The following is a 67,407-nucleotide window of genomic DNA, read 5'->3' on the forward strand; positions in this document are numbered from 1 at the left end:
TAAGAACCATAAAATATAATAGAATAGGAACTTTTAGATTCAATTGCATGAAGAATATGACTTTTACTCGTACAACCACTAATTTTATCAATAATAATAACCAAGGCTTATTTGGAAGCTTTTTAAAAACCGTTTTTAAGAAAGGTTCTTAAAAACAATTCTCAATTTTGCCAAAACTTAAGGCCCATTTGACAGTGTTTTTTAAATTTTGTTTTTAAAAATTATTTTCAAAATAAAGAACAAAAAAACAATTTTTTTAAATATTTTAAAAACTAGAGTGTTTTGCTAGATGTTTTAAAAAATGATTTTTTTTAAAACAAAAAAGCAAGAAGTTTGTTTGGATGAAAGAATTTGTATTGTTTTTAAAAACAATGTATTACTTTTATTTTATAAAATTAATTTATAATAATATAAAATCAAATTCAAGTTAAGTCTTATTAAAAAATAAAAATTAAATCCACAATTATATATGAGTTAAAAATAAATATTTATTTTTTAATTATGAAACAATTTTTTTATTGTAGTGAAACAAAAATTTCTATAAGATAAAAACAATTATAATATTCATTATTTAATACAAGTAAATTAAGTACTTTAATTATTTTTTTATTTTTTGTTTAATCATGATTTCTTATGCTTTTTTTAGAAACTTTTTTGAAGTTAAAGAATAAAAAAAATTCTTTAATGTTTTATAAAATTAAGGATATTTGGTAAGTTATTATTATAAAGGATTTTAAAAATTAAAAAAAAAAGATATGTTCAGATAAATTATTTTAAAAAATACATATATATATTTTGATTTTGTGAAAACATTTTAAATTCAATTTATGTAATATTAATTAATTAAATTTAATTGAAGTCTTATTAAAAATGAAAATAATTTTGTAATTAAAAATATGTAGTTTTTAGTAAAACATAAATAGTAATGTTATAATAAAATCATAAATTATATTTTTAGTAGAAAATATACTATTTTATTATATGTTAGAAAAAAAATATTATATCATATTAATAGATGTATAGTATTAATGAGTTTATTTTTGAAGTTTTAAATTATTTTTAAAAATTAATAGACTTGTTAACAAATACTGGAGAGGGTGAGGCTGAAATAATCTTCATGGGCTCTACTACTTAGTGTAAATTTGTGTGAGAGTTAGCCAAATTTGGATTTTATACTTAGCTAACTCAGTTGAATCCACAATCAATATCCTTGTTCTGGAAATTTGGGCTCCTCTTCTCAATTTCTAGGCAGAACACAACAGTAATGGCTTCTGGACATGTCTGCAGATGATATTTTAGATTGAATCACTTGGCATAATGTGAAACAATTGGTTTGATGTTTTGGATTGAAATCCTTTTGGTTGAGGCTACCACTCTTGTTTCTGCAGCTACCAGCTTGAATGTTGGGGTGACATCTAGCTTTGGAGGAATCTGTCCTGAGCATGTTTGATCTTTTATGAATTGGGAAAGGATTTGAAAATTTTATTTTCGTCCATCTGTTTGATCCAGTGAGCCAAACATTATGACCTAATTTTGCTGTCTTTTTCCCCATAAAAGACTGAGGACCCAGAAGCTCAGTTTGCATATTGGCTTCAGGCAGAAACAGACAGCATTCAGATTAAGTAGGAAGGCTTTTATCATATGGGTAACCTGATACTTTTTATTGCATTAGAATGGAACTAAGAATATGTTAAGACTGTTTTTCTTTGAAGTGTTTTTAGATGTGTTTTCTAAATTTTATGAAACGCCTAATTTTTCTTCATAAGCATTGTTTAGGTCAAAAGTGCTTTTTAGAAACACTATCAAACAGTAAATTTGACAATAAAAAGTACAATTGTGATAGAGAGACAAAAGCCTGAGTCAGCAATAAACAGTAAATTTGGCAATCCAACAAAAATAGGACAAAGAGCTCTACACACAAACTACAGCAAAGGAATGACAGCAGAATTGAAATCCACACTTACGGATGGGTTCTGAACCTGCCAACCATCCGCGAAGAAGATCGCATAGGGAAGTTTTCCCAGTTAGTTAACAGGAAGCTCTCTGCGCTTGTACCTCACCATAACCTTTCCTTTTACGCCCACAACCATGGCATTCCAGTCGACCTCTGGAAATGGTGAGATCAGTTCCAACTCAAAGTTTCTAAGTAAATGGCTCCATATGGCCTTTATTTGCAGGTATGCAAAGGGTTCACCGAGACACCCATGTCGTCCGCCTCCAAAAGATATATATGAGAATGCCCCTGCAGCCTTGTCCTCTTCTCTCCCAACTGCAAATCTGTCTGGATCATATCTGTCTGGGTCCTTGTATATATGTGGGAGCCGATTAGCAAAAGCTGGCGATGTGGCAACAATGTGACCCTTGGGAATGTCATATTCTTTCCCATCTCTGGTTGTCACGCTGAAATCAGTGTGTGAGCTACGTAGCAGCATGATCAGAGGAGGGTGGAGTCTCAGAGCTTCCTTGATGCACCTATATAGAACATCCATCTCAGACAAGATATCATGATCAACCTTGCTCCCATACTTCTTCATCAGGCTCCTCTGCTCGTCCTGCACAGCAGAAAGGTACTCCTTGTGACAAAGGAGGTAAGCCCCAGTCCAGGTGGAGGTAATGGAACTAGTATGCTGTCCAGCAAAGAGTGCAGCAATGAGCAGGCCAGTGACCTCAGATTCAGTTGTTGGGCGACCATCTTTGTACTTTGAGTCAATGAAGCATTGCAACATGTCGTTTTCTGACTTACCAGTTTCTTTTCTGGAAGCAATGATATTTGCAAAAATTTCAGCAAGCTTCTTGCGAGCCTGGTCACGCCTGCGGTGGGCTGGGATGGGCAGGTATGGGAAGATAACACTGATAGGAAGCATCCCATTGTCAAGATCATGGAAGAGGGCAGAGACATCAGCAAACAACTTATTACGAATTTCTTGACCCAAAAGGCATCTACTGGCTGTCAAAATGATTAGATGCTCTAGCTCATATTTTAGGTCTACCTCTCCACAATCTCCCCACTTGGAGAAGTAATCCTGCACAGTTCCAGAGAAAGACAAAGAATCAGGACCATTGGTAGTTCCAAAACTGCATTTAAGTAATAAATAATTTAGAAATTTTGTAGTTGGTTGGGGAACTTGAATTAGATAATAAAAGCTTGCTATACTAAACAAATTTCATCCAGTGCACTATCTAAAAGCAAAGAGTTCATACCTTCTGGAAAACATAAACATATTAACATGGCAGACCATTCTAATTCAAGTTTCATATGAAAGACGTACACAACAAAAGAAAACATGAAAAATGTGAATACATAGGATCCTTTTATTTTGGTTCCTTTTTATTCCCTTTTTTTTTTCTTTTGCTTTTGTTTTTTAATAAAGCTTATTCAAATATTCTAGACAATCACCGCTCTTTCCAACATTCCATGAGCTAGTGTGTCATGATGTACAATAAATAGCCAGTCCATCAAAAAAATGCTTCTCTATTGAAGGGAGTGTTACTCGATTAACACTGCATTTCAGGCGGCTAAGAAGTTTTGGTCAATGGCATTCACAATAGGTGAATGTTGGGCAATTCTAAAAAACAAGAACCATGCTTCTCGGCTTGCGGATGAAGTTTCTAAGCAAGGAATGGAAGTAAGTGTGGAGAGAGGCTTCATAACACCTGTTCTGTTTATGAAAAGAATGTAATAGAAGAATATTTGAGGGGATTGAAATTTTGAGATGGAGGCTTAAGTAGACTGCTATGGTCTTTATATGTGTAATGGATCAGTTACTTCTTAAATTTTACAGGAAGCATGGGTGAAAACTGAGTGGTGGGGGTTGTTTGACCTTTTGATGGTTGTTTCTATTTTCTTTTGTTTTCCTTTTCACTTTTCAGATGATACTTCTAGAAAAAGGCATCTCAATTGGCTGGATGATATGATAGTAATCATCAAGAAACAGCAAACTAGTTGCCACTCTTCTTATTAAGAGAATCCAGAAATCAACACTTGAAATTGCAGAGACCGGATTAAAGATAAAGTTACAGAAGAAACTACATTTCCATGAACATTCAAATATAGGGCAAGGAAAGTCCTGATGCTGCAGGATAAAGTGTAAATCACTATTATTGTCGTATAAGTATATTATGTTCGTTGAAACTATAAACTCATGATTCTAGGGTTTCGAAGGAGGGAAAAAAGACAAAAGAGGTTTTAAGTTCTTTGTCTTGTTGACTTTCCTATGCCTTTCCACCTATTCATTGTATTGAGTCTTAAAAACAACAGATAACAATGGTACCCCTAATAAAATATGGAAATCATAAACTCTAAAATAGCAATAATAAACTCTAACACTTCCAGCTGGTCATCATAGGCTGGAGCATAAAAATTAAACATGCTCAATGAGGAACATAGGCTGTGAAGGTATTACAAGGCAATGGTTTCATAAAAATGTCGCCCAGCTGGTCATCAGGTCGAATATAAGGTGTAATGATTTACTTCCTCATATACAAATCTCAAATAAAATGACAATCAACCTACACATGCTTGGTATGTTCACGAAAGATAAGAATGTTAGCAATAGAGATGGTCGTTTAATTGCCTGCATGGGAAATCATTACCCAACCCTCGAAGAAGGGAGTAAATCATAACATTTCAGAAGCAGTATAAGCCATAGTACGGTACTCAGCCCTACCACTAGAACAGGCAGCAGCCATTTATTTATTGCTGCACCAAATAACAAGACTACCTTCAACAAAGGTACAACAGCCAAAATAGTTAGATGTGGATTGTCTATCAAAATGGATAGCACCACAATCAACATCACTAAAACCGATAACAAGTACAGAAAAAGAGGGCTTATACAACAATCCATTTTTAGGTGTGCCCTTTAAATAACATAAACTACAACCAATAACCTCAAAATGAGGTTGACAAGGTACCAACAATACTAACAACATAAGTACTATCTGGATGATTAACAGTAAGAGAAATTAGTGTCCCAACAAGATGTTAATAACATCCAACGTCACCAAATAACATCTTTTGCTTTGTATCAGGTCTAACTGTAGATCCAACAAAATATCAACTAGTTGAGAACCTAAGGGCTGTTTGGGAAATGTTTTTTAAAGTAGTTCCGAAAAACAGGTTTTGGTGTTTTCAGAAATAAAAATGCGTTTGGGAACTAAATTCTAAAAAACATTTTTTGTTCTCAAAAACAAAAAAAAACATGTTTGGTTGAGTTGATAAAAACAATTTTTTAGAATAAGTAAAACAAAAAACTTGTTTGAAAGTTGTTTTCTTTTCAATTGTATGAAAGGGGAATACTTGTAATACCATATGCCAGAAACACACCTTCCAACAAGACAACCCAAATCTTAAATGCAAGCAAGGCCATACGAAAATTCATTTGTTTGATAGTTTTAAAACATTTGTTCTTCACCATCATGAGATGATGAGGATGAGGATGATGATATGCCATCAACACCATCATGCCCATGCCCATACCCAGCCACTCAGGCTTTAGCTAGGAAACCGGCTAAAGACCTTCCCTCTCTACTTTTTCTCCCTGAACTCCACATACTCCCACAACTACAACCTCTTAAAATCTAAAGAAACAAGGAGCCAATAAAGCTTGCAAATTAGCATTCAACTGTAAAGAGAAAAACACAAAAAAAATAAAGGAATCGACAGGTTGGAGTTTCCAAAATTTCTGAATTCTCACAAAAAAAATCAGTTGTTTGATTTACCCTGTTTTTTTTCTTTTTTTTGTTATTATTCTTATATATTTTTGTTCCTGTTCTTTTTTTCAATATTTTTTTTCCTAGGTATGGTCTTGTTTGGTTGCTGAGAAAATGGAGGGAGGGAGAATTTTGAGGTTTTTGTTATCAGTTGTGTGGAACAAGAAATGATGAGGAGTTTCAGATTTTCTTGATTTGTTTTAATTCCTACATTTTCTCAGATCCTAACAAGGATAATCCTTGGTTTTCTTTGTGTGCTTTAATTCTTCCCCATTCCATTCCACAAAAAGGAAAAACAAAAAATTCCAACGGATGCAAAAATGGTGTTGGAGTGGGAGAGGAGAAAAAAGAGAGAAAAATGCAAACAAAGGGGAAAAGTTCACTCAAGCTCCAACGAATAACAATTGCCCCACACCAGAAAAATGCAACAAGGCAGCACATCAGTTTCAACTAAAGAATGAAGAATTCGTGGAGGTGAAAACCAACCATGAGAAACTGCAAAGTAAGAGAGAAGAGAACATAGAGAACATTAGGGCAAAAACACAGAGAGCATCCCATTTTTTTGTTCTCTGAATAGTGTAAAAAACAACAAAGACATCTTTAACTTGTTCTCTAAAAAAAGGACATTTGAAAACACAAAGAACACAGAACAGCTTTACTCTCCTTCGCCAAACAGGTTTTTAGTGTTTTGTGTTCTCAAGAACAAAAAAACAGTTTTTGAAAACACCAACTGAGCAGGCCATAAGCAACTGAACTCAGAAAAAAGATTTTAAGTAAATATTCCCTTGGGATTAAGGTTGCTTCTTCTTGCCAAGACGTTGAAACTATAAAATTGTGATTCTAGGTTTTGGAGAAGGGAAAAGAGAAGAAAGAAAAGATGGAGGAGGTTTTGTTTTTTTTTTGTCTTGTTGACATTTTTATACCTTTCCACCTACTTATATAATTTTGAGTCTAAAAAGGAGAAGATTAAACTAATACCCCATAATATAACATAACATTAATAAACCTCAAACATTGTAACAATAAACTCTAACAATGTTTAATAACTTTGGATGGTAGAATGTAATGAGAAACCTCATAAAATCTTTAGTTGAGGAAATCAAGCATCAAAATGCCTAAGATCAATAGACAGGAAACTTGAAAAGGTATAATAATGTCAGACTCATAAGATACAATATACCAAATAAAAAATGAAGGCATAACACAGAAGTCATAACACAAGTATACTGATATAAGTATCATTAAGCTTGCAGACATTCATCAACTGCCCAATGGTATGCTTTAAATAAGCTAGGGATAAAAAAATTTAAAAGAAAATAAACAATGAACAACCAGAAGAGGTGCATAAGGAAACTCTAAAAGCAGCAAAGGAGTAGACAATTCTCATGGTAAAAAAATGGATTTCAATGGAACAAAAATGAATTGATAGTGGATAGGTGTTTCTCAATCCAATCAAGATTATTTCACCTATAGTCTGACTAGAAACTCACTCTCACTTCTTATGGTGACGTATTTGAAGAGAAATTGTTCTTCTGCTTCAATTGGAAAATTCTACAGTCTCAAACAACTCTCTCTTCTTCTTCTTTTTTTTTTATTTTTTATTTTTATTTTTTTATGGGTTGCAGTCTCAAATAACTCTAAATCAAACTGATATTATCCTTTTATTTCAATTAAACCATAGGTTACCTAGAAAATTATTTTTTGATAGGTAACTTTTTTTTTGGGTCCCTGCTTGGACTTGAGCAAGCTCCTACATGGCCACCCCAACCCCTTGCCGGTTTAGCCCGGCCTCAAGGGCTAATAGATTAACTAGAAAAATTATATCACCTTAAAACATATGACATTCAAGAAACAAGATCATCTTTTCTTCCTTTTGGCTTTGTTTGGTTAGCATGAAAGTTATAATGCATTTCCTGCAAAAAAAATTGTAGCATGTCTTTGGGGCCTATATGGGAAAAGAGCAATGCTGTATATCACAAGTCTTTCATCTCTATCCATCTTAAATGAAGGGGCAGATCACTTTTTCTTTCATTCCAAAACAAAGTTAGAATAATCTGATCAGTTCAATGGATGGAATTGATTGTTTCCGATAAAAAATTAAGTTCAAAAGAACAATTGCTAAAAATTTGAGATGGATATTTTTGGAAGGATTTCTCATCCTTTACTTGGACTTAAAAATCCCACAAAAGAAAAGAAAAAACAAAAAATTCTAGCAGATGCAAAACGGTGTTGCAGTGGGAGAGGAGAGAAAGAGAGCAAAATGAAAAAAAATAAAAAATAAATAAAAAGAGGAAAAGTTCACTCAAGCTCCAATGGATAACAATTGCCCCACACCAGAAAAATGCAACAAGGTAGCATATCAGTTTCAACTAAAGAATGAAGAACTCGTGAAGATAAAAACCAGCCATGAGAACACTGCAAAGCAAGAGAGGAGAACATAGAGAACACTAGGGCGAAAACACAGAGAGCATCCCATTTTTTTGTTTTCTGATAAAAAACAGCAAAAACATCTTTAAGTTGTTCTCTTAAAAAGGGCATTTGAAAACATGAAGAAAACAGAAAACAATTTTACACTCCTTTGCCAAATGGGTTTTTAGTGTTTTGTGTTCTCAAGAACAGAAAACAATTTTTGAAAACACCAACCAAACAGGCCCTAAGCAACTAATCTCAGAAAAAAGATTTTAAGTAAATATTTCCTCGGGATCAAGGTTGCTTGTTCTTGTCAAGACGTTGAAACTATAAAATTGTGATTCTAGGTGGAGAAGGGAAAAGAGAAGAAAGAAATTTTGGTCTTGTTCACTTTTTATGCCTTTCCACCTACTTATATAATTTTGAGTCTAAAACGGAGAGAATTAAAATAATACTCCATAATATAACACAACATTAGTAAACTTCAAACATTGTAACAATAAAGTCTAACAATGTTTAATAACTTTGTATGATAGAATGTAACGAGAAACCTCATAAAATATTTAGTTGAGGAAATCAAGCATCATAATGCACAAGATCAATAGACAGGAAACTTGAAAAGGTATAACAATCTGAGACTCATAAGATACAATATACCAAATAAAAAATGAAGGCATAACACTGAAGCCATAACACAAGTATACTGATATAAGTATCATTAAGCTTGCAGACATTTATCAACTGCCCAATGGTATACTTTAAATACACCAGGAATACAAAAATTTAAAAGAAATTAAAAAATGAACAACCAGAAAAGTTATGTAAGGGAACTTGAAAAGCAGAAAAGGAGTAGACAATTCTTATGGTCCAAAAATGGATTTCAAAGGAACAAAAATGAATTGATAGTGGATAGGTGTTTCTCAATCAAATCAAGATTATTTCACCTATAGTCTGACTAGAAACTCACTCTCACTTCTTATGGTGACATATTTGAAGAGAAATTGTTCTTCTGCTTCAATTGGAAAACTCTACAGTCTCAAACAACTCTAAATCAAACTGAATTATCCTTTTATTTCAATTAAACCATAGGTTACCTAGAAAATTATTTTTTGATAGGTAACTGTTTTTTGGGTCCCTGCTTGGACTTGAGCAAGCTCCTACCTAGCCACATCAGCCCCTTGCCAGTTTAGCCCGGCCTCAAGGGCTAATAGATTAACTAGAAAAATTATATCACCTTAAAACATATGACATTCAAAACAAGATCATCTTTTCTTCCTTTTGGCTTTGTTTGGTTAGCATGAAAGTTATAATGCATTTCCTGCAAAAAAAATTGTAGCATGTCTTTGGTATACGGGAAAACAGCAATGCTGTATATCACCCATCTTTCATCTCTATCCATCTTGAATGAAGGGGCAGATCACTTTTTCTTTCATTCCAAAACAAAGTTAGCATAATTTTATGATCAGTTCAATAAAATGGAATTGATTGTTTCCGATCAAAAATTAAGTTCAAAAGAACCATTGCTAAAAATTTGAGATGGGAAATTTTCGAAGGATATCTTATCCTTTACTTGGACTTAAAAATCATATGTAATGAATGGTTTGTTTATGATTATAAAATAAAAATAAAATAAAATAAAATCATTTGAGATGGGACTAGAGATGATTTTGTGAAAAATGTCATTTTCCAAGGAAAAAAGAAACTAGAAAATGTCACATTGCAAAAGAAGTTACTTCTTTCACTCTTCCTAACAAAAAGGAGCCTTCAATATATAAATGAACTCCTAATGGGGCAAGCAAAAATACAGAGTGTACTCTCCGAGCAAAAGGTGATCCTAAATCAAGATATGGACATATTCAACGAAAAGACGCTTACCTCGGCCTCCATAACCATCTGATCCACATACCCTTTCAATTTAGTAACTCTCAAAGCTTCTGTAAAAAACCGGAACTGCTCTTGCCGCACAGAGTAGTCAACATCAAAAACAACACCAGGGCCAAAAATGGGCACATTGAACCGGTATACCTCTTGCTGGCTAAGATCAGACTCTGGAGCCTTGAAGAAATGTGCTGAGACGTCAGGTCCAATGAAGAAAGAAATGTTCTTGTTCAATAGCTTCAAGGTAAATACACTCCCAAGCTTTGGATACTCTTCCCTAAGCATCACAACTGGGCCTTTCAAGAACCGTATGAGCCCACCAATTAATGGAAATGCCTTTATAGTCGGAGGAAGCCGTTTTTTAGATCTAGGAATTATAAGTGCAGATATAAGCTTGGCAACCACCAAAGTTGCCACAAGGAGGAAGGCTGCATTGAAGAACTTGTTATCCACATCCATTGATAGAATGCTTTTATAGATTTAGAGCCACTAAACTGAAAAATCAAACCAAAAGAAGATAATCAGAACATTAATCATCACTACTACAAAAGAAATTGCTCCGGCACCGAACAATTGTATTCCACAACCATATTCCAGGCAATAAAACTAATCCATGAATTATCCACAATTAAAAAATAAGATTGAAATGTAATGGCTACAAGTTTATCAATCAACATCCTATCTTGGTTATTTTCATTTCTTCTTCATTTTGGTTCACTTTGTTAATACAACTCATATAAATACTTATAGACTTTCATTTTCTTATAAAAAGAATATCTTAAATAAAATAAAAGCAACTTGTAACAACCAAGAGGCCATTTACCAATCAAAATACTACAGTCATTTTCATTCATTTCTAATCCTTTTTGCATCAATACCAGATTATCAATTTTTGAAGAAATAACTCATTGATTTCATGAAATTGCAACTTTATAATTTGTTATAACATAATTTTTCTTTTAAAAATAAAAAACGTATAACCACCCTAGGATAATTCCTAGTTTCTAAGACATATCTTTATCTTGTTCTTCACTGCATCTTTAACATGTTTATATCAATTATACAAGCTGCTCATCCAATGGTGTCTCCAAACAAACAAAGGCAATGAGGACTTCTTAAGTTTTGACTTGTATTAAATTGTATGTTCAAGAGTATGACTATCTTACAAAATTTCTAGTAAAGAGGTAGAGCTACAATACGGTCAATTTCAACTCCACCAAGCCAACCTTTGGATAGGAGCATAGTTTTCCATAATTCTTGTGTTGTAGGGCATCTATCAAACATCAGTCTAGTTGGGCCTGGCAGGATGACCTATGCATCTAGAGCCCAACTGAAACTTAAATGCCATATTTGGTTTTAGGAAAGTACTAAGGAAAAAAAATTTAAAGGAAAATGATATTCTTAGGTTTGATTTTACTATGGAAAACTTGAAAGAAAATAAAATATAATCCAAATTAGTTAAAAAATTATACATTTTCAAATTATTTGATCTTTATATAGAAGAGTTAAAATAAGTTAAATGAGTTCGAAGTAACATACAAAAAAAAAAACTTTATTCACTTTAAATCTATTTTTTATTTTCCTTCACTTTTTCTTTCCTTCTACTTTTCCTCTCTATTTTCTTTCCCTTACATTTTCCCTAAAATTTTTGGGAACCAAATATAGCCCAAGCCTTTTATTAATATTGTTTTATATGATAACTTACTAACACATAGAAGTCAGGTTTGTTTACACTAATCCTATCAACAACATAAAGATGATCCCTCACATAGGGCATACCATATTCTATTTTGGGGGAGAACTTAGAGAAGAGGAAATAGGCACATTGTACAACTGATTCCCTGCCCTGCCATTGGAATTACCCTCTATTCTCTCATTAGTATGACTATACACAAAGTTGCCAAAACGAATCAGAACTCTATTCAACCCGAGCCTAACTCAAGCTTAGATATTGAGCTTGAGCTAGATACCTCAGGTTATAGGTTGAGTTGGTTCAGGCTTTAGGCCTTTTTAGAGGGTGGATAGCGCTTGGGTTGACTGTCTAGGTCTCTAACCCGAACCAATTCACCAAGAATCAGCCTTACAATTTATTAAAATCAAAGAGTATATGGAAAGCAATAAAGATGAAATCATACAATTTTTCTAACAAAGCATTATATTATAAGGCAAAAATCCATAAAATATGATCAGTACAGACAAGCATTTTTTGGTGCTAAGATCCAAAGTGAAGATTAAATAACGAATCTAAGAAAATTAAAAGAAATTTTATACATCAGTAGCCTCTTCCCAGCATGGTTGGAGAGAAAATGGACTCCAAAATAACAAAAACTTCACTGAACTGAGCCAAATACAGCCACTCGACATAGTCGAGTGAATTGTCTTTTTCACTGTTGGAATTCTCCTTTCTTTTTCCTACATTTTCTCAGCATCCAAACTAAGTGATAAACGGAGAGATATAAATCCAAACCCAGTTGGAACCACTTGAAACCCAGAAAATGTGCAGCAACTAGCAGCACAATCCAAGTCGATAATCTCTTAAACCCCACACTCTGCTTGGCTGCTGAGAAAATGAGGGAAAAAAAAAACAAAAAGAAATAAAAATACCCGACCCACTCAACTGATTTTTAAAACAACAAAACCATTCATTTGAGTCGAATTAAGTTCTCTCACGATTATCAGATACAAAGAAAAAAAAGACTAAAAGACTAAAAGCTTGTTTTATTTTCGTTTGCATTTTTCTAGGAATCCAAACAGAGTAAAAGCCATAGAAAAAGAGCAACAGTAGTGGATGCAAGGGCAGAGATCTAACCAAAAAGGCAGCAGAAGAAATGGAGAAAGAAGTGGCACAGGGCACAGGCTGGACACCATCCACAATTCCTATTCTTTTCATGGGGCGTGTTTGGCTAGCTATACTGCACAACGCTCCCTTAATTTTTCTCTTGGTGGGTTGGGCCGGGTTTACCACAACTTTCAACCAACAGAAAGCCCATTACAGAAACCTTGGGCTGCGTTTGTTTGGCTGCAGCATATAACATAACTTATGTATAGCATAAATGATAATCTTAAATATTTTATCTACTGGAAAGATATCTTAAATCTAATGGTATGTTTTATTTTTTGTTTAAATATTCGATATTTATTTAAAATAAAAATATATTACATTTTAATATTTTTAAAAATATTTGAAAATTGTTAAACAATCTGTGTTATTTCAACATACTTCATGAGAGGGAAAGAAAATAGGGAAGAAAAGTAGAAGAAAAAAAAAAGTGAAGGGAAATAAAAAAGAGAATTAAAGTTGATAAATTATTCTTATTTGCTTATTTAAACTCATTTTATTTATTTTAAGTCATTAATATAGAGATTAAATAATTTTAAAATGTATAAATTTCAAATTAATTTTAATTATATTTATTTTAAAAAAATCTATAGCACAATTGAACATGAAAAAATCATTTTTCTTAACTTTCATTTTTTTTTTTTTAGTACTTTCCAAAAACCAACATAACCAAAAGAAATTATTGTCTTAAGAAGGTTATTGATTTATCGATAAATAGATATTTATTAATTTAGAGGGATTATCATAGTTTTGTTGTATACTACTTCTACACGTATAACTTACAAATTCAAAAACAAGGGATATAATCAAAAGTTAATTTATAGAAGCCAAAGATGTTGTAAGGAAATAAATCGCGGTGATAAAAAAGTTTCGAGAATGCAATAAGTTTGAGAAATAGTTGAATTGAGAAAAATAGAAGTTGCAAAAAGTTAATATTATGAATTTTATTTACTATTTTTTATGGACTTCATCAATTATTAATTTATAGTATTGTTTGCTTGTTGTTCTTAATTTTCAATTTTTAAAAATAAAGTAAAATAGATAATATTTTTTAGAAAATAAGTGATTCACCCGTTTAAAAAAAAAAAACAAAAGGAAAAAATAAATAAATTTTAAAAACAACCATAAAAAACAAATACAATTAAATATAATATCTTTCTTCTTGTCTAAGACCTAATATTAATACTAAAAATTTTCAAATACGATCTTCCTTTGAATTAAATATGCTTCTCTAAATTTTTCATTCAGCAAATAAATTTTAAATCAAACTATATTCAGTATAAAATTTATTAATTTTTAAAAATAATTCGATACTCAAAACATGATTTAATTAGTACTAAAAGTCATGAAACTCAACAATATTAGAAATGTATAGGCCAAATTTCATTTTAGATAACTTGACTAAATTTTTAAGAATTTTTTCACCACACAAATAAACTTCTAATTAGTCAAAACTTAACATATTGACTAATTTCTTAAAAAAAATAAAATATGGTGTTTTTATAGAACATGTTTTAACTATTTTAAAATTATTTTTAATTGTTTTCTGAAAGTTATTTTAAAAAATAATTATACAAACATGAAAAATGATTAAAAATAAAATCTTCTATACAAAAATTATTTTTAAAACATACAAAACAGGTTAAAAACTATTTTTGGTTTTCAAATAAATTTTTATTCTATTATACAACGATTTTTGAAAATTATGTTTTAGAACTGTTTTCAAAAATACTTTTCAAATACGACCTTAGTTTTTCAAAGAAACGTTATTAATTTTTAAAAAGAAACATTTGATTATGAAGGACAAGATAATGCTTCACCAAATAACTTCAATATTTTCAAAATTACATATATAACCTCACTTTGACATTTTTACCCTTCAAACTTTTCATCCAAAAAGTACTTGATGGGATTAATAAATTGTTGAAGGTTATATTTGTAAGGAAAGTTATTCTTCTTTAAAAGCAGTTTTTAACCCCGGCAAAGTCACCGATCTTAATCCCCTGACAACACGAGAATAAAAGAAAGCTTAGAAACCCACTCCTCGTTCGTTCAAAGGTAAAATCTATGCTCTTCAGTAGAATATACATGCGGAGACCGGCAGACGAAGTATGAATCTGACTTGGGATGAATAGAGGGAGACGACCCAGGTGGCGCTTTTCTCTTTTGGAGATCCCTTCCTTCATCACTTGGCTACCAGTGTTTTTTTGCTTACTATACTCTAGGCCAGCCCAGAGAACCATGAGAAAGTAGAATGAGAGAAGAAGCAAAGCATATCATGCACATTCTATATATATAATTGCATGAAGTAGGAAGAAGTGGTGGGCAGAGGGCAGAAAAATGTGGAAGATGACATCAACACTACTGCCGACATTCAGAGTTACATGGCCGCTGAAAACTCCTGGGATTGAGTTGTCTCGGTTTGCTGTTGGTCTTGCTGCTGTTGGCCTCGCTGCTGTCTACTTTTTCTATGGAAGAAGGAAGCCCAAAGGTCTCTCCCTCTTTTTCCTTCTTATTGCCAAGAAATTTTTTTCATTTTCCATCATACTCGATTCCATGCATTACAACTTCTTTTCTTTTCTTGTTGGGTGTGTTTTTGTTTGTTTATGCTAGAAAAAATTGCAGCTTCCCTTTTTGTACATAAATAATCTTAATTTTCTGTATATTTCAAGGTAGATGTGATAGTATAAATGTCTGATATTTTGCAAAAAAATTAAATAACATGCCATTGGGTTCATTGGAAAAGCCATTTGATGAAGCATTTTGAATATTTTTTATCATTTTGCTTTGAGTGTAGGTTTGGTTGGATTCTAAATTGATTGTACTTTAATAGTCCTTTAGTTTTGAATTCATTTAGGCCCTTTTTGTGGGTCACAGAAAGAATGTATCAAAAGGAAAAGAAAATGTGGGAAATTGCACATACAATGATTCATTACTTGAAGTTATGATTTAACAATTTACTTTGCAAAGACTGTAAATGAGTATACCCTTTTTCTTTTTCTTTTCCTCTGATGATATTCTGAAATGAATTCAGTTGTCAATGGACTTTTTTGATAAATTTCTTGCTTCCATTAACTTGAATTTAATCAACTTCTAGTTCAAAAATCTTTCATAGGCTGGCTATTTTCCAACCTGCCAAATGCAATCAGAATTGACTTTACATGTAGATCTCTCTGTTTTTTTAGTGGGGAATTTGACTAAGTATGATAGCAAAATGTACTGTAATCTATGTTCATATAGGTCTCTGGGTTCAGTAACGGTTGCATGATTTATATTGTGTGTATGCTTTATGTGGTAAGATAAAATATTCAAGTACTGCTTTTCAAGACACTGAATTTTCGGCTTGTGTTTCTTCTTTATTTGCAATAATGGCTTCTTTGTAGATTCAATGTTTGAGAAAATTACTCATCCATTCTTCTCACAAAGAGGTGTACTGTAACAAAGAAGTAGACATTTTGGCATCCCCTTCTTTTTCCCCTTCTTGGTTTATATTTTAATGGTCTCAATACATCAAATGCATTTAATTTATAATTTATCATGGAATTAAATCAGAAGATTAAGTTTGTGTTTTTCTCTGCAATTATATGTTTTTCTAGGCTGCTTAGACCCAGAAAGATTCCAGGACTTCAAACTAGTCCGGAAAACTCGAATCAGCCACAATGTTGGGAGGTTTAGGTTCGCCCTTCCCACGCCTACCTCAGTGTTTGGTCTTCCTGTTGGACAACATATAATTTGCAGGTTCAAACGGCTGACCTTTTTTGTCTTCCATATCTGTCCCGAGTTTTATATTTTACTTCTTGATTAATTTCTGAAAATTCAAATGCTCCATTGACAAACAATTCATCGATTCTTAGACTGACCTTAGCTTATGTGACTTTAGTTACTGGGATTTATAACTATTGACCATACACTCCAATCTGTTGATCAGGGGAAAAGATGACCAAGGTGCAGAAGTTATCAGGCCATATACCCCAATTACTTTGGATTCAGATGTTGGTTTCTTTGAACTAGTTGTAAAGGTGCATCCATCTGAAATCTACCATTTATGGGATTTCATCTTGTTGCTTGGTGATGTTTATATTTAGCTTTTACCCATTTTGAACTCTGTTTTATGTTTTTTGTTTGGCTTCTGAATAGATGTATCCGAAGGGACAGATGTCCCACCATTTCAGAAAGATGCGTGAAGGTGATACCCTGGCTGTAAAGGGACCCCGGGTACATGCTATTCCTGTTGAAAAGGATAATATGTTAAACTATGGAACAATGACACTTGCACATACTATTGTCTCACAGACCAACCTTAAAACAAAATGAAATGTGATACCAGTTTTGATATCCGAAGTGGTGGCCCAAGCCAGAGCAAATTTTCAAGTTTGTCTCAGGTGCTAGGGAAGGGATCTTGAGGCAGTGAACTCCCTCTTAGATGACTGTGGCTGTGTTGAACTTCATTTTTCGTAGATCCACTGCCTGAAACTTGAAAGCTTATCCTAGCTTTTCCGGTTGCTCTTATAGGAGTAACCTGACTCACAACCATCAGCCAAGCTCACCATTATTGATTGTGGGGAGCTACTTTAAGGGTCATCCTACATTATGGTCTGCCCTGAAGTTGCACTTTGTGCATTTGGTATGTGGGAATAGGAATGAAAATAGGGAGGGAATGAAGGTGAATCATAATGCAATGTAGAAGAGAGCAATCAAAATCCTAGTAACAATGGGATTTGATTTCCATAACAATGAATTTTTTATTCTTGTTCCCAAAAAATAATCCAAACACATCAATGAATAGGAATAGAACTGATTTCTCATTCTCATTCTCTATTCTAGTATTCCAAACATGGCCTTAGAGTGCATCAGATCTATCATAAGCTCAATGCCCTTTAACTCATATGTACTATTTTAATTAAAGAAAATTTGGTCCTTCAAAGAAAATAACTCAGAAGAAGCACTTTCATTATTAGTTTAGCAATTTCTTACTTAAGCCCATTCTACATTTTAATATTCTCAAATATTTTTATTTTCAATCTTATTTTTTACTCATCGTTTAAGTATGTTGCAATGAAATGAAAATCCACATTCCTTGATCATGATGTTGTAATAAAATAATTGGACATTGTTAATGCAAGAAATGTTGTGCTACAAGTTTGGTCTCTAGATGCAATGATAGAATCATTTGAGTGTAGCTTCCTAACATCATCATTTAGCTACACAACAACATTGGCTTTTTGTTTACTTTGTTGATCTCAAAATGGATTATTTTTATTGGAGTTCATGAATATTGATTTCACATAATTGATTAATAATTGTTATGAGTGAGTTATTATTTTAGATGGAGTGATTTGTATATCATTGTTTTCATGGTTTAAGGGGCGTTTGATATATAAACCTGGCCAAGCTAAAGCATTTGGGATGCTTGCTGGAGGGACTGGCATTACCCCAATGTTCCAGGTATGGGTCTCAGCATTTGAAAATCCGAAGGTACCTTTTATTTTTTCAATTGGAAAATATTCCTCTCTCTGAATTTAAGGTTAGTGTATGACTTTTTTTCCTTGTCTTGATTCCATTGCAGCTAACAAGAGCCATATTAGAGAATCCAAAAGACAAAACTAATGTGCATCTTATATATGGCAACATCTCATATGATGACATTCTTTTGAAGGTATGTATGTTACTATATTTATCTTTCTTTTTATCATATCTTCATATCGTGCATCAATATGTGAGTACAATTCAGGAGTCCTAAATGGATAGAGGAAAATCAACCTCAGGATTAGATTGAGAACAGACTGTTTTTTGCCTAGAGTCCACTATCTCCCATTGTCCAACATACCTCTTCTAGTGTGCATCCAAAACCCAACACTCCTTGTTTCCATGGCCCCATTCACTAATATGTTCACCTAACCCTGGAATAGATATGATATTGTAAATTTGAATTCAGCAAACTGTTGGATTTAGAGTACACAAACGCAGCTGACAAATTAGTTCATGCATGCATCCTATAGATCATAGTATTTGAATGCAGAATAGAGAAGACAAATGGATGTTCTTCTTATTAAACAATTCTGAAGTTACATGGAAATTAATAGGCTAAGGTTTGAATCTTAATTGTGTAACAAAAAAACTACAAATCTAGGACATAACAACTTTAACCTTATCTGAAATTCCAAATCTAATCAGTACAATCAATTCGGATTTATTTGAAAATAAAACAGAAACTTTAACAAACAATCCTAATATTTCTTCGCTCCCCCTCAAGTTAGCGTATAGATATTAATCATGCCCAACGTGCTAACTAGAGTTTCAAGGTCTAGAAAGGCTCTTAGTTAGAACATCTGTTATTTGTTGTCCTATGGTGATGAATGGCATACACATAACACCACTTTCAAGTTTCTCTTTGATAAAATGTCTATCAATCTCGACATGCTTTGTACGGTCATGTTGAACAAGATTGTTTGCTGTGTTAATTACTGACTTGTTATCATAGAACAGTTTCATAGGAGGTTTTGAATTTTACTTAAGCTCTTCAAGAATTCTTTTCAGCCATAATATCTCACATGATCCATTTGCCATCGCCTTATACTTTGCCTCTGCACTACTTCATGCTAGCACTTTTTGCTTTTTGTTTCTCCATGTAACGAGATTGCCCCAAAGAAAGGCATAGTAACCAAAAGTTGATCTTCTATCTATGACTAAACCTGCCCAATCTGCATTTGTAAATACTTTTACACTTCTTTGATCACTTTTCTTGAACAATATACCTTTTCGAGTGTACTCTTTAAATATCTTAGGATCCTATATATTGCTTCAAGATATTCCTCATATGATGAGTGCATAAATTGGCTCACAACACTAACTGCGAATGCTATGTCATGCCTTGTGTGGAAAAGGTAAATTAACTTCCCTACAAGTCTTTGGTACCTTCCAATTTCAATTGGCACTCCCTCGATTGTTTATCCAAGCTTGAGGTTTGGATCCATTGTGGTGTCGCTTGGTTTGCAACCACTCATTTTTGTTTCCTCAACAAGTCTACAACGTACTTTCTTTATGTGACAACGATTCCCTTTTTTGATTTGGCCATTTCCATTACCAAAAAATACCATAGGGACCCCAAGTCTTTAATCTCAAATTCAACTACAAGGCATTTCTTCAATCTCACTATCTTGGCTTAATGACTCCCAATAAAGATGATGCCATCTACATATATGATCAAAATGACTATCTTACCTTCTCCAGTATGCTTTATGAATATTGTATGATCCGTTTGTCCATGACTGTAGCCTTGATTTTTGATCAACCTTATAAATCTTTTGAACCATGCTTGTGCAAAGTGCTTTAGACCATATAAAGACTTCCTCAGCTTGCATACTTTAGTTCCAAAGCTTTCCTTAAAACTTGGTGGAGCGCTCATGAAGAATTCTTCTTCTAAATCACCATTAGGAAACACATTCTTAACATCTAACTAGTGTAGGGACCATTCAAGTTTACTGCTACAGAAAGTAGTACTCGGATTGTATTCAACTTGGAAATTGGAGTGAAGACTTCCTGATAGTCTATCTTATAAGTCTTATGTAAAACCTTTAGCCGCCAACCTGGCTTTATCTCGTTCCAGAGATCCATTTAAATTAAACTTTATCATGAATACCCATTTACACCCCACTGAAGTCTTTCCTTTAGGCAAATTCACTTTTTCCCATGTGTTGTTCTTCTCTAAAGCCTTCATCTCCTCAAAGTCAACCTCCTTTCCACTTTAGAACACTTAGAGCCTCTTGTATATTCTTAGGTACATCTACACCAGGTAATTGTGAGATAAAAATAGAAAAGGAAGGTGATAGATTTTTGCAGGACATATGATTGGAGATTGGATGCTTAGTACAATTTCTAATGCCTTTCCTATGAGCAATAGGAACATCTACAGGTTTAAGACCATTAAAATTTAAAGAACATGACATTTTAGAAGGAAAACCTAGAATGGAAAAATTTGTTGCATTCTAATCTAGTCTCTGATTAAACTGTTGGCCTTGTAAGGTTGTCATGTCATTCTTACTTTGAGTCCGCTTGTTTCTTGAGTAGACAAGCCTAAATAATTTATCTTCTCTAGTTCTTGTATCATTATCTATTCCACTTTCAATTCCATAAGCAGGCATTGGTATAGGCAGTCCCACTTCTAGATTCAAAATTCTCGAATCCAACAAAGGTAGATCATCGAAATTTATTAAACTTGGTTTTTTAATGGAACTTGTGCCATTATTCTCAATTTCAAACTAGTCTTCACAAATATTCTCCCCCTAAAGAGGAGTGTTAAAAAAGCCTTAAGACTAAAAAAAAATTTACATCCATAGTCATAAAAAAAAAAAAAAAAAATTGTTTTTGGATCAAAACATTTGTACCCTTTCTGTGTTGGTGAATAGCCAAGAAAAACACATTTTAATGCTCATGGATCCAATTTGCTACAACTATGATTATGCACATGCACAAAAACAACACAACCAAAGACTTTAAGAGGTAAATCAGAGATTAATCTTGACTTTGGAAAACATTCTTTAAAGATTTTTAATAGTGTTTGAAAATTCAAAATTCTTGAAGGCATTCTATTTATTAGATAAGTGGCAGTAAAAATAGCTTTGTCCCATAAGTATTTAGGTACTTTAGTTGTAAGCATTAAAGACCTATCTACTTTAAGGAGGTGTTTATTTTTCCTTTTTGCTACTCCATTATGTTGTGGAGTGTCATTCCAAGAGCTTTGATGAATGATTCCATTTTCCAAAAAAATATGTTCTCAATATCTTATTGAAATATTTTTTTCCATTGTCACTCTTAAACACTTGGATTTTTTTTTCTTGAAACTGTGTTTCAACCTTATTATAAAAATTCTTGAAAATAGCCTCTAACTTTTCTTTAAGTAAACAAACCCAACAAATTCATGTATGGTCATCAATTAGTGTCAAAAACCATATTTTTCTAGAAATTGTATGAGTTTTATATGGGCCCTAAACATCACTATGAATAAGAGTAAAGGGTTTGGATGACTTGTAAGGTTGCATAGGAAATGATACACGATAATGTTTTTGCAATTTGACAAACATCACATTGAAAAACAAATGGATTTTTATTCTTGAACAAATTGGGAGACAAGTACTTCAAATACTGAAAATTAGGATGGCCTAACCTATAATGTCATAACATTATTTCATTATCACTAGAAACAAAGAATGATTTGAGACTAGGCATTTGAGCTCGTCCACATAGGTCACCTCCATCTTCAAAGTAATAGAGTTCATTATTTTCCTTAGCATTGCCAATCGTCCTCTTCGAGCCCACATCCTGAAATTCAGAGTGAGTTGAAAAAAATTAGCACAACACCTTTAAATCTCAAGTTAGTTTGCTAATGGATACTGAATTGCAAGAAAGATTTGGAACATGGACATTGTAAAGAACAAGGAATTTTGAAATAACTATTGAGCCTATTTCGGCAATGGTTGAAAGAGAACCATGAACTATCTTGATTTTCTAATTCCTTGCACACTAACTATAGGAAGAAAATAATTTAGAATTCCCTTTCATGTGATTCGTTTCATTGGAGTCAATGATCCATGGACACTTTGAAACCGAGGACACGTTAAATGAAATAGCTTGAAGGTAATTACCTTTTGGGGCTAAAGCATAACAGGAAGACACATTGCTTGAGAAGTTTGTGGATTTGAAAAGCTTATACAGTTGATCTAACTGTTCCTTACTAAAAAATGGTGTCTTAGTAGCTCCTCTTACATCATGATGCTCCTCAGCTTCAACTTGGAAGGCTTTTAAATTATGGTTGGGTTAGTTGGTTTGGTTGGAGAACCTAGGCTTCCATTTTTGTGGCTTCCCATGTAGATCCCAACATGTCTCTTTTGTATGCCAAGGTTTATTGCAGTAGTCACACTAGACCTTCTCATTCCTTCAATTTTGTCATGGTTGTTCAGAATGAGTAAATGAATTTGCCTTTGATATCAGAGCTAAAACCTTGGGTACGAGCTGACTACTCTCTCCCATCATAACCTTCCTTCAACCTTCTTCTCTTCTAACTTCAGTAGTTACTTCACGAAGAGATGGGAAGGGTTTCCTACCTAAAATTTTGCCTCTTCACTTTATCCAAGTTTTTATTAAGACTCTCCAAGAATACAAATACTCCATCATTCTCCACTCTCTTCATATGTCTCACACTATTAGTTGGACAATCCCATTCCTCTTCAAAACATAAATCTAATTCTTGTCACAACCCTTTCATGGCGTTATAATACTTTGTTACCTCTTGCTCGCCTTGTTTTAACCACCACAACTTTGTTTTCAATTCAAAAATTTGGGTAGAATTTTCCAAATCTAAGTAGGTTTCTCGAACTGCTTCCCACACATCTTTAGTTGTTGGTAGGAAGAGATACATCTTTCCACTTGGATCCATGGAATTGATGAGCTAAGCAGTAACTACTGAGTTTTTGGACCTCCATGTCATCATTATTGGCTAGTTTTGTTGTCTCGCCATTTAAGTGCCCAGGCTTCCCTTTGCCATTGATTGATTGTGCCCACTCTAGATAGTTTTTACCATTCAATTTTGTGAACAACTAATTGAATAGGTGGATTTTCAAATCCATTAAAACTTACAGTGGATACTAGTAGTGTGCCTCCTTCTACAACACCAGACATAAAGCTTCTATTTGCTACAATCATGGCTCTGATACCATGTACTCACAATAGAAAAGAAAAAAGGATATTATGCTTCTTAAACAATTTTGAAATTACATGGGAATAAATAAGCCAAGGTTTGAATCCTAACTATATAATAAAAAAACTACAGATCTAGGACCTAACAACTTTGACCTTATCTAAAATTCCAAATCTGAATTAATATAATTAGTTTAGATTTATTTGAAAATAAAACAGAAACTTTAACAACAATCCTAATATTTCTATAGAATTTAAAAAAAATGTCTTGATATCTAAAGGAAAATGAGTTGTTTTAGTTTGGCTCTTGAATCACCAAGGATCGTGCTTGTATGCAAGGTATGCAGGCAACCTTCTTAAGCAAAGGTCAATGAAGAGAGAAAGTGGTGGCTCTTAGGTCTTTTTTTTTTTTTTTTTTTTTTCAAGTGTGTCTTCCATAAAAGCACTCTTTGTATTGACCTTACTGGTGGAGCCAACATAGGCCCACAGGGGGCAAGTGCACCCTCCAAAAAAAAAAAATAATGCATTACTTTGACTTAGGCTTGAACTAAACTACTATATTAAAAGGCAAAAAAAGCTAAAGCACTAAACCAAATTTGCATCTTGATAAACATTGCTTCCTTCAAAATAACTTTTTTCTATTCCCCTGCTTTACATTTCTTGGCTTCGTCATTGATAGACCTTAAGGTAAGGCGTAAAGCCAAACTACCCTTAATGACCTAGCCTTAGTCATGACTCTTGTGATGTAACTACAGCTATATAGTGTATCCCAATTTCCTAAATGTTAAGTTTATCAATTGCATACCATTAAATAGTTCGAGTGAAAACTACTATGACCCATTAGATAACTTGGGCCTTATAGAATAATTTTACAAAAATGATATAATTAATCTTCACTCCGCTAAAAAAGAATAGTCACACTCTAGCATTCTATGAAAATTATAATGAAGTAATTAACTAATAAATGTTTTGCAAGACTTACCATACCATTGCATGATGTTCCCTATGAACTGATATTCATAATTCAAACTAGAATTTTTTATACACTATTTGAATTACATATTTATTCCTTGAGTTACAAATCCACTTTATTTCTATTATCAATTAATATACCATATCCATTAGGATAAATATTAAATTTCAACTTAATAAAATTACTATGACCATAGATTAGACTTAATCATTAACTTTAAGATTAAACAAGAGGATATAATTATTTTATATATTTAAATATCATGGTATCTATATTGAAGGTCCATTTTACTACTTGTTGAATTAAATAATCACTTAACTCAATAAGGATATATGTTCACTTTAGGATCTCACACATATATAAACTTAAAGCAATTATAAATTCAACATTAGCTTAATGATCTCTAAAGATTGAGAACATATGCAATATAGTAGGTTAGAGAAAATGAATGTCCAAGTGATAACATTTCTTATATGTATCTCCATAGGTCTAGTTCAATATATAACATACATATACTAATAGATCCACCTCAGAATCTAATTATAGTGGCTAAGACAAGTCATTCCACTATATAGAAGATAATGCTCTACAACCTCTACCGAGTTACCCAAATTCATGAATAGCCTTCAACTACATAGTTATTAGGATCCCATGTTTTGTGTCTTCTATATATCCTCATATGCCCAAACTATGTTCAACATACTTGATCAAACAAAATACTTACAAAAATAATGCTCAAATAAACTAAACATTCATAAAATGTGTAAAATAAATTATATTGAAATAATGAGTAACATTCATTAGTTCCAAAAAAAACTTACTTTTAAAGGCTAATTCCAACACAAACTTTAGACTATAGAGTTGTCCAATTCTCAAAAGTTGGCATGTTGTACTTATCCTAATTATTTGTAACACATGGCTAAGTTTCAATTAGTTGCTTGCTAGTTGCGAGCCAATAGTTATTCCTCTAGGCCTACATTTTTCATATAAACGCTATTCATCACATCCTCCAAGGACACTCCAAAATAAAGTAAATGAATTGACATGAGTGAGAGGATCATTGAAGCAAGACCGACTATTTTCTACTTAGTGTCATCAAATGAAAAAGGCAATGTCATGGCAATAGAACTCCTTTTAGCTTGAGGTGAAAGACAAAAAACAAGGTTGTAGCCTAACTATAGTAAGACGATAAATAGTACACATATACTTACCTATTCAATACCTAACCAATATAAACATTGTCTTTAATAATCGACATTATTAAATTTTCATCTCTCATGTTGTCTTATAAAATTAACACCCTTGACACTTGGCTTAAGTGTAAAAGGTCAAGAGGGTTTGTTGGAGGTTCCAAGTTCAAGTCCTAATGGGGACAAAAATTTACCAATAAAAAAAAGAATAATGTCTTATAAATTTAACAAAATAATAATAATTATTTGAAGTACTAAATATTACACCCCATATCATAAGAAACATTATATTGTTTAAAGAAATTCATCTTATCTATAAATGCATATTCTAATTTTCCAAACATCAAAAATCAAAATAAAAAATAACAAAATAAGAAAATAAACATCCTAAAAAGGCTTTAGGTATCATAATCATAGTCATTGTGGAAATTAAATTTTTCATCACTTTCATCAAGACTAGATTGATAGTTCTCCATCTCATTATCACTATAATTGACAATATGATATTTCATCTTATATTTTGTTTTAATCTAATCTTAGATTGAATTAAATTACTATCTAAGCATGTTTAATCTTAACCCATGGTTAAAGGCAACCGCCTCTACGCCTTAACTCAAGGGCTCTATGTCTCACCTCTTCCAAGTCACCTGACATCAATCTTCAAAAGGTTACTTTCATTTGCCTTGCCTCACCTAGGCACCTAGTGGCCTAGGTAATCTATGCATTCACCTTTGATAATGTTTTTTCTACCCATGAATAAAAAACAATTTTCTAGAAAACCAAATTTAGAAGAATCTTTATTAGACTTCTTTAAATGGACCATTTACTAGGCTTTTATCTCATGCCTAACTTACTAACACAATTTTAAGACACTGCTAATAATAGTAAGGTTTGATCTAGCACTAGGATTGTCAAAATTGTAGAATGAATCCTAAGATGCTCAAAGCTTCCATTTGTTATTAGAATATCCAATAAGATGCATCCTTGAAACCTATTTTATAGCATCAGTATCAAGGCAATAGTGACTCACTGTCATTTCTGCTATCAAATTGTTTGAAATATTCATGAAAAATCTAACTATTTCATGGAGAGAAATCACTTTTTCTATTTTAGGATCTTCCATACCTTGAATTCCACACAAGCCAAGGAATTCAAAATTAAAACAAAATCATCCAAGACTAGCATTAGGAAATAGGGATAAGATGTATAGATATTAGAGTCGTTAGGTTTAATATAGGCCAACAATGCCCTTGTTTAAAATTACAATATGGAAGAAACTAATTCATGTTTGTTCTCACTGAGGCCAACACATCCTCATTTATCATCTTTTAGCATAGTTTCCATAAATCAAAATGTTTAGGAACATCATTCTTAACAAGTCCCTGATAAGAAAAAAAAAAACAATTTTAAAAATAACTTCGGTCTTAAAGCAACTTGTTTTAAGACTTAAAGCAACAAACAAACAAACAACTTAATACTTAAATACTTAACAATAATAAGTGCTATATAGACTTAAGTTTCACATCTTCCTTATCTTGTGGGAGGTGTACGCCCTATAGAAACGGTTATTCCTTGGTCCACAGCTCCTAAAACAAGGTTAGAATTATCTCTTCTAGAGTGATATCTCACTGATGGCTCACACCCCCCAACCACCATCCCTCCCCTGGGAAGGAGGCCTTCTTCAACTTCTACCTAAGTTGTGCAGGGAAGGCCCATAGACAATTCCAGAGAAAATTGAAGCCTCGTGTGGTTTTTCTGTCCTGGCATAGCTTGAATCTTCATTGATGTGTCTATTTCACCTAGCCACTCTCCAAGGTTACAATCAGCATCTTCAGTGATGTGTTTATTTCACCTGGCTACTCATCAAGTCACCAACTTGCTTAAACTTTCCACTAGGCAGACATCAACCCTCATATATCGTATTTTGACTTTGTGGAGACCTTTGTTTTCGGTAAAAAATCAGTATGCCTAGTCACTGCAACCCCCTCCGTGAAGAGATGCCCTTTTTCCCAAGGTTACGAGTCTTTTTGGTTGCTGAAAGAGTTATAACTAAAGCACTTTGAATTAAAGGATATATGAGTTCTAATTAAGAACTAAATTAAAAGGTGAGGTGCTTTTATACATGAACCTTCTATAAGAGTTTAAAAAATTTAAACTTTTTTTTCTTAATAATAAGCAGAAATTTCTTCTTTAAATATTTAATATGATCAATAGAATGAATTCCGGCTAGATATGAGTGTATGATAGATTCCCACACTAAAGAACTTTCTCTCACCCTTTAAAGTTTCTTTATTGTTTCTTATTTCTTTCATTGTTAGAATTTGGACTTTTAAACATTTCATCATCAAAGAAACTATATGAACTCGGCTTGTGGAAATTGGAAGTTACAATGATTTACACGGAGAAAACTTGTCTTGGACTGCAGCCTTACTATGAAATAGAAAATACAAAATACAAAATAGAAGGGGAAGAAAAGAATTATGCTAGAATTTGGATGTCTCTTCGATGGGAACTGATGGAATTTACTCTTGTTATGTGCAGGATGAATTAGATGGCTTTGCTCGCAAATTCCCTAATCGTTTCAAGGTTTTTTATGTTCTTAGTCAGGTGAGCTTTCTGTCCTCATCAACATCCTTCATCCTACTTTTTGTGGCTGAATTACACCACAGTTCTTTAAGCCTTATAAGCCCTCTCTTTGTGGTTTTCCCCCAAAGGAAGCTCAAGGTAAAAGCCTCAAGCCACAACCATGAGGCTTAAATTTAAGCCTTCCTGGACTGGGAGCCATAGATGAGTAGATGGAGCAGATGGAGCACACCTTGATGCTAACCATACATTTGAGATGTGCACTCCTATAGGCTAACCAAAGATCTGCCATTTAAAAAGAATTAATTGCCTTAATCTCCCGTTCTCTCTTGAAATAGTCTACTTGAATAAATCTGCAGCCTCCTGAAGCATGGAATGGTGGCATTGGACATATATCCAAAGAAATGATTGAAAAGCACTGCCCAGCCCCAGCACCTGATATTCAGGTCCATCTCCAAACTCTTCATATCTCCCTTGAGCACAACACAACACCATACTTCTGTCTCTTCTACTTGTACTGTACTGAGTTAATAAGCGGTCTTGTTTCAGATATTGAGGTGCGGTCCACCGGGTATGAACAAGGCAATGGCTGGTCATCTTGTGGCCCTTGGATACACTCCCCAAATGCAGTTTGAGTTCTGATCAATTGTGTAATTTTTTCTCCTTCTTGTTTATGGTATAGAATACTTCATTATTTGCATAATGTCCCTGGTAGGCAGCAGTATTTGCTGGTTTGAGAAACTCTGAAAATTGGCATTGTGGGATTAACTAGTTCATTTCCCTTTTATTGCAATGATTCAAAAGCAGATGGGATTTGGGTTTGGCTTTCAACCTGTTTTGGATTTGTGTTATGATTAGTGTAAGGATGCTTGTTTAAGTTGTTTGATGATAATATTTTAAGTTATAATACCGGATCCTTCAATCCCAATGTATCCATGTTGATACGACATGACATAAATGTCACTATGAGATTCTTGTCGGATACTTCTATTTTACTTTAGGTGTGATTGTTAGCAGCGTTATAATGAAAAAATTGCCCTTATAGTTTATAAAAATAATTTTTAACTTAAAATACACATTAGACAAATTTTTAATTGAAATTTATTTTCTAAAAAAAAATTAAGTTGATATTTTAAAAATGTTTTCTCTTTTTTTTTTTATAGTGCTTTAAACAATCATTGAATATATTGAAAATATTTTAAGAATTTTTGTTAAGTCAATAAAATGTCTTCCTTGTTTGAGTTTCTAATTAGAATTATACTACTAGAATCTATCGAGAACTGTTTTTAAGAATTATTTTGAAAATTAATTTTTTTTAATTATTTAAGAAAAGTTGGCAAATATGTTCAAATTTTATATAAATGAAAACAATTCTCTTCACTATCCAAGTATTTTATAATGGCTTTACACCTAATATCCAACCAATCAATACCATCTATCAAAGCCATTTTTTTTCTCCTAATTAACTAAAATTACAACAATAATTACAATATAAAATAACTCACATAAAAGATTTTGGTCTCTTCTTCAAAAGTTCATCACTTAATGGGTCTCTGGTAAACCAATTTAATAACTTAAATTAAATTAATAACTTAACTTAAGTTATTAAGTAAATTAAGTATGTTCGATAAAATAACTTAATGATATGATTTAAAATAAAAAAACAATTTTAGGTAATAAGTAAAAACAATTAACTTATTCTTAAATCTACATCATCATTTTACATTTTTATCCTTATTTATCATAATTACTTCAACGATCTCTTTTGTTACTCTACAACTTTCATTGTTGCTCAACTTCCTTTACCCTAATTATAATTTATGAGGATAAATATGTTAATTTGATAATTTATAACAAATTTTAAGTCAATTTTGTCAAACAAATTTAATACTTAAAGTAAGAATTAAGTCAATAATTTAAGTATAATTAAATTTAAGGTCAACTTAAGTCATTAAGTAATAAGTATTAAGTTTTATCATACATCCTTTTATCCATATCATTTTTTTTACAATAATTTCTAGTTTCTAAGGAGAATTTGCAGTAAAAAAAAAAAAAATCACTAATCTTGAACTTAAGCCTCTTATTAAAACACTAAACACTATTAATTACAAAATAAACAAGACCCAAGCTTGTGAAAAAATAACTCATTCTTTACAATTTTCTTGACTTTTTTTAATATTTTTTAAATGAGGAAATAATTAATATTTGTTTGGAAACATTATTTTTTGTTTTCAAAATTAGAAAATAATAGTAAATTTTATATAAAATATAAGAATTCTTAAAAAATTACACTAAAAAAATACCATTTTAAAAAATATTTGAAAAAAAAGTAAGATATTGACAAATTTTTACCACATTAAAATTTATGAAAATAATTTTTTAAAAGCATAAGGTAATACTTTTATATAGAAGTTTTTAATTTTAATAACAAAAGAACATGAAATGTATCTAAATAGACACTAAATTAATGATAAATATATTCTTCGCTTCTTTTTCTTTACGAAGTAGGGTTGAAAATCTTTTAATGTTAAAGAAAAATATTTTGTTTATGTTTCAATAAAAATATATATTGAGACTGTGTTAGTTTTTAAAGATATTAAGGAAATTACAATAAATATTAAAGTTAATATTTGATTCTTGAAAATTTTGAATTAAAGAAAATGAGAAAGAAAGAAAAAGTAAAGGAAAAGAAAATTACAATAAATATTAAAGTTAATATTTGATTCTTGAAAATTTTTAATTAAAGAAAATGAGAAAAAAAAGAAAAAGTAAAGGAAAAGAAATAGATTAAGTTAATAAATTATTTTTATAAATAGTTTTAAGATTTATAAATTTTTAACTAATTTTAATTATATATATATTTTTTAATTTTTAATAGTGAAAATCTAACATAAGAAAATCAATTTACTTATTATTAATTTTCTTTTCTCAATACTTGCTTCGGAAACCAAATATAGTTTAAGATAAATGATTATTTTTTATTTGGATGTGATGAAAAAAGTAAGAAAAAAAATTAAAAAAGAAAGAGGGAAAATATTAAAAGATTTTCCCAATTTTCTTCAACAAGAAAAATAGAAATTTTTTTTTTAATATTTAATTTTATTTTCCTTAAATTTTTGTATGGACAATCAAATAAGAAAAAAAGTTAACAATTTTTATTTTCTATATTCTTTCCCTAAAACATTTCAGACCTAAAGACAACCCATGGAATAAAAAGGGGAAAATGTCTAAAATTCTTGCTCCACATATTCCTCCAAAAAAAAGTTAATGAAATTTTGAAAGTGCATTTCTTAATAATTTTACATTTTGTTAAGAGCAATGAAATAAAAGAAAAACTTTTAAGTCTGTTTGCTAACTTTTTTTTTAGAACAACTTTTTGAGAATTAAAAAAAATAAGAAAATGTGTTTTGACAATCAAATTTTTTTTTCGTTTTCTGTTTTTAAAGAACAGAAATATGATGTTCTCGGAGAGAGTATCTTTTAATTGTTTTCACTTATTTTTGTTTTACAAAATAATTATACAAAGATATATAGAATGATTAAAACTAAAATAATAGATATAAAAATTGTTTTTAAAATATTAAAAATGGGTTAAAACGCTTAAAAACAAACTTTCATTTTATAAAATATTAAATAATAGTTTTCAATAACTATTATTAAAAACTATTTTTTAGATTTTTCTTCAAAAATTATTACCAAACAAGCCCTTTATATATATATTTTTCTTATATTTTTAATTCCTTTTATTTTTATTTTTTATTTTTCTATCAAGCTTTCCAATAAACTGTCCTTTTAAAATTATCCAACAAAAGAAAATTATTTTTTTAAGAAAATTTTATTTTATTTGTCACTTTGTAGGATTCAATATAGGCGTTAAGAATTAAATAATAAATTTTAAATTGTTTTTATTTTTTAATGATTTTTTTTTCTTTTTAGGGTTAAAAAAATAAAAATAAAAATAAAAATAAAAGATGTTATACCTAAAAAGCCCTTGATAAATAGGGAAAATTGTGAAACCGCCTCTACTCAAAACTGAGAAGAAGAAGATTAGCAGAACCACAAACCTCAGCCGAAGCTGCTCTCTCTCGTCGCTTCTTCAATCTGCTCAGGTACGCTTTCTCTCTCATTTCCCCACTTTTCCTGCTGTTACCGACCATTTTTTATTCCTCAAATCCATTCAAAGCTTTTCTTTTCCGTCATTTTTCAATCCATTCCAGCCTCCATTAATGGAAATTACGCTAAAAATTTGGCAAAAATCAGATGAAGCAAGTCTGATTTGGTGCCCCATTCAGAAAAAATCATCAAACCCCAGTTGTGGTTAAGATAATTGGCTTTCAATCATGCAACACAATGGGCTTTTGGGTCCAACAACACCACTACTTCAAGGAACCACAAGCATCTCGATATGTAGTTATGAAATGCATAAATTGTTGATAATATTCCAGAACTAGACTTGCCCATATGGGTTTCACTTTTATACAGTTTGTTTCCCTGCAGGAAATCCAAGTCTGTAATTTGTACATGGAACCCTGTTCTTGGAAGATTAGGAAATTACCATGATTTTGAAGTATAGGAGTTTTTTAATGCTATTTTTTTGTAGAAGGGTATTGCAAGTAATTCATAAATTTTCCTATCCATACAGTTGAAACGCGTTCCAGTGCAAAAATTAAGACGAAGTCAGGAAAAGGAGTGTTATTATGATACTCTTGGAATAACCCCTGAGGCTTGGCTCAAGTGGTCAAGGGTTGGGGAGGGTTTGTGGGAGGTAATGGGAACAAAAATTTCCCTATCAGGAAAAAAAATGTTTACCTTTTTATTATCTTCCTGTGCAATGCATAAAATGAGTTGAATGAGGCATTATTTCTCATATATGTTCTGGAAGTCTTCCCTTATAAAACAAAGTCATATTCCTTCATTTGGAAGAACAATAGTGTTTGCTTTCTACACTGAAAAAACTTCTCATGCCCTTTATTGTGATCTGTTCTGCCTTCATACTTTATTTTTGTGGGTTCCTTTTTCTACAATATTTTTAATTTCACAGGTTTATTTATTTATTTTGTAAAATAAATTGTGATGCTACTTCTTCCAATGGGAACATTATTCAAAATATATTATGTTGTGTTTTTTTATAGGTTGGATGTATTATATATTTAGATGCTTTCATATAAAGTTTTGTTATTCTAGCTGCATATTTGATCTTACTAATTGTTCTATTTATCTAATATGATTGATATAATCATGCACAGTTAATGACAACTTACGATGACGAGTTAGGCGTATATAACAATTAATTGTTTTTATATTTTAGTTGTGGCCCTGTTTTTTGTCTATTTCTTGTTGCCCTTGCCATGGTTAAGAAGGATTAAAAAATATGGGGAAATTATGACTTTCTTTTCCCTTAAAAATTCAGAGGTTAAATCAACATTTAGGATCATTTTGTGATCCTCTATTAATTTCTATTCATCCATTGCAGATGGCCAGATGGGATGAGATTTTATCCCTCCCTGTGCAGAATCCTCCAACCTTGGAGTTCTCTTCTGCTGAAATTGTGTGGTCTAAGGTGGAAGGTTGGCGGGACAATATAGATAGAGTGGCTCTAATACCCTTTGCCAGAGTGGATGATTTTGTGAGGGGTGAATCTGCAAATAAAGACTGTCCAACAAGATTTCATGTTGAAGCAAGGAGGAGGCGGCCTCCAGAGATGCCTTACAAGCCAAAAGTTGATGGCATTTTGGAATACATTCTGTAAGTCATATATTTGTTCTTCTACAGTTTCCTGGTAATTAGTTCTCCATCTTCTTAGTTTAAGTGAATCTATTGAATCTGTAGGTATTGGTGTTCCTTTGGCCCAGATGACCACCGGAAAGGTGGTATTGTACGACCCAGTAGGAGTACTTATGTCCCAAAGAAGAAATCTGCTGGTCGACCAAATACAAAGAGAGGGTGCACCTGCCACTTTATTGTGAAACGATTAATTGCTGAGCCATCAGTGGCACTTATAATATATAATCAAGATAAGCATGTGGATAAGAAAGGGTTGCCATGCCATGGCCCACAGGACAAGAAGGCTGCTGGAACACGTGCTATGTTTGCCCCATACATCTCTGAGGATCTCCGTCTCCGCGTCTTGTCTCTGCTACATGTCGGGGTTTCTGTGGAAACCATAATGCAAAGACACAGTGAATCAGTGAAGAGACAGGGAGGGCCATGCAACCGTGATGACCTTCTAACCCACAGATATGTTAGAAGACAGGAGAGGAGCATCAGACGTTCTACTTATGAATTGGACACAGATGATGCAATCAGCATCAGAATGTGGGTTGAAAGCCACCAGAGTCATGTTTTCTTCTATCAGGATTTCTCTGATTCTGAACCTTTTACTTTGGGTATTCAAACAGAGTGGCAGTTGCAACAGATGATTCGTTTTGGTAATCGCAGCCTAGTTGCTTCTGATTCTAGATTTGGAACAAACAAATTGAAGGTATTCTTGTTTAGTTATATCATCTGCTCCTATTACCTGTCATTGTCAATTTAATGATGTGTAGTGCATACTCCAGAAGCTAACTTGTTCTGTTCTGCAAGTTCATGTAGTATCCAATTCACAGTCTTATCGTGTTCAACTCAGACAAGAAGGCCATCCCAGTTGCTTGGATAATATCACCAATATTTTCTAGTGGGGATGCACACAAATGGATGAGGGCTCTTTACAATAGAGTTCATACAAAAGATCCAACATGGAAGCTGGCTGGATTCATAGTGGATGATCCTTTAGCTGATGTCCTCACAATCAGGTTGGCTGCTAAATCTTTCATCTGCACCAATTAAATATCAGTCAGATAATACTAGGATCAACTTTTCTAGAAAAGATACTCAAGGATCATTCCTAGGGTGAGCAATGGGCATCTAGCTATTGTATTATTTAATTAACCCGGATATGATCGGTTGGGCTTGTGTTCGACATCTTCAACTGGTTTAAATCAGCAGGTTGGGTACTGCTGACTGAACTTTTAACTGTTAGGCATTGATTTGAATATGTATACATTAACAAATGACAATTGTTGTCTAACCCACCAGGGCAGCCCAGTTGATCAGGGCGAACACTAGGAAGTGTGGCCTCAATAAATGACACATGGTCCTGGGTTTGAATCTTACCACTGATGATACTTTGAATTTACCCGGTGCTGGTTGTTGCGGGGCAGTCAGCACCCTAAGGTTTGAGTCCTCATGAAGAGTCCTAAGGGCTTGGCTATGGAAGGTGCCTCGGTTAAAAAAAAAGAAAGAAATAAATAAATACAAAAATAAAAAAATTAAAAAAATTGTTGTTTGGGTTTTTATTACATTGAGGCTTATTCTTAACCTTAGCCCTTGACTCCCCTACTGCCCACAATGGTCCTTTATTATTTGCTAAGCATGGAGCATATGTTTAGATGTTTGGATATCCAATTAATGCATCATGTCTTTTATATAATACGGACTGTGACTCACCTCAGTAATATAATTCTTACCATCTGAAGTATTGCATTTCAATTCGAATAGGAATAGATTTTGGTTAAAAAGTAGGCAGTTGATCTGTTTGGTCTAAATCCAACTTAAAAGGTGAAGTTGGTAGTTTGAATCAATGAACCTGTTCTCATAAAAAAAAAAGATCAATGAACCTGCAAAAAATTTATTCAAATGGAAGAATGGTAGGATGATGTAGGGATGTCATATCATTTATATTTATATTTTTTTAACATATCATACTTGCTTGAATTGAAATGATAGTTCTTTTTCTGCATTTTTTACTCAGAGAAGTGTTTCAGTGCTCTGTATTGATATGCTTTTGGAGGGTTCGTCATGCATGGCATAAAAACTTGGTAAAGAAGTGTTCAGGAATTGAGATGCGTGCTGAGATATCGAGACAGCTTGGGCAGGCAGTTTCCAAAGTCTGCAGACGACATGCGACAGTGGGTGTGTTTGAGGATATCATGGAAGATCTTGTTGATAGCTCTGATTTCATGGATTATTTCAAGGCGATCTGGTATCCTAGAATGGGTTAGATGCTTCTCTTTTTGGATAAATGAATATTTTTGGACAGACAAATTCTTTCTTACCCTTTAACTAATTCCATAGCACTTGTATTTTTCATCCCAACTCATCAATGTTTACCAGAAATCAATCATTTGAGACCATTGAATCTGTGAATTATTCTTTGGATGGATCATAACCTCCAACATACAAGATAGAATATTCTGATCATGTGAATAATGTTGATCTTGGCTTGTATTCGTACATGCATGCATACATACATAAATAGGAATATAGATCTGTCCCTGGAGTTGGTCTTCCAATTGTGTGGTGGACGAGATTAATTACAGAGAAGTTAAACTTAGTTGTGCGGATGAAAACTACAGAAGCTAGCAGTAATAGCATCGAGTTATTTCTTTTTTCTATGTGAAATCCTGTTCTCTTTTAAAATAAAATTGAACAAAAAAATGTTTGCTTTGATTCAGGGATGTGGATCTCTGCTCTGCAAACTCTTCCACTTGCCAGCCAGGAGACGTGTGCAGCAATGGAGTTCTACCACAACCAACTGAAGCTCAGGTTGTTAAATGAGAAGGAACCTAGTGTTTATCAGCGAGCTGATTGGTTGATTGATAAGTTGGGTATGAAAGTGCATTCCTACTTCTGGCTTGATGAATATTCAGGAAAGGATGATTTCTCACGATATTGGAGAGATGAGTGGGTGAGTGGTTTAACATCTTGGCGCAAAGCATTGAAGATTCCAGATTCTGATGTTGTCTTGGAAAGGAGATTTGCAAAGGTTATTGATCAGCAGGATCAGGATAGAGCGCATATTGTATGGAACCCTGGTTCTGAGTATGCAATTTGTGACTGCAGTTGGGCAGAAATGGGAAACCTGTGTGAACATGTGTTCAAAGTTATTAGCGTATGTCGCAATAATGGGTCTTCTATGTCATCTATCAGCCTATTTCAGTACAAGCAAGCTTTAATCAATATGCTAAACTGCCCACCCAATGATTCTTTGATTCGTGATCATGCTGTTTCTTTAGCAGTTCATGTGCAGATACAGTTAAATACGTTAGTTGATCCAGAAAGTAGCCAGACTATTGTAGATGTCAATAAGCAACAACACAATGGGGTAGCATCTGCTGATCAACAGAGGGATATAGTACAAGAAAGCAATTGTCCTAAGGAGAATGTATCATCTTCTAGGGAGAGTGGTGATAGTGTTGGACATGAGGCTCCTGGTGGTATTGGAGGTGTTTTGGGTGGTGATTTGATTGATAAGGTAGCTAGTGGAGAAGGCTATTGTGGTGAGACTGCTGGAGATGAAATTCCTTGTTCGGATATGGATGTTGATCCGTCATCCATCTGTAACCCGCCATCTGGATTATTTTCTCTTGATGGACTGGTGTCTAGTGATATTTTCTCAGAGAATGGAGAGAGATGTTTGGTTGATGCAGAGCTAGATATGCCTGAGAACCATCCTTCTGAAGGTGATGCTTTTACAATTCGAAATGGGTTTGAAGATGATGATTCGGACACCCCTCTGCTAAACATGATGGATATGGAGCCACAAATCCATTCGCAAATGGTGGAGTCTCCAGAGGAATGCAACATGATCCATCAAAATGGTGATTGCAGCGAGAATGCAGGGCCATTGATTGTTTCTAACACAGTGGATGGCAATACTCAATTCAATGAGACCTTCCCACCCTCAATATCCAAGCCTACACCTGTTGAGGTACATCCAGTTGATATGGTTGAAACTTCAGGTGTCACAGAGGACAAAGAAAGGACAGATCTGGAAATCGAGAGAAGCCTGAGTAAGAACCTACCCTTGACTGATAATGCTGTTCCATTAAATGGGGTTCAAGATATCTTAGCAAATGATGCAGATAAAGTTGGCAGCAAAATATCTGAATGCCCAGAATCATCACAAAACTACTTGTCAAAGTCAGGTGATGGGGAACAAAAACAAGAGACAGTGCCTGTAGCTCGTGAAACAGTTTCTTGAAAGAACCCATCATCTACTGCTGAATCTTTTATGGTTAGGAGTGAATCTCTAAAGAGCACTGAAGATGGTGATTGACATGGTAAGGAAATCAGGGGGTGGAAAGAAGCATCACAGGAGAGTCGTCTGCACCAACTAGATGCTACCATGGTGACTGTCTGAAGGCTTAGAATTGTTTCTTTGATGTATATACACCTTTTTTTTTTCTCATTTTGAAGCATCTGAAAAGCCTTAACCCCATAAGAGGTTAAGGTGTTAGGGAATTGATAAATTATATTTAGTGTGGAAATTTTCAGGTGCCTATTAATTTGAATATTGGGAAAACACAGTGCCTTGTTAGTTTGATTTCTTATACAGCTTGTTATGGTCCTACCCCACCAAAAGGATGAGTTAAAATGAGTTCATTTTGTGTGTGTGTTGAATCTGTGGAGGTGAGGGAGCGAAGATTATTTGATTTTGATTATGTTGGTTATTGTATGTTACCATTTATATTATGTCATTTTTGCTGTAGCGGGGTTTAATACATGATCCAGTTGGGTAAAATGTTTCTAGTTTTCTCAACTACATTATATATATTATTATTAATATTCGACTTTTTGGATTTGAGTGGGGGTCGACTTTATTTTATTTTATTTTATTTATTTATTTATTTATTTATTATTATTATTATTATTAGAACTAAGAGAATGAAAAGGAAGAATCTTAAAGAAATTTCCATGATTTTATTGATTCCACTGTTTAGTATTACAAGATTAATATATATATATAGAGGGAAATGAGCATTTTCTTGGGGTGATCTTAGTGTTTGTTGAGACTAGAACATGTGGTGATAGGACTGATGAGGGGTCTTGAAGGATTGGGTTCTCTAGTTTGACACAAATGGAAACTCAAAGGTTTAGTGGAGACATATGGGTCTTTTGAAGGATTGAGCGTGCCACTAACTTTCTTACATGTGTAAAACACCATATGACAAACTAACTTCTTATTTTATAATCCTAACACCCCCCTTAAATTCAGAGTAAACAAAGGAAACTTGGTATTGGGTACAACTTTGGTAAAAATATATGTTGTTTGATTGCTCGAAGGAACATGCCTTTACATCAATAACCTTTTGAATAACTTTCTCATGCACAAAACACAAATCAAGCTCAATATGCTTAGATCTAGCATGTAAAACTGGATTTGCAAATAACAATACTATACTCAGATTATCACACCACACTACTGGAGCTCTTAGTAATTTGATCCTCAACCCGCTTAATAAGGCAGCTAGCCATGTGATATTAATCGTTAGTCTAACTAAGCTTCTATATTCTGCTTCTATAGATGACCTAGAAATAATATGTTGTTTCATTGAGCACTAAGAAACTAGATTGTTCCCAAGATAAACACAATACCTAGAGGTAGATCTTGTATCATCTAGACTTGATTTTCGATCAACGTCACAAAATCCCATCAAATCTAAAGTGGTTGAACTAATCAAATGAAGTCCATACTGAATAGTGCCTTTCAAGTATCCAAGAATCCTCTTTATTGCTTCCCAATGTTCTTCTTATGGATCCTTCAGATATTGACAAACTCAATTGACATAAAAGGAAATGTTCTTCTTGTGGATCCTTCAGATATTGACAATCTCAATTGACATAAAAGGAAATGTCTAACCGGTGATAGTGACATATTGAAGTGCACCTACAACACTCCTATAGAGTTGAACATCCTTCACTATACCACTTACAGAGGTTGCAAGTTGTTGACCACTAATCATGAGAGTATTATAGCCATTTGCATTGTGCATTTTGCCTTTGCATAAGAGATCATGCACATATTTAGTCTGAGATAAGTGTAGACCTTTAGTAGTGTATTTCACCTATATGCCTAAAAAATAGTCTATCTTACCAAGATCCTTAAGAAGAAAACTCTTGTTTAACTATGAAAATAACTGTTGAATTACATAAGGATAGTTGCTAGTAACCACCATATCATCAATATGTACTAAGAAAAAAGTAGTGTGATGTGTAGTGCACCTTGTGAACAAAGACTGATAAGATTTAGTAGATGTAAAACCAAAACCTAGAAGTGTTGCATAGAGTTTCTCAAACCAAGCACGTGGTGTCTTTTTGAGATCATAGCGAGACTTGTGGAGTTTGCATACCAAATAAGAGGTGGACTTTTCAATAAAACCTTTAGGTTGTTATATATAAATTTCTTCCTGTAGATTTCCATTTAGAAAAGCATTGTTGATATCAAGTTGTTGAATTTTCTAATCACCATAAGAAATTGCATTTTCAGTCACGATCAATAATTGTCACCATATGTTACAACCCCATGACTAAAACCAGTGATTAAAATATCACGATATTTCGACGAAATATCGCTGAAATATCATGTATCGATGGAGTTGGAAATGATATTTAGGGCGGATATATCGGCGAGGGACTTGAACCCTCACCAAAAAGTAGCATAAGCGTCCAACATACCACCAAGGCAAGTTTGCCCTTTAATATATATATATATATATATTAAAAGTATCATATCAATAAAATATTAAAAAATACTTTAAACAACAAATAAATTATAATTATTTTATAATTAAATGAAAAAAAATTTCATTTAGTAGATTAGCAAAAATAAAAAAATTATCATAATAATTTTCTTCATAGTGTTTTTAATATTAAAAAATTATACATTTATCATAATTTATTTTATATCATTTAATAAAATTGAATTAAATGTATCATAATTTTAATATTAAATATATTTTAAAATTAGACATATTATAATCAAATATCATAATATTATTATTGAATAATATTTGATGTAATTTAATAATCAATGTACAATTATATATATATATATATATATATATATATATATATATATATATATATATATATATATATATATATATATCAATTTCTTCAACAAAACAACTTTAAAAAGTCTATTATACTTTTAATTTAAGAGTTATATATATATTATAAATTTTGATCAATTTAGATTAATCGATATTTTTTGTCAAAATATCCGTCAATATATCTCCGATATATTTGTAAAATCGAAGTACCGATATATCCGTAATTGCTAATATTTTTATCCTTAACTAAAACCAAGTGTCACAGTCTTAGGAAATCGTGATCAAGCTTCACAATAGTAGATGCAGGTAAAGGTATTGGTCATGGTTTTTTTACGTGGTCGTAACCTTATGGTTTGTTTTTTGTGACAATCATAAAAACCATGACAAAAAGAGAGGGACACTTTGTTGTTTTCCAGATGATTTGGTCATGGTCAACTAAGTGACCATGACTAAATGTAGAATTATTAAGTGACCATCACCAAATGTAGACTTCTGGTCATGATCAACTAAATGACCGTAGCTAAATGTAGACTTATTGTCAATGTAAACGTGACTACATATAAACTTATGGTCATGATCATATAGTTTATCGTGATTAAATATAGACTTATGGTCACACATTTAATGACTGTGACTAAAATTTGTTATATTTAAATAGTTAGTCTTTTATAGATTCACATTTTCCAAACCTTCATAATCTTCAAAATTCTATTGCCTTGGTTGAAATTTTTGTATCATTTGAATCATTTGTTCTTGAAGTTGTGTTTGCATTTGTCTGTACATTTCTATCATTTTTCCTTCAAACTTTTCTTTCACTTCTTCTTGTGTCTTTCTTTGAACTTCTATCAACCCCTCTTTAAATGTTTCTTTCACATGTGAGAGTTCTTCAATTGCATTTGTAAACTTTTGTTCCGCAACTACTAGCAATTCTTGAGCATTTTCAACTTGTGTTGCAAGAGTGCTTACTAATCATCTTCTACTAGTAGAACCAAAGATTGTAGTAGGACCAAATCCATACCCTCGAACACATCCATGCCTCTTTGGACCTATCACTTGGGTATATATCTTGGCTACAAATGTAGATGTAATAGATGATGTAGAAGCAAAAGAAAATATCCTCTCAAGTTGGGATAGTAGCTACTGAAATTGGTCATGAAATTATAAAAAACAAAAATAATTGTTAGATTTATAAAATAATTTTGTATGTTGCTATGATTGAAATACAACTATATAAAATTTATTTACTTCATTAGCATAATTTCCTTAGAACAATCATCAATAAGCATCACATCATTTTTTTTGTATGTGTCAATACAAACAACTCAATTCTATTAGGCTCGATCTGATCCTTCCTTTTTTATGTCTATTCTTATAAGTGAAACAATTTAGCTTTTTTTTTTTTTATGAACTATCTATATACAAACAAATCTTACAATAATAAATTTTCAACCTATTCATATTGAATTTGGGCATAACTTATTTATCCTGATGTATGTTTTATCACTTACTTTGCTCTGTTTGCTTTGTTTTTTTTTTTTTTTTTTTATATATATATCTTACATCAAATAAAAAATAACATGTCACTTATATAGATACTAGAAACTTAATAAAAGTTACTATATATGAAGTAATAGGTTAATATAACTAATAAACATTATCTTATGTCAAGGTGTGTATCACAACATACATTATCAAGAAAACATCATTATGTTTACCTTGCCTCAGGTGTGCCCCAAAAATGAATGAGCCACCTCTACTCATCATCTGATAAGTGTGGAAGTCGATGGCACAATCTTTCCTCATCTATATCATAAGAGGCATAATATCTGGCCTTCATTTTGTTCCTATGACTTCTGAATAAATTTCCTTAGCAACTAATAATATAGTTCTTACATGCTTCATCTACTTCATATTTCTCCTATATTTTATTAAAATATCACGTATAAATAAAACTTATCAATTTTAAACAATAACATTAAAATTTAGATGAATAGTACTTGATATATACTAATACTAAAACCCAAATCTTTTCATTTGCGTTGTCACTAACATGATTCTAATCTTGAACTTGGATGGGTACATTATGTTGAGATCGAACCAATGTCCCCATATAACTTGAAAGTCTTTCCCTTTTTCTATCATAAACAATTTGCCCTTTATTATTAAATCTTGCAAATTTCTTTTCGTTTGGTTTCATACTCAGTAAATCTAAGTTGCATGTTGGCCCACATGTCTTTTTTTTGCTAGAGGAGGAACTTGTTAAAAGTAATAATAGGATTATAAGAAACAAAATTTATTTATTTTATATAAAGTTAAACATTAATTTTTTTATTTAAAAAATTAAATATATGTAAACATATTTATCATATATAAAACGAAACAAAATTTTCTTAATCATACTAATAGTGGAAGGATATGAAGAATCAGAAGGACTAGAACTACTAGGAGTAGTAGTCATAGGTGGTTGCATGTATGAGAGTTGTTGTAAATTCTTCAACTCATCTTTTGGAGCCACTATCTGCACTCTTCCCCTTCGATGTGACATTTCCTACATAATAAAGTAAATTATAAAATAGAATAAAGCATATAAATAGTGTGGAATAAATTACAACTTATGGACCAAATAAATATATATTATGTGCTTACCAATAATATTATTAGCTATACATCATGTATATCATCATCATTAATAAATTCATTCTCTTTCAACAATGTTTCCTTGTGGTGATAGTAAAACATTTGTGTAGATAGTTTCTCCTACAATATCATTTCTATCTCAATTGATTAAATCATTCTCAACCAAGTCATGCACATAATGTTGACTATGAAGTGTTATAGGTTGTTGATATGATCATCAGTAGATGCTTCCCAATTCATATCATAAACCCCTCGAGTTTGTATCTCTACAACGGTGTGCTATTTTGTGTCATTTGAATTTTGAACATAGAAGACTTGTTTTGCTTGAGATACAAGCACAAATTGTTCATTTGTGTATATGGTTCGTTCAAAAAATCAAACACATGAATCCATATTAATAATTTTTATCCCCTTTCCAATATTGATTACATCATATCAGTCACACTTGAATAAAATAACTTTATTTCCACTGAGATAATATAGCTCGACCATGTCAGTTAGCATACCCTAGTAGGAAACACAACTAGAGATTGGGTTCATATCTCTTGCACTTGCAAAGCTTAATACCTCTATGGTTACAATAACTCCAATATTTTGAATTTTTTTTCTCTCTCGTTCTTTTGTATAGAATCTAAACCCATTAAGTGCTAAGAACATGAGATGTTGGATTTTCTATTGTATGTCTCATGCATTTGAAAATGGCTAACCCTCCATTTGTTATGTTATTTGCAATGACGTAATTCATTTCTTCACAATTATGCTTTGTTTCAACATCATGCAAATATCTTAAACAAAATGTTGCACATTATTCTGCTATGCACTTTTTAGCAATAGAACCTTCTGGACGATTCTTATTACACACATAAGGCTTCAATGTGCGTAAGCACTTGTTTTTTCCCACCATGATAGATATGTGTCATAAACTATTTAAAACCAAAATTAATTAAATGATAACATACCTCTTGATAGGATACATCCATTGATATTGCACTGGTTTAACAACCCTTATCTCACTTGCAATATGGACAGGTAAATGCACCATAACATCAAAAAATGATGGAAGAAATATTCTTTCTAATTTGCAAAGTGTGATTATTATGTCATTCTTGAGGTGCTTTAATTGATTTGTTTTTAACACTTTGAGGCATAGTTGTTGGAAAAAGCTACATAACTCAACTATAACAGTAGAAACATTCTTATATGGTACTCCACAAATTGCAAGTGGAAAGAGTTGTTGTATGAGAATATAACAATCATAAGACTTCAATCCAAAAATCTTTCTTTCATTCACTTGTACACATTGAGAGATGTTAGAAACATAACTATCTAAGACCTTCACTTCTTTAAAAAATTTACAGAATTCTTTTTTTTTCATTTGAAGTTAGTGAATAGCATGCAATAGGCAGTGTAACTCTATTCTCTCTTTGAATCTGGTGAAGTTGTTCTCTAATACCCATAACTTGCAAGTCAAAACGACTATTCAAATTGTCCTTCAATTTACCCTCTATACTCAATAAGGTGTCAACTATACTATCACATATATATTTTTTTAATATATATTACATCCAAATTGTGACACAAAATAAGAGTTTTCCAAAATGACAATTGAATAAAAAAATGTTCTTCTTTTTCCAATTATGCTTAAGTTCAGCATGCTCTTTTTTTCTTTTTGTTGACATCTTGTTTTTTGATGTCTTTCCCAAAGCAATATGTTCCATTCCATCTAGTTGATGTATAACATTTTCCCAAAAAATTCTTTAGGTGTTGCTTTATGTTCCTCACTTCCATCAAAATACCTTTTATCATGTCGAAATCTATGATCAGTTGGTAAAAACAAACGATGACCTATGTAATACCATTTCTATCCATTTTGTAATCGATATGAACAACTATCCTTGTTACAAATAGGGCAAGCAAATTGCCCTTTAATACTCCAAACTAAAAGATTTGCAGATGCAGGAAAATCATTGATAGTTCATAATATAGCTATATGCATACAAAAATTTTGTTTTGTTGAAACATCATATGTTTCAACCCAACCTCCCATAAATCATTTAACTCATTTATCAATGGTTACAAGTATATGTCAATGTCATTTCCAGGTGCAATTGGACCAAGAATAAGGAGTGACAACATAAAAAATGTTTGCTTCATGCACATCTAAGGTAGTAAGTTATATGGAATAAGAACCATGGGCCACATGTTGTAGGAAATTGACATATTTTAAAAAGGATTGAACCCATCACTTACCAAACCAAGCCTAACATTTTGAGGTTCTAATGCAAATGAAGGGTATACCTCATCAAAGTTTTTCCAAGCTAGAGAATCCACTAAATGCCTTATTATCTCACCTCTATGCGACCATCAATATGTTATTTCATGTGAGAAGTTGTCTTAGATGACATGTATAACCTTGAAGTCTTGGTTTTAGAGGAAAATAATGCAAGACCTTAGCAAGAATTTTCTTCTTCTTTGATGACTTATTGAACTCATCTATAGAATGAACATCACTTGATTTCCATCTAGAGACACCACAAACAACACACTCATTTGCATTTGCATGCTTTTTTAATACAACATGCAATCTGAAGGGTATGCATCAATCTTAATATAATGAAAACCAAGGTCACGAAGTATTTTTTTTCTCTTTATAATAGCTACTTGATAATGTCTTACCCTTAGGAAGTGTCTCATTCAACAATTCAAGCAACATTGTAAAGGACTTGCTGCTCCATCCATTAAGACATTTCATATGAAATAGTCTTATGATAAAAAACAACTTTGTGAATTTTTTACACCTTGGATATAGTTCATGCTCTGCATCCCTCAACAAATTATAAAATTTGTTCACATTCTCATTTGGCGTTTCAAACTCATCATGAACATGTGGACTTATTTCAGTGTCCATTAAAACACTAGTATTTGACATTTCAAATGCATCTTTTAACATTTCTTACATCTCAGCATGTACATAAGATTCATTAGTATTAGTATTTTGTAGGTTCATAAAACTTGTATTCCCCGTGCATCAATCTTCACACATAATTTCTAGCTATCCTATTGTCTAACAAATGATAATACATAATTTCTCAATTCTACATAAGACAATTGTTGTAACGAATGCAAGAACATGAGAACATTTCCTTTCCTGATGCATTGCTAAAGCCAAAGTCTAAAAACTTGAAAACTCCTTTATCATATTCACTACTTATTATTGACTTTTGCATCCAACTCTTATCTATTAGCATTTTTCTTGTAATTTTATGAATTAAAACCTTTAATCACATAACAATGAATCTTCATATGAACTTATAATGTATGTGATATGCTTTCTATAATCTCAAACTCCTATATTAGGTAGTGGTTCCTATCCCATTTAGAAATATGTAATACTTAAGAATTAATTGCCCATATGCTTAGTTTCATTTTGACAAAATTTCGATAATATTTTTCGATAATTTTCCAAGTACATGAATTGGCCAAGGTGTGAACATACTATTAGTTAGCTTAACTAAGCTGTTAATAATATGTCACATTGTCCAAATATGCACCTAGAGAACAATGAACATTGTAGTAAAAATTTATCAATATAGTAAAGCATAAGCGAGAGATTTCATAGATATTATATATTTCTAAATTGTCCAAGCGAACAATTCAAGCATTATTTGCAAAAAATTTCACCAATTATATGCAAAACATAGAGGTTGAAAACTTAAATATGACCACGATAAATAATCATATTCACATTTTTATAACTTATATGTTTTCAATATATGATAAAAGAGACATTTGTCTTGCAAGGATATTTGAATGGGTTATCTACGGTTTCCTAAATTGAAAATGAGTAAATTTGAATGAGGAAGATGCTAACATTAAATTGAATATTATAATGAATAGAAAAGAAAAAATAAAAATAGAAACACCTATAAGAGAAAATCTAAATAAAAATTGAAAAGGTAATCAAAATAAGTGAGGAAAGAAGAAATGGATATATAAACTTAAACTAACATCAAGTTATATTATTATTTGGAAGTATAAGAGAACTTAGAATTTTATGTATAAAAACTAAGGTAGTAATTGGACATAAATATTGTGCTAAAATATGTCTCAATTTAGCTAATAAAATCAAAATTTCATAATGATTCTTAAACAACATATCTTTTTAACAACTTCACTCTCGTAGCATATACTATTTTGCTTTAAGACTTGATTTCTCTCTTTCATATGATAAATATCGTGCTAAAATAGACTATTAATTTAAGGATGAAAATAAAGAAAAAGTTAAAGTTAGAATGGAAGAAAGGCTGAGAGTATTATGATAAATAGAGTTAACTAACTATTGCCTCTAAATTATTTATGCTTTATCCTATCAAAGCTAAAAATTAAAAAAAAAATCCAACATTTTTAATAGAATTTTCATCTATGATTAATTCTTAAGTTTCCCATAAAAATTTACTAAATATTCATGTTTTCACGAAATCAAATTTGATATGTAGCTATTCAGATTATTTCTATTTTCTATTTGTTTTAAAAAACATTTGATATTCAACTATTCAATATAATATTTTGGAATATCAAGTCCAATAATAATGGAGCTTTCCAATAACATATGGTAGAATTTTATCAATTGTCAAGTAACGTCAGAATTCTTTAACACTTTAAATTAATATCCATCTACAAAAATTGACTACTTTAATTTTCCCACGTGAGTGGTAAATATAATAATAATAATAATAATAATAATGGTTTTTTAATTCAATAGAATTTTATCCATCACCAATCATAACCAAAATTGTTTAAAATTTAAAATTAATATCCACCTATAAAAGTTAGCTACTTTGATTTTCCTATGTGAGTGAACTGAGCTTATAATTGAATATAGAAGGATAATGTGCGTCCCCCCCACACACACACACCCACATGCACGCACGCGCGCACACACACACATATATATTAACGAACAAAAATTCTTTACCAAACACCAACAAAATTCTTTAACAGTTAAAATTAATATTAACTAACAAAGTTTGCTATTTTAATTTTCCCTACGTCGGTTTCATCTATTAAGTTTCAAATTAATTTTTTCATGGTAATATAAATATTGCTATTTGTTTACTTTTAAAGTGCAAGTAGAATTTAGTATCTTTTTGTTAGGATTTTTGGAAAGTTGTTCTTTCCTTGTAGGATATAATTTAGCATTTTTAGAATCTTTTATGTGGATTTTGTTGCATTAGAATCTTGGGTAAATATTCATTCTTAAAAGAAAAAATAGAAAGGAAAAAAAAAAAAGAAACTAAAAATATTTATCAAATTTAATAATTTTTAATTTAAAAATATATTTATCTTCATGCTTTCTTTTGTGATTCTATTTCTTTACATTATTATTTTTTATTTTAATATTTTCTATCATTCCTATAAAATTTTAATGAATTTAAATTGTATTATTGAAATTTGATATATATATATATATATATATATATATATATATATATATATATATATATATATATATATATATTTCATTTTTCATATAAAATAGGAAATATAGTGTTAAATATTTCATAAATTAAAAGTGAACATGTATTTATTTTTCAAAAGTTTTAAATTTTAAATAAAAATATAAACTATCTAAGAAATATTAAATAGGTAAGCAAGTTGACTTTATATAAATTACTACTTTATTTTTTTATATTCTATTGAAATAATTTTAATTTTTTTATCAAAATAATCCAAAATTTTATTATTTTATCTCAACCTATATGGTTACCACAATAAGAAAAAAATAAAGATAATTTTATAGTTGAAATCATTACAAATATTTTAAATATTTAAAGATCACATGAAATTTTTTTAAAAAATTATACTTAAAATAAAAAATATTTCAAAAAAATTAAATAAAGTATCTGTTGTGGAGATGTGATGGCAATAAGAATGTACTCACAACGTACCTGGAACTAGTAGAAACCCATTACCCATCTTGATTATTATTTTGCATATTTCCAAATAAATAAATTTCCCCAAAAATTCAATCCTAACATTTTCTCATCCAACATCAATTTTTCGGTAGTTTCCGCCATTTTCTTGGAAACCAAATAAGCTAAATCTTTGATGGGTCTTCCTCACTTGCATCCATGGCAAATTCTCTCTAATCTACAACACCCACTACTCCATCACTTTCTACTAATTTTTCTTCATACTTTTTTTGTTTGGTTTGTGAGAAAAATAGTCACATAGAAGAAAGTTGCAACCCATTTGGATTTTCCTGAGAAAATAGCTTTTGGATTACAATAGGAGTGAGTTGTGTTTTTATTGAAGAAACTATGTTAGAGAATGCTATATTATATTCTATAAGGAAGAATCTCCCAAAAATCCTAACATAAAGAGACCAAAATCCATTGGTATTTGGACAAATATTGAACAAAGACAATCCACCAAAAAATAAAAACAAAAACAAAAAAATCACCCTTCTTTATCCGAGTTTATATCCAATCTTAAAAGATAATCCACCAAAAAATTAGTTTCTTAGGTGAAAACCCCTTGACATGCATTCATTCATTTCCAATGTCTCTTTTAGAATTTACTACAAAGAAAATAAAAGGCATAAAACTTTAATAAAGTTAAAGCTAAAAACACAACATAAAATGAAAGGAAAAAAAAAAACCAACTTTTTAGATTTCTCAAAGATCAAAACAATAATAAAAAAGTTACAAACTTTGTTTACCATTTCTAAGTTTTTCTAATGGCTAAATGAAGATAATTGATAAAAGGGTGAGTGGGTTGACAAAGTACCGGAAAACGATGTGAAGAGTGAAGAGATTTACGAGTGAGAAGAAACTCTTAGTTTTGGTTTTGTGGTTCTGTGCGTCATCAAGAGTAATAAGTTTGCTGGAAAGTTTATAATCTCAATGTTCTTAAGTTTGACAAACTAAAAATATTAATAATACTAATTTAAAAAAAATCACTTTTATATTAAGTTTTTTCAAGCCAAAAGTTCTAAGCTTTTTTGATGTTGAGAGATGTTTTTCATAAAGTTATAAAAAAATAGATAGATTCTATTAAATTTACTTTCATATTTTATTTGTTTAATTTAAAATTATATTATTTTTAAAGTTCCTTTAATTTAATTCTAAAATCAAATAACTTTTTTTTTTATTATGTTTTTATCATCATTTTTTTCAAGATGCATATTTTATGGTTTGCTTGGATGAACTTTTTTAAGTGGACTTTGAAAATTTGAAATTTCATTTTAATAAAATAAATTACTATTGATATGTATTTTCATATTACATAATTTTATACTAACAGTACAACAATGCCTCTATATCCTTATATCACTTTATAAAGGAACATCAATTTGTCATTTTTAAAATTTTTAATGTCTTATAACATGGCTTTATTAATGAAATTTCTTATAAGTTAATACTTCCACCATTGGAAGAAAGAAATAAAAATTTAAAATTAATAAAATATAAAAAATATATATATAAAAATCTATCTAAAAAAAGAAAAAAAAATGGAAGTTTAAATAAAATGAGTTATTTACATTGAAAACAACTAACATTAATTTTTTAAAAATACAATATTTTCTAAATATATTTCTATCCATAAAATTTCAGTTAACTAAAAGCATTATTTTTGTTAGATGTCTAGTAAATATGAGTTTACAAAAGAAAAAAGTAATTAGAAATTGAGAAATAAGATTGAATTGAATAACTATGAATTAATAGGTAATATTAATGATGATAAAATTTCATAATTAAAAACTATGACAACTAAATATTTTTCTAAATAAAAAACTTTTGAACTTTAAAAAAAAATGTTTGAGTAACTATGAAAAGGAAAACTTTCTAATATAATTAGATAATGTTTATCATTAGTTTCAAATCTCTGATTTTCTATACCGAATGTATAGATTATATAACTCATCTTATTATCATCTTGACAAAAAAAAAAATTATTTGATAATGAGATTTGCATTGTCTTTTATATGAAACTTATTATTAACAATAAATAAGTTAATTAGATCTTAATTGTTAATAGTTTTATCTTGTTACTTAAAATTTAGTTACTACTTTTATTGTTATTTTAAATACAATAAGAATTATTTATTGTATATAAAATCAAAATTTCTTTTAATTTACTTAACCCACACTTGCATTTAAATTTTTTATCGAATAGTATTAAATTGAGCCAATATTTTTATACTAATATACTAAACTATATTTTACTTCTTATCAAAGCATTGATAGTGAGAAAATAAAGGCTAATCTTAAATGAGAAAAATACAACAAATTTAAGCACAAGAGAAGCAAATATAAAGAGATAGAGCTAGAGAAATCAAATTCAGATTTTATAGTGGTTCGACACTTCCTTGCCTACATCCACTCTTCTCAAACTCCTAACTGGGTGAGGGTTTCACTAACTTGAAGCTTCAACCAAACTACTTATCACCTTTACACTTGGATTCCGGCTCCAATGGGTTCTTACACAATCTCTTTAAATTTCAACTCACTTGGAGTTTTAACACTCAATTTACAGATATGAATCTCTCAATCTAGCTCAAAAAAGGCTCAAATACAACTCAAGGCTAGGATGAATCACAAAAGGTGCACTAAAGGATATGCAAATGAGATTTAATGCACCAAGAAAAGAAATGAGAGCTTTGAAGGCAAGAACAAGTGGGTAGACAAATAAATGCAAGTGATCTCTTGCTCATAAATGAAGTGGAGCTCTCTATTTATAGGTTTCTAACCTTGGGAGCCAAAAAAAGTAAAAAAAGCAGCCTCAACCGGTCAAGCTTGGGGTCGATTGGTTCACTAGCCATTGGAGCATTTAATGCTTTGGTAGGTTATCGTTGCTTCAATCGGACTTCGACCGGACCTTGACTGGAGGTCGACCGGGAAGGAAAGGCTATTGGAAGAAAGAAAGTGTTTTTTGCACTCATCGATCGAGAAGAGGGAACCGGTCAATCGGTACCCTATCCGGTTGAGCCGGTTGGGCAGTGCCTTGACTGGTTCATCTTTTTTGGCCCGAAAACCTATCTTTTTCTAGTTTTTTCTCTTCTAACACTTAAGCAAGGTCTTTAGGTAAATTAATATGTCAATTTTAAAGCGATTTCCCTAAGGTTTATTTGATAAAACTCGGGTTTTGATGGAAATGTAACTTTAAAAAATAAACCAAGTTTTTCAAAGATGCATGAAATGATATGTAAAACCTAAATGCACTCATGCATTCATCTTATATTTGTTTCTTATGATTAAAGATCTTCCAAACGTCTTGATCTTGCATCCATTAGGTCCTTTGATGAATTTTCAAATTAATACCTGAGATTCTTAATAATTAAAACCAATTAATAACTTAACCGTGAGTTGTTATCATTAAAACCTGATTAGGAGAACCCTTGGGGGCTAACAAATAGAAATAACGAAATATATGTGTATATGTATATGCATGTATGTATGCATGTATAAGGTCTTCTAAGAAATTATAGTTACAGATAACTTAAAAATCATTTAAAATAAATAACAAACTTTGGTCATGGTCACGTGAACCTATGACCATAGGATCAAAATATCTAAGATAAATTATAACCTTTGGTCATGGTCAATGTGAAATTCGTGACTGTAAATTACATACGATCATGGTTTCACAAAAAACGTGACTAAAACACTCCATCACATCTTTTGCCATGGTTAATGTAACACTCAATGTGACTAAAAATATTAGCGTTAGAATTGCCCTCCACTAAATATACATATAGTCATAGTGTCAAATAAAACCCTAACTAAAACACCCCTTTATCAATTCTTTGGTGACGGTTGATAAAATCATCATGACTAAAAATATTGGTGTCAAATGTTCCCTCAATTTTTTTCCCAAAAAATATAGTCATAGTGTTATCATGGTCGTGACAATATGATATCTCTGGTGACGAGATTTTGTGACCGTGACTAAATATTCATCATTAAAAACCTTTTTTTTTTTTTTTTTTTTGTAGTGAGTTCCTTACCAATGATATAGTGAGAACCATCATGATTGTAGTAGGCTTCACAATAAGGCTAAAAGTCTCTATATAAAACCAACAGTTTGATGAAACCCTTTTGCAATAAGTTTAGTTTTTATATTTGTTAATAGAACCATCTGGATTTTCTTTAACATTGATAACCCATTTGCAACCTATTACTTTTCTACCAGCTAGAAGTTCAACTAGAGACTAGGTATTGTTTCTCAAAAGAGTAGAATATTCATCTATCATGGCCATTTTCCAATTATACTCTATAAAGCTTCATCAACAGATTAAGGCTTTCTATTAACAATATACACTTTTGGTTTGAAGATGCCCATCTTAGATCTAGTGACCATAGAGTGTGTATTCATGGTAGCATTTGGGACAGATGATGATACAATAAGAGCATTAGATTCTTTTCGGTTTTCCAAGTGAGTGTGTATGAAGGGAACAATGACAGGAGGAATAAGAGTAATAGGAAATGTGATGAGTGTGTAGAAATGGAAGACATAGGTTGTACAAAAGAAAGAATTGGTGGTGATTGGCTAAATGAGATAGGTTGAGAAATGGAAGAATGTTGAGATTGAGAGGAAAGAGAAAATGGAAATAGATTTTCATATAGAAGAACATCTCTAGATATGAAAATTCTATCAAAAGGATTTAGACATGTGTAGTCTTCATGAATGAGGCTACATCCTAATAATGTGCATTGTACAGACCGAAAGGTAAGTTTATGGTTGTTATATGGTCTAGTGTTAAGATAACAAGCACAATCAAATATCCTAAGAGCTTTGTAATAAAGAAAATGATTAAAAAGAATTTGTAGATGACACTTATCCTGTTAGATTGGAGAAGATAACCTTTTATGCAATAACACAACAGTTTTGAATGATTCATCCTAATATTTGAAAGACATTGAGGCTCTAGCAAGCAAAGTAAGATCCATTCTTAACATGTCTATGTTTTCTCTCAGTAGTACCATTTTGTTGGTGAGTATGAGGGCAAGAGATTTTATAAATAATGTCATTTGTAGTAAGGTAATTAGTAAAAGAACGAAATTCACTTTCCCAATCAGATTCCAAGCATTTAATTTTAAATCCTAACTATAATTTAGCTTGAGCCTAGAAATTTTGAAAAGTTTGAAAAAAATCTAATTTGTTTATCAAAAGATAGATCCAAGTATACATAAAGAAGGTATCAATAAAACTAATATAGCACCTTAGCCATTGGATGATTGAATAGGTAATGGTCCCCATAAATCTGAGTGTACTAGTTATAGGGATTCCTAATATTCAGAGATGAAAGTAAGTGTTAGGAACCTAATATTACTCCGTTCCCATGCCCTATATCTCATAGGGTGCATGCATCTATCCCTAGGCATCTCTAAATCCATCGTAGCGGAAACATATGACTATAAAAACCATTATTAGATATAGATCTAGAGATATAGTATTCATACTTATGATTTGAATGTTCCTAGATCAAAATCCATCTAATGAAGAAAAAACTTGAATAGCCTGGAGATCTCGTACACCTAAGATATTCCGTTCGATGACTCAAACCACAATCTTGACACTTTAAAGTATGAGTAATAGAAGAGAGGAAGCTTTGGATTTCTCTCTCTCTCTCTCTCTCTAGAGGTGGAAGATGACTAATTGAAAGTCATGCATAATCTTTAACCTATAAGAGGGGTATTTATAAGGTTGCCCTCTAAGCTTAAGTCACTTGAGCTCATCAAGGCTTGGATCACTTAATCTGGCCCAAAACTGAGTCCTAATTGATTAATTAACCATATAAGGTCATCTACTTAATTAATTAGCCCAATCCAAAGACCTTGTTCATTATTCATTGTGCAACTTTACGTAATTACCAAAACACCTTTATGCACAAGAATGAACCTAGAGCTAATCTGACCCTCATGAACATCATGGTATATGAGTTCAAAGCGGAGACCACTAAAACCCATAGGAATACTGGATCCCTCATAATCCAATTTTGAAGTTGAATCAACGCTTCACTAAAGAGAATCAATTGCATTCCAATACCTTATGTAAATAACAATGACATAAAGCTTAGGTCTATGACATACTATCCACTACATGCAAACTCCTCATGAACTGATGTTTGTAATCTAACAAGTTAGTGTTATCAACTATCAAGATTACCTCTCAAATCCTTGAATTACAGATTTTACTTATTATGTGATCAACTGACATACTCTAACTCTAAGAAGTATATATCAAATTTCACTAAAGGAATTACTGTGACCATATATTTCATAATCACATGTCTTTTGGATCACCTAAGAGGACACACTATCTCAATCCCATAAGATGTCATGATATCTTTATTGAGAATACTTGTTGTCACTAGCCTCCATCAACAGTAACTTAATCCATGTGGATGTATGACCACTTTAAGATCTCACCCATAGTTCAAAACCTCTTATTGATTTTGGCATAGATTCAATATCTTCTCAAGGTTGAGAGTCTATGCAGTATAGTAGCTTGGTGAATCATGACAATTTATGGTCTTGCATCATGATTCATTATAGGTCCTGTCCAATGTGCATCACATACGCTGATGGACTCACCATAGAAAACCCATCCTGACAACCAAGACAAGTCATCCCTCCAATTGGGAGGTGGTGTACTAAAATCTTTATTGGATTGCCTAAATCCATGAACCGACTATAAACAACTCATCTACTTATAAGGAACTGATGACTTGTATTTTTCATGCAACTCCTCATACACCCAAGTCATGTACAATGTAAGAGACATGGATTGAATGTTCAAACTAATGTCAATACACTAAAGGTATATCAAAGGGTAGTTAAGTCTGACTTTGTTACATTATGTCTTACTTTTCAAGGCTTAATCACAATAGTACGAAAGGGAAGCATGTGTTTTTTTACCAAAATAACAAGCTTTACACACCAAATTAGGTAGAGTTTTAATGAATTTGGAAAGTTTACATAGACTCATAACGATTTATACAATTTTAGAAGATGGATGGCCAAGTCTATTATGCCAAAGACTAACTATAGAATTACTATCATGAGGTTTGAAATCTAAAACATGTACAAACACTTAACTGTTTACACTAAGACCATAGAAACTAGGTTGATAAGAAGATTTTTGAAGTTGAATCTATGATGAATCAAATGTATGCGACCATCTTTAAGTTTACCTTCCAAAACCATAGTTTTAGAAACCTAATCTTTGATAAGACAAACATTAGGATAGAATTCAAAAAATACATTGTTGTCTTTAGCAAATTTAAATACACTCAACAAATTATTTTTTATTTCATGAATATGAAAAAGATGATTTAAAGACAAAAATTGAGAAGCGAAAGGGGAGGGAAGAAAAATTGTGAAAAACAATATGTTTAATAGTGAGTCTCATACCATTGCCAACATGAACTTGGCTCATTGCCATGATATGCTGTGTGTTCAACCAAATTATTAGCATTTGCAATCACATGATTTGAGGCACCTAAGTTTGGATACCAGCTGGTATCACAAACGTTTTCTAGTGTAGCCATTAATGCTTGCATATTAGGCTTGTTACCATCCTGACTCTTAAGTTTGAGGTGATCCTTGAAAACCAAAAACAAAACCAAGAGTATGAGGATCTTGAAAGTTAGGATCATATTTGTAGTCTTACTTACCTATCTACAATGTGATTCAACTTCATACAAACTTGACATACCGACTTTTCAGCATTATTGTTCCAAGTATTCTAGGATCTTTTACCACCATTGTTAAAACCACCTATACCAGGAAAACCATCTTTGCCAAAATTGGGGCTAAATTGATTATTTTTAGTAAAACCTTTGTTGTGAGTAAAATTGCCTCTACCAAAGCTATCCAGGCCTTGTGCAACATTAATTGAAGTATTTACAAAGTCTAAACTCCTACTATGTTTCTCAATCTTAGCTTTTTATGCTAAAAAAAAAAAAATTAAACTTCTCCTTTTGAATAATCCTCAGTTTAGGAATTAATTATGATAAAGAATGTGTCATATTCACTAGGTAGTCCATTCGTAATAGCATCAATGTGATATTTTACAGAGAGATTTACACTAACAAGAACAGGCAAATCAACAAAACTACGAATTTTAAGTAGATATATATTCATACGTAAATATTCCTTTTTGGTGTTCTAAAGCAAGGTTTAGACTATGAGACTTTAGCACGTGTTTGAGAAGCAAAATATACCTCCAATGTCCTCTAAATCTAAAATGCAAAGTTACAATTTACACAACTCATAAGAACTCATTTAGACACAAAAAAAGCCAAGAAACCAAGGGTTGATCTTATTGTTCCCAATCGAGAAAATCCTGATTCACTATTCCATGAGCTTGATCTTTTGAACTTGGACACTTTAATAGCGGATCGTGAACCCTAGTGACAAAATGTTGAAGATTGTAACCACAAATTGTTGAGAAAATTTGTTTTCTCCATATAAAAAAATTATGATTTGCAAGCCTAATTGAGGTTAAATGATTGAACGAAATATGGACGAAATGACTAGAAAAAGAAGATTCTAAGGTTTGTTGTGACTTATCCATTGGTGAAGTTGAGAGCTCTAATATCATATTACAACTAAGAGAATGAAGAAAATGAGAGAGAGAAGAAGAAAAATCTAGAAGAAATATGGAAGAAGAAGAAGAATTTGGAATAAATTTTTGTAATTTTGTTGATTCCCTTATTTGGTATTACAAGACCAATCTACATGTACATGCCCCTACTGTTTTCTTAGACTAACCACTAACAAGCTTACACTTGTGCAATACCATATAACACATTATTATTATTATTATTATTAAAGATTCATGTATATTGAAATTATTCTACATTTTCTATTGTTAAAATAATTTATTTACGAGTGGGGGGTGACTTTTTATTTATGGGTGGGCGAGGAAAGATTCATGTATATTTTTAATTGCGATGTAAAATTCAATTACTTTTAGGCATTAATAAACACTTTCGGCATTTTAGAAATGACTTTCATTCGTACTCAAAGCTAGATCACACTTATTCTAGTGAATGTACTATTAATTATTTATTTATTTTTAATTCACTTGGCTTGGCTTTCACATTCTTTACCATGATGTAGATTATTATAAGACTTGGTGGATAGTTATTTTTTGTATTTAAAGTTTGAATGTGTTTATATATACATCATACTTATTTTATTTGTAATTATACTATATTACATTAAAAATATAAAAATGATAGAAAGGACTTCAACAATCTTTACTTTTTAATCATATTGGATTAACAAATTTATTAATTTTCTTTAATTGTTAAATTTTTTTTTATTGAAGCTCAGGTTCACAAATACTTATTTATATTAAATTAATAATTAATAATTTATTTTATGATTTTTGAACACTTAGTCTGTTTTCGAAAATAGTTATGTAAAACAGTTTTTTGAAAATGTTTTATAATGTTTTATAAAACAGAAATCTATTTGGAAACCTAAAATATTTTAAATCTATTTTTAATATTTTAAAAATAATTTGTATGTCTAGTATTATATTTTTTATTATTATTTATATTTATATAATTATTTTTTTAAACAGCTCTTTAACCAAAAGGGAAAGCAAGAGATATTCTAAAAATAGAAAAAAAAATTTAGAATGTTAAATATATTTATTTATTTATTTTTCTTATTTTAAAAACCAAAAATTATTATTAAAAATAATTACCAAACACACTCCTAATTTTTTAATCACGATACTTAGAACCAAACCTCGATTGGATCCGAAGAAATGGATGTAAGGTTTGACGGGGTTAACCTTCTTCCAAAGCAGCATGAGCAAACATTTATCCAAATGGACTCAATTGGGCCTAAGTCCACCAGAACGGGGGAAAACGGAATTGGGCTTCCTTATTCCGGCCCAAACCCGAAAGATCTAGGGTTTGTGAGAGAGTCCGTGTTTATAAGCCGCAGACGCCCCTACCCAAATCAGTTGCAGCAGCTAGGGTTTACGCCATCTTCCTTCCATCTCCTTGTCGGCTCTGTAACTCTACGGTTAGTCTCTTCCACTCCTTTTCTCTTCTCCTGTTTGTTTCTCGAGAAAGTCCAGTTAATCCCATGCTGAGAAAAGAAAAACCATTTTTGCACGATGTGATGGTTTTTATTGAATCATGAATTGGTTAGTGAAGATGTTGTGTGATAGGGCATTGGAGGTGTTGTTTTTCTTTCTCAGATTGATTTCTTCACCATTGGTGTAATCACTCCACATGGCTTTTTCTTGCTTTTATTTGTACTATTTATTTATAGATTTCTTGCTTTTGCTCAATCGTAGTCATTGTGGTTAGCTTCAGGCAACCGCGAAAGAAAAAACAGGAATCCCTAGATTCTGAATATGTGTCATCGTCTTTACTAAGATGAGAAATTCTGTTAACGGAGTTGCTTGATCTAAGCGTTGTGAAAATTGGCAAATGGATGTTGAAAAAAAAACGTGGATTTAAACTTATTTGTAAGTCATTTCCTTTTCACTTCCTTTTCTTAGGAAGCAAACGGGGCATAAGGATACCGATGCGTAGAATTCCTTTCGTGTCTTTAGATTCTTTTGTGTTCTATGTTTTGTTAACAGATGTTTGTAGCTTAAAAGCGGGGTGAGTTGTTTAACTCATTAATTCGATGGTTTAACAGGTAAGTAATGGTTAAGCATAACAATGTTGTGCCTAATGGGCACTTCAAGAAGCACTGGCAGAACTATGTCAAGACTTGGTTCAACCAACCTGCCCGCAAAACCCGAAGAAGAATTGGTATGGGCTTTTTCTCTTCTAGGTTAACTTGTCCATTTCTTGTCATTGAGTTTCTATACCATTGTGGATTTGAATGGAGTAGGCATAAAATTTGTGGGTTTGCCCTGCACTTGTCTCATGCTTTTATTCAAATCCAACCATTAAATGGGCTCTGTGATTTAGGGTTCATGTTTGATTTTGTCCAGTCTTTTATATTTTGAATATTTGTACCATGTGATGCTATTTTAACTGAGCTTAAATTGGTTTTTCATGAAACCATCTCCAGCTAGACAGAAGAAAGCTGTGAAGATTTTCCCTCGCCCCACTGTTGGACCACTTCGCCCACTTGTTCATGGACAAACTTTGAAGTACAACATGAAAGTCAGAGCTGGCAGGGGGTTCTCTCTGGAAGAGCTCAAGGTGGGAACTTCTCTAGATGATCATTTAGCTTAAGCTGATGTTTGTTAATACAAGTTTAAGTGTCTGAAATGTTTTTTTTTCTGGGTTCTCCTGTATATGAATTCTGTGCTTTGTATAACATTTGCATGTCTTGCTGTGTGTTTTGCTCATCTGATTTACAGTATTTTTCTTTCACTGACCTCATGCAAGATATGTCTTGCCTTTGAACCAACCAGCCCCTAAGGTGGCGGAGCCAAGAATGTGGTCTAGGAGGGGCACATCTGGACCTTTTTTATTTTTTATTTATTTTTTAATCTTATTTGTGAGTGTAGTTCAATAAATATCTTGAATATCCCCAAAAAAACATCATTATATTAGAACTGTAGGACATCCTGGTTGCTATTTTAAATTTCTTTCATTGATTCCGTTAAGATACCAGCTGCAACATACCATCTTACTGGATATTTCTGAAAATTTGTTTAGCTCTGAATTTTTGTTATCTCCTTTTTTATTCTAGTTCCTTTGTTATGATAATGGTGTTAAATATGTATTTTATTGATAACCAGGCAGCAGGCATCCCAAAGAAACTGGCTCCAACCATCGGCATATCGGTTGATCATCGCCGTAAGAACCGTTCTCTAGAGAGCCTTCAAGCAAATGTCCAGAGGTTGAAGACATACAAGGCCAAATTGGTTGTCTTCCCAAGACGTGCTCGCAAATTCAAGGCTGGTCATTTTAACTGGACGAAATGCTTTTGATTAAACAAAAGCTATCCATTTCTGTATGTAAACATCATGTTATTGCTCTCCTTTTGCTGCAGGCTGGTGATTCTGCTCCTGAGGAACTAGGAACAGCTACTCAAGTCCAAGGTCAGTACATGCCCGTTGTGCAAGAGAAGCCAGCTGTGGAGCTTGTGAAGGTCACAGATGAAATGAAATCTTTCAAAGCATATGGCAAGCTCCGTGTCGAGCGAATGAACGAACGCCATGTTGGTGTAAGGATGAAGAAGGCTGCAGAGGCTGAGAAAGAAGACAAGAAATAGAAGTCTAGCCCATGATCAGCTTTAGCAACTGCTGATGGGGGAAAGTCGTTTTGCCTTGGTGGGTCTGACTTATTTGGAAGTATTAGTTTTAGCATTTTCAATTTCAGTTGAGTGTATGAACTATTTTCAAGGATCTTGGTTACAAATTTTGTGTGGATGTTTGCTTTGTCAATTCCTTCCTGAATATTTAAGTATAATTAGGGATTTCCCAAGAATTGAAACTAGCTTTTGCAAAACCATTTATGTGAAGGTGATATCATCTATCATATGTTGTTTAAGTGATGTTAGACGTGATTTATCTCATTTCCTGATGGTAACAGCCCAGAGTTTTCCCTTGCCCCCCAAACATCTGTTCAGCTTGACTTCTCCCATTGTGGGTTCTGAATTTCCCAATCTGGGTCTGATGGTGTAAACTCAGACCGATTACTGCAAATTTTGAGCCAGCCATGAAGTAAATCAAGCTGAATATGACTTGGGTCTTCATGAATTTGCTTATGGTCATCTATATTTATTCAATTCTTCTGATACATGATTTCTCTCTCTCCTTTTTCAGGTCTAAAAAGAGAAGTTTTTTCAAACATTCTGTGTTATCTTCTAGTAACTAATAAAAAGTCTCAGAATGGTCTACACGATACCAACAAGACAAAGGGGGGGCAGGAAAAATAATTTTTTTTATGTTTCTTAGTTTTGTATATAGTTTACTACTTAAGAAATTTCTGGATAGAAAGTAACAACCCTAGGATAATAAACATTTTTTGCATTGCATTTTCAAATGTTTAAAAGTGTATTTTATGTATAAAAATTTAAGGTTTGTTAGGTAAGGTTTTTTAAAATAGCTTTGGAGATTAAAATTTTAAAAATTTTGTTTGGGAATTCATATATAAAAAATAGTTTTGTTGGCTTAGGTGATGTTTATTTTTAATTAAATAGAAAAAAAATCAAAATATTTGACTTTTTTTGTTTAGTTAAAAATAACCTTACGATAGTAAAATTAAATATTTTGACTTATTTTATTCAATAAAAAACAAGCGTCACTTTTTTTTGTAAAGGTTTCATACAAATTTAATGTAAAAATACAAAAAATTTATAAAGTATTCTCCATTTTTTTAATTATTATTAAAGAATTCTAAAAAAATTTAAAAGTATCTCAGGATTATTCTAAAAAACAAACTGTTTTGAGAACAATTTTTGATAAAAATTTTGTCAAATATTTTAGTAAAAAAACTTACTTTGTGAAGGAAAAAAAATGTGCTCATTGAAAGAACATGGAGACATTAGTTATCAAATATATATGTTATTGTTATTCTATTCCCCCAATTTTCATTAAAATAAACTTTAAAAGAAAAAGGAAAAAAAAAAAAAGGAAAAAAGCAATGGATGCTTTAGACTGTTAGAACTTCTAACGGAGATCTGATTAGTAAAGGTCCATGTAAATAAAAGTTAGTATTTAACATTTGCAAAAAAATTTAAAATTCTAAGATATTTTTAAGTTTAAAAAAACAAAATTTTCATTATGTGTGGTCCAAGAAAAGAAAAAAAATGTTGTGAAAAAAGATTTTCTTGTATTTGCTTGTACTATAAAAAAAATATAAAATTAAATTAAATGTAATTAAAATTAATTAAAAATTTATATATTTTAAAATTATTTAATCTTTATATTTAAGGATTAAAATAAGTAATATAAGTTTGAAATTATGTATAAAAATAGTGTATTAACTTTAAATCTGCTTTTTTCTATTTTCCTTTACTTTTTTTTTTTTTACTTTTCCTCTTTATTTTCTTTCCCTTATATTTGTTCTCGTATTTTCTAGGAACTAGACACAGCTGAAGTGTTTTGGATCTATATTTGCATTTGTACTTTGTTGCCTTCTATTTCTCATTTAAATTTTTTTAAATGGAAATAAAAAATTGTTTACACCTTTATTTTAAAAAAAAAAAATTGTTATTAGATTTTAAAAACAAAAAGTAAAAACATATGAACAAATAAAAATTTTAAAATTATAATTCAAAAATAAAAATACAACAAGAGAAAACACTAAATTATTGAAAACAACTACATAAATAAACACAACTTGAAAAGATATTAAATGTATAAAAAGTAATTTTAAATGTGGGGAAGTAGTTCATACAAAGACAAATGCCTTTAATTTTTCAAAGCATTAGCATGATTACTGTTATAAAGTATGTTGATAAATGGAAATAACAAACATTTTTTTAACATAATTTCCCATGTTAAAATCTTTGCAATTTTGAAAGACCGAGTAATATTTTGTAGAAAAAAAATTGTCAAAATAGTTTCTAAAAATAGCCTTGTTTTCTTAAACTAGTAAGAGTGTTTAAATTGTCTTTATCTTTCAACTATGGAATATATATCTTTGATTTTTTAAAAGGTTCTATATATTGGCTTGTAACCTTCAAGATATTTAAAGACCATTTCAAATTTTGTAGTATAGAAGTGTTTGAAAGCTCTTTTTGGTCCAAGTCTTTTCAAAACAATCACTTTTAAATTTAAATATTTTAAGGCTACTTATCGTAATAATTGTGATATCTCGTATTGCTAATAAGGACTCAAACTGGCACTTTAATGTGCTCTAATGAATATGTTTTAGTATGTTCGAGTTGCTTAATCCCATCCATCATTGTTGCTTATTGTTAATGCCTTAATCACTACATTTAATTGTTTTTATGGTTATTTTGTAGGTTCATGGAGCCAATCTATATCTAGATATCTTGATAAAAGGGAGTCTTCAAGTCTCACAACACATAGGGAAGATATTTAGCTAAAATAGGGCAAAAAGTTTCAAGCTTGAAGAAAAAAAAATGAACTTGCATAATCACCTTACCCAAACCTACATAGAGATTACCCCTTAGCAAGTTGCATTTGCATAAAATAGGGTTTGGGCAAAGCTTATGTGAAGTGACCACATGCTTAAACTAATAAGCATGTTCCTTATGTAAACCCTAATTCTTAGGCAAGCTACAAGTTTGTGCACTTCCACCTTTATGCAATTTAAGATTTATGCAAGTCTTTCCTTATACAAGCATCCATCTTTGTTGGTCATGGATTTGCACAAACTATTGAACAGGTCACTCTTATGCAAATTGAGCATCCATGATTTTGTGTATGCCAATTTGATCAAAATACCAAGCAACAACATTAACCCTTGCACAATTTCCAAGAACCTGAATGTTTACTTAGATGGGTAGTCTTTGAGTTGCCACATGGCAACAACACTTCAAGGCACACCAACATTGACCTACCATGTGGGAAGAAAATGTTACAAAAGTTGTTGTCTCAGTACCATGCGACAAGGCACTAATAGGAATCCATTACCTTGACAATACAACATGGCTAAATATAGGGTAGCAAGGAAATAACAAGCTCTTAAACAAAGAGATGGGATATATAAAAAAGAAGGAAAAATGAGAGAGTTAAGAGAGTTTTGGGAGAGTTTTCTTTGGAGAATAGAGTAGAGTAGCTAGAAGGTAGAGGTAGAAGAAGTAAGAGTAGCCTAGGAATTTTCTCAAAGTCATGTGTTTGATTTTGTAATTAAGCAATTTAATTCAATGTTGAATTTAGTTTTGAATCTTTGTTATGGATTTTGAGTATTTAAGTGTGATATAATTTTCATCTCAATTTTAGTACTAATATATGGTTTCGATTTTAGTTTCAATGAGAAGTTTTAATGTTACTTGTTTTTATGCCTATTGTGTTTTTGCTTTGAGTTTATCATTGTTTAGCTAAATTTCCTAAGTCTTCTCAGTGAGATGATCTCAGTTGGTTCCTCCAAAGCCTAGAATGTCAACATCTAGAGCTTAAGAGACCTACAGCTTGTATTATCTACACTAATTGTGAGGGCCACAAGTCAAACAACTTCAGAAGTTAATTTGTGCTTCAAATTTATGGATTCTTTAGAGTCAAAGACTACCTTAGCAATTGGGAGAAGGGGTTGATCTAAAGCCAAAAGCAATTGGTTTTGATCCTTAACCCCACCTTAATATTAGGCCATAAGCAATTGGTCAAGGAGAGGAACTTGTCTAAGGTTGATAGCACAAGTTGATTCTAAGTTTGAAGTCTGCTTTAGTTTACCAAAATTAGCCATTAATTCGATTTGATAAACTCATCATTACTTGACTTCCTTGAACACTCATGCTAAATCCACCCAATTCTATTCCTTATATTTTAGCCTAACTAAAAAATCATTCTTATTCTTATGGGGTTCGACCATCATATCTACCGGGGTACCTATTTCAAAAGTTCTTATGTTTGGGAGGCATGAATCAAACATGTAAGATTGTCTCATAGGTTTGTTAGGAATTGATCACCTCTATCTTCTAAGTGTGTATAGTATTTCAAGCACATAAGTAATCACTTAGAAAAAAACATCCTTTTAACTATATAGATACACTTTTAAGCTATGAGGGTCCATTGAACTCAAATTGAACACAAATTGTAAGACTATTCATTGAACCTAGACAAGACAAAATTCGTAACGGATGTTTTTAAAATTCTTTTAAAAATTTAAAGAATTAGTTTAATTGATTCTTGGATTAACACATATCATCAAACTGTTTTTATTTTATTTTTACTATCCAATCATTAATGAAACTTTTATAAAAAATGATTTTGATAAAAATATTATTGACAAAATGTTAGGATTAAAAATGCCTTTACCATATTCAATTCTTTCTTCTAGGTCCTTATTTGGAAGTAAAATACAACAAATTGCCATGTAAATACATGTTCGGTAAAAATTCCAAGATATTTTTTAAAATAAATAAAAAATTTCTCACTCTTGATCGAAAATAATTTTAAGCCTTAAATCTCCTTATGGAATAAAGGTTTTTTCTTCTTTTTGCTTCTTTTCATTAGTTTTTAATTGCCCTAGTATTTTTAGATTATTAGAAAACTTTGTAATATAATTTGTTGGAAAAAAAACTATTTTTAATAAATATTGAATTACACATTTTCAAGAAAATATCTCAAAATTTACCATATATTTGGTTTTGAATAAATGTGAGCAAAAAATCAAAGAAAATAAAATAGGGAGAAAAAAAAAAGGAATAAAAAGGGAAGCAAAATGAAAAGTATATTTAAAAATTATAAATTATTTTTATGTGTTTTTTCAAACTCATTTATTTATTTTTCATTTTCTATATAAAAATCAAATGATTTTTAAAAACATAAATTTCCAATTTATTTTAATTATATTGGATTTTTTTTTTCATTTTTATGGTTATGAAATATTAGAAAATCAATTTTTCAAAAAAAAAAAAAAATTACAAACATAGTCTTAAAGTGAGTTCATAATGCAAGTATAAATCAATTGCCTCCACATATCCTTTCAAAGAAAAAAAAATTCATTATCATGATAAAATGAAAATTATGTGATACAAATATATATAT

The 67,407-nt window shown here is 31.4% G+C and overlaps 4 protein-coding genes across 4 annotated transcripts; 3 read left to right on the forward strand and 1 right to left on the reverse strand.

Annotated features, from left to right (window-relative positions):
* Nucleotides 1-1,787: 1,787 nt before the first annotated feature.
* LOC117928729 (sterol 14-demethylase-like) lies at nt 1,788-12,887 on the reverse strand. The gene is made up of 3 exons (XM_034848723.1): nt 12,809-12,887; nt 9,997-10,493; nt 1,788-3,023 (listed from the first exon to the last, which is right to left on the reverse strand). The coding sequence occupies exons 2-3, from the start codon at nt 10,456-10,458 to the stop codon at nt 2,025-2,027; spliced, it is 1,461 nt and encodes a 486-aa protein (XP_034704614.1). The 5' UTR covers nt 10,459-10,493; nt 12,809-12,887; the 3' UTR covers nt 1,788-2,024.
* A 1,967-nt stretch (nt 12,888-14,854) lies between these two features.
* LOC117928961 (NADH--cytochrome b5 reductase 1-like) lies at nt 14,855-29,204 on the forward strand. Its single transcript, XM_034849120.1, has 9 exons — nt 14,855-15,329; nt 16,435-16,576; nt 16,767-16,857; nt 16,976-17,053; nt 18,203-18,283; nt 18,405-18,494; nt 28,235-28,300; nt 28,636-28,722; nt 28,826-29,204. The coding sequence occupies exons 1-9, from the start codon at nt 15,179-15,181 to the stop codon at nt 28,916-28,918; spliced, it is 879 nt and encodes a 292-aa protein (XP_034705011.1). The 5' UTR covers nt 14,855-15,178; the 3' UTR covers nt 28,919-29,204.
* A 3,103-nt stretch (nt 29,205-32,307) lies between these two features.
* LOC117928953 lies at nt 32,308-38,800 on the forward strand. The gene is made up of 6 exons (XM_034849104.1): nt 32,308-32,385; nt 33,750-34,021; nt 34,106-34,757; nt 34,868-35,067; nt 36,066-36,310; nt 36,769-38,800. Exons 2-6 carry the CDS (start codon nt 33,750-33,752, stop codon nt 38,295-38,297), a joined length of 2,898 nt encoding a protein of 965 aa, XP_034704995.1. The 5' UTR covers nt 32,308-32,385; the 3' UTR covers nt 38,298-38,800.
* Nucleotides 38,801-59,743: 20,943 nt separating this feature from the next.
* LOC117929167 (60S ribosomal protein L13-1-like) lies at nt 59,744-62,282 on the forward strand. The gene is made up of 5 exons (XM_034849394.1): nt 59,744-59,837; nt 60,465-60,580; nt 60,846-60,979; nt 61,525-61,683; nt 61,779-62,282. Exons 2-5 carry the CDS (start codon nt 60,472-60,474, stop codon nt 61,998-62,000), a joined length of 624 nt encoding a protein of 207 aa, XP_034705285.1. The 5' UTR covers nt 59,744-59,837; nt 60,465-60,471; the 3' UTR covers nt 62,001-62,282.
* The last annotated feature ends 5,125 nt before the right edge of the window (nt 62,283-67,407 follow it).

This window comes from Vitis riparia, chromosome 13, assembly GCF_004353265.1.
Source record: "Vitis riparia cultivar Riparia Gloire de Montpellier isolate 1030 chromosome 13, EGFV_Vit.rip_1.0, whole genome shotgun sequence".
Lineage (NCBI taxonomy): Eukaryota > Viridiplantae > Streptophyta > Magnoliopsida > Vitales > Vitaceae > Vitis > Vitis riparia.

Coding starts and splice junctions, on each gene's coding strand:
- LOC117928729 (XM_034848723.1), bottom strand. CDS start 10,458: ATGGATGTGGATAACAAGTTCTTCAATGCAGCCTTCCTCCTTGTGGCA. Junction 3,024..9,996: donor AGATGGTTATGGAGGCCGAG/GTAAGCGTCTTT, acceptor GGAACTGTGCAG/GATTACTTCTCCAAGTGGGG.
- LOC117928961 (XM_034849120.1), top strand. CDS start 15,179: ATGTGGAAGATGACATCAACACTACTGCCGACATTCAGAGTTACATGG. Junction 16,858..16,975: donor TCTTTGAACTAGTTGTAAAG/GTGCATCCATCT, acceptor GCTTCTGAATAG/ATGTATCCGAAGGGACAGAT. Junction 28,301..28,635: donor TTTTTTATGTTCTTAGTCAG/GTGAGCTTTCTG, acceptor ATAAATCTGCAG/CCTCCTGAAGCATGGAATGG.
- LOC117928953 (XM_034849104.1), top strand. CDS start 33,750: ATGGCCAGATGGGATGAGATTTTATCCCTCCCTGTGCAGAATCCTCCA. Junction 34,758..34,867: donor TTGGAACAAACAAATTGAAG/GTATTCTTGTTT, acceptor AAGTTCATGTAG/TATCCAATTCACAGTCTTAT. Junction 36,311..36,768: donor GATCTGGTATCCTAGAATGG/GTTAGATGCTTC, acceptor GCTTTGATTCAG/GGATGTGGATCTCTGCTCTG.
- LOC117929167 (XM_034849394.1), top strand. CDS start 60,472: ATGGTTAAGCATAACAATGTTGTGCCTAATGGGCACTTCAAGAAGCAC. Junction 60,581..60,845: donor CAAAACCCGAAGAAGAATTG/GTATGGGCTTTT, acceptor AACCATCTCCAG/CTAGACAGAAGAAAGCTGTG. Junction 61,684..61,778: donor GACGTGCTCGCAAATTCAAG/GCTGGTCATTTT, acceptor CTTTTGCTGCAG/GCTGGTGATTCTGCTCCTGA.